General features: G+C 42.9%; 2 protein-coding genes, 1 non-coding gene and 1 pseudogene across 8 annotated transcripts in view; 2 read left to right on the top strand and 2 right to left on the bottom strand.

Moving 5' to 3' along the window:
* Positions 1 to 3030: 3030 nt before the first annotated feature.
* Positions 3031 to 3103, top strand: TRNAK-CUU (transfer RNA lysine (anticodon CUU)). Its single transcript has one exon. It is a non-coding gene; the product is annotated as a tRNA-Lys (tRNA).
* Positions 3104 to 14293: 11190 nt separating this feature from the next.
* Positions 14294 to 41711, top strand: LOC105493126 (mortality factor 4 like 1). Of its 6 annotated transcripts, XM_071100824.1 has the most exons (13): positions 14294 to 14462; positions 20629 to 20675; positions 22902 to 22969; positions 28424 to 28540; positions 29587 to 29673; positions 30701 to 30781; positions 35175 to 35200; positions 35682 to 35770; positions 36420 to 36521; positions 37749 to 37837; positions 38265 to 38437; positions 39039 to 39123; positions 41181 to 41711. In XM_071100824.1, exons 1-13 carry the CDS (start codon positions 14423 to 14425, stop codon positions 41263 to 41265), a joined length of 1089 nt encoding a protein of 362 aa, XP_070956925.1. In that variant the 5' UTR covers positions 14294 to 14422; the 3' UTR covers positions 41266 to 41711. The 6 variants fall into 6 exon arrangements, with proteins under 6 accessions (XP_070956925.1, XP_070956926.1, XP_070956928.1 ...); XM_071100825.1 differs by lacking the exon at positions 28424 to 28540; XM_071100827.1 differs by lacking the exon at positions 28424 to 28540 and having other exon boundaries at positions 14294 to 14523.
* Positions 41712 to 43048: 1337 nt separating this feature from the next.
* LOC112428755 (U6 spliceosomal RNA) lies at positions 43049 to 43146 on the bottom strand (annotated as a pseudogene).
* A 27784-nt stretch (positions 43147 to 70930) lies between these two features.
* LOC105493125 (cathepsin H) overlaps positions 70931 to 71173 on the bottom strand; it is a 21186-nt gene continuing 20943 nt past the window's right edge. The window contains exon 12 of the mRNA XM_011760575.2: positions 70931 to 71173. This exon is cut by the window's right edge and continues 189 nt beyond it. The gene's annotated coding sequence lies outside the window, so the exon portion shown is untranslated.

Here is a 71173-nt window from a genome sequence, read left to right as displayed (position 1 = left end):
TTTTATGTAATGTATATTTTGCCACAATAAAAGGAAAAAAAAAGAGACTGGGCTTGGTGGCTCATGCCTGTAATCCCAGCACTTTGGGAGGCTGAGGGGGGAGGATTAGAAGGTCAGGAGTTCGAGACCAGCCTGGCCAATATGGTGAAACTCCGTCTCTACTAAAAACATACAAAAGTTAGCTGGGCATGCTGGCGGGTGCCTCTAGTCCCAGCTACTCAGGAGGCTAAGACAGGAGAATTGCTTGAACCTAGGAGGCGGAGACTGCAGTAAGCCAAGATCACACCACTGCACTCCAGTCTGGGTGACAGAGTAAGACTAATTGTTGGCCACATTTTAAAGTTTTATCTTTGCTTTACTTTATTTCTTCTTTCTCATGTACTTTTAAGAAATAACCCTTTTAATATTACAGAAGTATACATATGCATTTTAGAAAAGTTGAAAACAAAGACAAGCAAAAAATTTAAAAAGTAAAATGTTCAGATTCCCACTACCCAAATAACAATTATTAATATATTAGTAAATGGCCTTCTTTTTACCAAAATGAGTGATTACATTTATTCTGTAACTTGCTTTTTTCAGCGAAACATCTCCACTTTCCATTACAGTAAATTTTCATCTCATCCAATATTTAAACTACATTCAAGTTTCTCCAGTTGACTCCAAAATCTCTTTGTAACTAGTTTTTCCAGAACAGTATCCAATCTAGGATCACCTGTTGCATCTGATTATTATGGCCCTTTTGTCTCTTTTAATCTAGCAAAAGTTGGCCAGGTTTGGTGGCTCACACATGTAATCCCAGTACTTTCGGAGGCTAAGGCAGGTGGATCACCTGAGGTCAGGAGTTCGAGAGCAGCCTGGCAAACATGGTGAAACCCTGCCCAACACGGTGAAATCCTATCTCCACTAAAAATACAAAAAGTAGCTGGGTGTGGTGACACACACCTGTAATCGCAGCTACTCAAGAGGCTGAGGCAGGAGAATCACTTGAACCCGGGAGGCAGAGGTTGCAGTGAGCCGAGATTGTACAACTGCACTCTAGCCTGGGCCACAAGAGCAAAACTCCGTCTCAGAAAAAAAAAAAAAAAAAAGAAAAACTAGCAAAAGTCGTTAAAAATATATATATACTTGTTGAAGGTTAATTGTCCTGGAGAATTTCCCACCCTCTGACTTTGTGTTATTGGTTCCTTATGGTGTCATTCATCTTGTTCCTCTTTCCTTTGTATTTCCTGTACACTGGAATTAATATCTAAAGGCCTATTGACATTTAGAGACTAATTAATCAAAAACATTTTTTGACTAGAATAAATAATTACCATTGATTTTGTGTTGTATCACTGCTAAAGATACACTATTTCGTTGAGGATTAGTAAAGCACTAGCAAAACTCAGATTAATTTCTGGAGTAAGGTAATAACAACCTGAACCCACCATCATACAATGAGATTGTCCTTGCATCTATTAACCTGTGTGGTGTTACTTTGACCCTGTAAATATCCAGTTCTCCACCAACTATTAACATATAAAATTAACATAATGGTTTAGCCACAATTGATAATCCTTGTTTAAAAGGATTTGCCACTGCTGGGTGTGGTGGCTCACTCCTGTAATCCCAGCATTTTGGGAGGCCAAGGCGGGTGGATCACCTGAGGTCAGGAGTTTGAGGCCAGTCTGGCCAACATTGTGAAACTACATCTCTATTACAAATACAAAAATTAGCCTGGCGTGGTGGTGCACACCTGTAATCTCAGCTACTCGGGAGGCTGAGACATGAGTGATCACTTGAACCTGGAGGTGGAGGTTGCAGTGAGCCGAGATTGCTCCACTGCACTCCAGCCTGGGCAACAGAGCAAAGACTCTATGTCAATAATAATAAGAAGAAGTGAATTTGCCAAAGTATGCTTTTCTAATCCTGCTTTTTTTTTTTTTTTTTTTTTTTTTTGAGACAGAGTCTTGCTCTGTCACCAGACTGGAGTGCAGTGGCACGATCTCAGCTCACTACAACCTCCGCCTCCCGGCTTCAAGTGATTCTCCTGTTTCAGCCTCCCAAGTAGCTGGGATTACAGGTGCGTGCCACCATGCCCGGTTGTATTTTTAGAAGAGATGTGGTTTCACCATGTTGGCCAGGATGGTCTCGATCTGCCCGCCTCGGTCTCCCAAAGTGCTGGGATTACAGGCGTGAGCCACCGCGCTCGGCCTGTGTTTTTTTCTTACGAAGTAGGTTCCCTCATTAACTGGGACTGTTTGGCTACTGTGAAATCGTTTCTACTGGAAAACAGAATGAATCTTTATTTTTTTTGTTTTAGTAGGGAGAGGCTTGGAATAATGGTCCCTTCCCACACTGAGGTTCCATTAGACTATGGAATAAATGTTTTCACTTTTTAGTTTTGAGCGTGAGCAAACTCTCTACGGTATTTTCAATTACTCGCTGAGACTGCTTTAGTTTTCCAATCTCTTGTGTGAACACCATGGTATGTCTTAGTTGAACCACTGTCATGCCAAAGAAAAGGATTCCGAAAATCTCTAAGTCACACGATCTCAAGAGGCCAGCCAGCTCTGCAGCTGGGTTTTCAGTTCCAATCGTTTCCAGAGAGTGTGCAGGAAGTTTCTCCCGAGCCTTCTTTTGCAGTGGGCCACGAGGGTGCTGAGAACATCTCCGGTCCCCGCGCTGCAGGGGGTGGGCGCTCTGCCGGCGGGAATCTTTCGGATGAACTGGAAGCACCCCCACACTCACTCCTATTCTCCAGGCTGGAGTCGGCATCGCCTTCCTTGGCCCGCCTTACCTTTAAGGAAACGGAAAGGTGCTGACCACTAGAGGGCTGTTTATACATTTTTATCAAACAACAGAAGTTCGTGCGCACAGAATCAGACATGAAACACAAGTTTTAAAAGTCGTGAAAAACTTTGCAAAAAATACATATATATGTATATAAAATGGAAAGATCGTTTAATACGAAATGCAATTTCTTGGAGCAAATCAAAACAATCATATTCCTTTGAAAAGATCTAGAAAGAACGCTTTTCTGCGACTGCCCGGCTAGCTCAGTCGGTAGAGCATGGGACTCTTAATCCCAGGGTCGTGGGTTCGAGCCCCACGTTGGGCGGCGTTCATTTTGCTTTCATTTGGCCAACTTCAGGTCCCATCAATGTCAGTAATTTCACCAGTTTCAGTTCTCATCAACGGTAATAACAGACTTCAGCCTGGATGGTCTTATTTTCAAATAATTCAATACATACAAAACTACTAAAACTAAACTAACTTAAAAAAGGAAAAATGGGCCGGGCGCGGTGACTCACGCCTGTAATCCCAACACTTTGGGAGGCCGAGGAGGGTGGATCACGAAGTCAGGAGTTGGAGACCAACCTGGCCAATATGGTGAGACCACCCCCCACACCGTCCCCCCGACCCCGCACCGTCCCCTCACCCCGCAACGTCTCTACTAAAAATACAAAAATCAGTTGGGCGTGGTGGCAAGTGCCTGCAGTCTCAGCTGCTCAGGAGGCTGTGGCAGGAGAATCGCTTGAACCCAGGAGGTGGAGGTTGCAGTGAGCCGAGATCGGTCCGTTGCACTCCAGCCTGTGGGACAGGGCAAGACTCCGTCTCCAAAAAAAAAAAAAAAAAAAAAAAAAAGAACAGTGAAACCAGAAAATTTCATCTTGTAAATTACACAGTTAAAGGCTATCTGCCGTAGAAAAGTATTTGTTGCTGAGTGGCCTGCTTGAAGGGCAGCCGAACGCCAAAGGTTAGGGCATAAGAAGACATTAAAATTCACGAAATTGTAGAGTTCATAATATTGCCGAAGTAATCTCTGTTAAAACGCTTGAAATATTTTTTACTTAATATTATGTGATATTGAAGATTAGTTTGGAGAACAATTCTGCATATTTTTAAACCACTGTTAAGATTGTTTTAGTGATGAACAAATATGGTGGTTATTGTGAGCAGAGCCTTAGAACTTTTTTATCCTTTTTTTTTTTTTCTGAGTGCTTCTATGTAGATACCCTTTTTCCCTTCTTTCTTTCTTTTTTTTTTTTTCTTTTTTCTTTTTTTGAGATGAAGTCTGGCCTTGTGACCCACGCTGGAGTGGAGCGAGTCGATCTCGGCTCACTGCAACCTCCACCTCCCGGGTTCAAGTGATTCTCCTGCCTCAGCCTCTTGAGCAGCGGGGACTACAGGCACAGGCCACCACACCAGGCTAATTTTTGTATTTTAGTAGAGACGGGTTTTCACCATGTTTGCTAGGCTGGTCTTGAACTCCTAACTTTGTGATCCACCGGTCTTGGCCTCTCAAAGTGCTAGGATTACAGGCGTGAGCCACCGCAGCCGGCCAGAAGCTCACTTTCTTTGAGCAAAACTATTGTATGTTGACAGTTCCAAGTTTTTTCCTCTACCTAAATATTTTTAGTCATTCCTAGCAATTCTCAAATGTTCTCCACAATTACTATATGTTATCTCATCAATTCAAAATAGTTTCAGACCTTGGAAGAAAGATATTAAAAAATTTCAGCATCTGGCCAGGCGCCGTGGCTCACGCCTGTAATCCCAGCACTTTGAGAGGCCGAGGCCGGCGGATCACGAGGTCAGGAGATCGAGACTATCCTGGCTAACATGGTGAAACCCCGTCTCTACTAAAAACACCAAAAAAAATTAGCCAGGTGTGGTGGCGGGCGCCTGTAGTACCAGCTACTCTGGAGGCTGAGGCAGGAGAATGGCGTGAACCTGGAAGGCGGAGCTTGCAGTGAGCCGAAATTGCGCCACTGCACTCCAGCCTGGGAGACAGGGAGACTCTGCCTCAAAAAAAAAAAAAATTTTTTTCAGCAAATTTCAGCATCAGAAATGAAGATACCCAAACACCCCCATTATTACAGATGCATAATTAATCTCTAGGTGATGGGAGGTGAGGTGAATTTTTTATTTTTGTTTTTTAACTTTTTTTCTGAGACAGTCTCGCTCTGTTGCCAGGCTGTAGTGCAGTGGCCTGATCTCACTCACTGCAACCTCTGCCTCCCGGGTTCAAGCGATCCCCCTGCCTCAGCCTCCTAAGTAGCTGGGACTACAGCTCGCACCACCACACCCGGTTAGCTTTTTGTATTTTAGTAGAGAGGGAGTTTCATCATGTTGGCCAGGATGGCCTCGAACTTCTGACCTCGTGATCCACCTGCTTCGGCCTTCCAAAGTGCTGAATTACAGGCATAAGCCACTGTGCCAGGCCCGGATTTTTTCCAGAGAAGTAAACCAGGTGGGAAAAAAACCAAATTGGTAAATTGATGAAAGGTCAATGAAAATGTTACATATTAATTTAAAATAGAAGAGTGGGGTTACTTGTGTCCCCCCAAAAATTTATATTTAAAGCGCTAACCCTCAGAGCCTCAGAATAAGATCTTATTTGGAAAAAGCTCTGTTGTAGATGTAATTAGTTAAGATGAGGTCCTACCAGAGTAAGGTGGCCTCCTAATCCATTATAACTGGTATTTTTATAAAAAAAAAAAAGGGGGGGGGGGCGGGGAGGAAATTTGGAAAAAGACACACAAACCCAGACACCAACATCTGGAAACCTGGGAGAAAGCCATGTGCAGACAAAGGCAGAAACTGAGGTAATGCTTCTGCAAGCTAAGGAACACCAAATGCTCCTGCAAGCTAAGCAACGCCAAAGATTGCCAGCAAACCACCAGAAGTTAGGGGACAGGAATGGCACAGATTCCTCCTCACAGTCCTCAGAAGGAACCAAACCTACCAACACATTTATATGGGATTTCTAGCCTCTAGAACTGTGAAATAATACATTTATGTTTGGCAGTCCTGGGAAACGAATACAATCAGTATTCCAGTTGGGAGGTAACTTTGATTTTAAATTTTATTTTTTTTATTATACCTTATATTAAGTAATTGTCATCATCTTCATTCTCAAAAAGTCTTTATGAGAAGCAATAGGTTTTTTTTTGATGCAGTCCTAAATTAAGGTCAAGGGAGGAAGTTAGGATCACTGAGCCTTCAGAAGTAGCATTTTAACAAGCTTAATCTTAATGGATATTTTTTCTTATTGTTAGCTGATGATTCATTATGTTGAGTAGTGACTTATTGCTATTTGTACTAAAAAATGCAAAGATATACCACGTCAAATACATTTTATTCTCCCATGGAACTCATATGTGAAGATTTTACGTTCAATTAATCTATAAATGAACACTTTAAGACAGTCTGCGAATTCAATGCAGTCCAGTTTCTTCAACAAGTAAATGGCAAAAAAAGAGAGACAGAGATCTCTTAATGAAATGAAATGTGTGGATTTTGTTTCCATCTTGATTTGAACCAGTCATAAAGAAACATCTATGAGACAATCAGGGAATCTGAACACAGACTGGGTACTTGAAGATAAGGAGTTGTTTGCAATTAAATGCAATAATGTCATTTAGAGATACATACTATTGTTTATGAATAAAATAGACACGATCTCTGGAATCTGGGTATATGCATTTTTGGGGGGAGAGGAATGAAGAGATATCAATGAAACAAGATTGGCCACATGTTAATAATTGTAGAAGCCGAGTGACCCACACAACAGAGTTCATTACACTATCACCTCTGCTACTGTATATGTTTACATTTTTCCATAAATTTAAATACCATTAGATTATGCAAAAACAAAACTGTCTTATCCTCTGTAGCCCACTTAGCATCACTAACAGTGGGACAACCAGATATCATGTGCCTACTGATGTAATTTTATGAGAACTGCACAGCGTCACCTTTAAAATATTCTTGTCGAAACACTCAACTTAGATCTAATCAAGCCTTTAGACCTAACTTTACATTTATAGGAAATGTAAGTAACAAGTAACACTGTGAGTAAATAATCGGGTGAATTCAGAATGTCAGACATTCAGCAAAGGCTTGGGCTCTTCAGAAAGCAAATACTAATACTAAACGAAGACTAATACCACTACTAATAAAGGGTATGTGTAGGGGGGCAGACTGTATTTGAGCCAAAGGCTTCCCCTCCAGCCCCACTGACCGTCTGGTGAAGCCAGTGAATTCTCTTCTCAGAACGTCTTAAATGCATTTAAAAAAAAAAAACAGGCCTGGCGCGGTGGCTCAAGCCTGTAATCCCAGCACTTTGGGAGGCCGAGACGGGTGGATCACAAGGTCAGGAGATCGAGACCATCCTGGCTAACACGGTGAAACCCCATCTCTACTAAAAAATACAAAAAACTAGCCGGGCGAGGTGGCGGGCGCCTGTAGTCCCAGCTACTCAGGAGCCTGAGGCAGGAGAATGGCGTAAACCCAGGAGGTGGAGCTTGCAGTGAGCTGAGATCCGGCCACTGCACCCCAGCCTGGGCGACAGAGCAAGACTCCGTCTCAAAAAAAAAAAAAAAAAAACAAAAACAAAAAAACCCCCACAAGATTATTAACAAAACTACATTGAAATACAGTTACCAAAATATTTAAAAGAACAATATGGTAATACACATGTTCCATTATTAATGCATTAAATAACAAGATCTAGCAGCAGGTCCAATAACTACAATAGTTTTATTTTATTTATTTATTTATTTTGAGATGGAGTCTTGCTTTGTCGCCCAGGCTGGAGTGCAGTGGCAGTGGCGCAATCTCAGCTCACTGCAACCTCCACCTCCCGGGTTCACAGCATTCTCCTGCCTCAGCCTCCAGAGTAGCTGGGACTACAGGCGCCCACCACCACACCCGGCTAATTTTTTGTATTTTTCATAGAGACGGGGTTTCGCTGTGTTAGCCAAGATGGTCTCCATCTCCTGACCTCATAATCCGCCCTCCTCAACTTCCCAAAGTGGTGGGATTACAGGCATGACCCACTGCACCCTGCCTAGGAAATGCTAAATTTTAATTAGAATTTGGTGAAAATTAAAATGTAATTTTTGCCTCATCCAACTTCATGAACCCTTTCAATTGTATCCACGGACTCCTAGTTTAAGACCTTCTGCTCTAGGTTTAAAAAGACAAGCTATTTGGCTAGGCGTGGTGGCTCAAGCCTGTAATTCCAGCACTTTGGGAGGCTGGGGAAGGTGGATCACTTGAGGTCAGGAGTTCAAGACCAGCGTGGCCAACATGGTGAAATCCTGTCTCTACTAAAAACACAAAAATTAGCTGGGCATGGTGGTGTGTGTCTGTAATCCCAGCTACTCTGAGGCAGGAGAATGGCTTGAACCCAGGAGGCAGAGTTTACAGTGAGCCGAGATTTGAGACTCTGTCTCAAACAAAACAAAACAAACAAACAAAAAAACAAGAGATTGCTCAGTTCTGGGGCATAGTTAAAAAAAAAGAGAGAGAGAGAGTTTAGCTGAGAGCAGTGGCTCACGCCTGTAATCCCAGCACTTTGGGAGGCCCAGGCAGGCAGATCACCTGAGGTCGGGAGTTCGAGACCAGCCTGACCAACAGGGAGAAACCTCATCTCTACAAAAAATACAAAAATTAGCCGGCCATGGTGGTGCATGCCTGTAATCTCAGCTACTCAGGAGGCTGAGGCAGGAGAATAGCTTGAACCTGGGAGGTAGAGGTTGCAGTGAGTTGAGATCGTGCCATTGCACTCCAGCATGTGCAACAAGAGCAAAGCTCCGTCTAAAAAAAAAAAAGAGAGAGAGAGATGTAACAATCAAATGCAATACATTGTCATTTAATGGGTCTTGTTTTGAAAAAAGCATGACACAAACAAGTGATGAAATTTGGCCTACTGCATAATTTTAGAAAACAATTGTTATTCCCCATTGACATAGGTTTCTAACAGCAACAAGTTGAAAGCAGACTGCATGTTATTGTGCTGGATGTGATATGGTATTGTGGCATGTAGAAAATGCTTATTTTGGAAGTACATACTAAAGAAACCAGGTCATTATGTGTTTACACACACACATACACACACCACATTAATATATGTTAATATAAGGTATATATGGGGAAATGTTCACAGCTGTTTAATGGAGGTGACATAAAATGTCTTTTTCTTCTTTTTTTTTTTTTTTTTTTAATTTTTCTGAGATGGAGTCTTGCTCTGTCACCCAGGCTGGAGTGCAGTGGCACAATCTCGGCTCACTGCAACCTCCGCCTCCAGGGTTCAAACGATTCTCCTGCCTCAGTCTCCTGAGTAGCTGGGACTACAGGCATGTGCCACCGCGCCCGGCTAATTTTTATATTTTTAGTAGAGACGGGGTTTCACCATGTTGGCCAGGATGGTCTCAAACTCTTGACCTTGTGATTCACCCACCTTGGCCTCCCAAAGTGCTGGGATTACAGGCATGAGCCACCACAACCTGGCTAAAATGTATTATTCTTTTTGCTTTTCTGTATGTTTGAACTTTTCACAATAAAATCTTTAAAAAGTGACTTTAAAAATTTTTTTACTGAAGTATAATGTAGATTTCATAAAGTGCATTACTAGTAAGTGTACAGGTTGATGGATTTTTACATGTGTATAACATGTAACACCATCTAACCACACCAGATTAAGATACAGAACATTTCTTTTTTTTTTTTTTTTTTTTTAGACGGAGTCTCGCTCTGTCGCCCAGGCTGGAGTGCAGTGGCTGGATCTCGGCTCACTGCAAGCTCCGCTTCCCGGGTTTACGCCATTCTCCTGCCTCAGCCTCCCGAGTAGCTGGGACTACAGGCGCCCGCCACCTCGCCCGGCTAGTTTTTTGTATTTTTAGTAGAGACGGGGTTTCACCATGTTAGCCAGGATGGTCTCGATCTCCTGACCTTGTGATCCGCCCATCTCGGCCTCCCAAAGTGCTGGGATTACAGGCTTGAGCCACCGCGCCCGGCCGATACAGAACATTTCTGTCACTGTTTTGTAGTTTCCTAGTGCCCCTAATTTCTAACACTATTGATAAAGTATGTACTCTTTCATGTCTGGTTTCTTTTGTACAACATGAGTTCCTGTTATATTAAAGCCAGTTTTCATGCAGGGCGCAGTGGCTCACACCTGTAACCCGGCACTTTTGGAGGCCGAGGCGGGTGGATTGCCTGAGCTCAGGAGTTCGAGACCAGCCTGGGCAACACGATGAAACCCCGTCTCTACTAAAATGCAAAATATTAGCCGGGCATGGCAGTGTGCACCTGTAATCCTACCTACTCGGGAGGCTGAGATACGAAAATCGCTTAAACCGGGGAGCAGGAGTTTGCAGTGAGCAGATCATGCCATTACGCTCCAGCCTGGGTGACAGAGTGAGGCTCCATGTCAAAACAAAAACAAACACCAGTTTTCAGAGACTCCATGATACCGTGTTTGTCAAGAATGTGGAAAAACAAGTCTTTTTTCTTAAATTGCTAGTTGAAATGTCAAACGATGAAACCTCTCATAAGGCCATTTAAAATGCCCACATTCTTTGACCTAGTAATTCTACTTCTAAGATCCTAAAAAAATAAAAGCAAAGTACAGAAGGCAGGCATGGTGGCATGCATCTGTAGTCCCAGCTACTCTGGAAGCTGAGGCGTGAGAACTGCTTGAACCTAGTATTATAGCCTGGCTATACTGACACGCTACCCTGGACAACATAGTGAATAGTGAGACCCTGTCTCTTGAAAAAGAAAGAAAGAAAAAGTAATGTGTACAAAGATGAGATAAATCTTGAAATATTTATACTATGATATGTCAACAGCTATTGAAAACGTGAAGTATTCATGTTTGTAATCCCAGCACTTTGGGAGGCAGAAGTGGAAGGATTACTTGAGTCCAGGAGTTGGAAACCAGCCTGGTCAACATAGTGAGAGCATATCTCTGCAAAAATAAAAGTATTAGTTGGGTGTAGTGACGCCCATCTGTAGTCCCAGCTACTGGGGAGCCTGAGGCAGGAGGATCACTTGAACCTGGGAGCTGCAAGCTGCAGTAAGCCATGATCATGACACTGTGCTCCAGCCTGGGAGACAGAGCAAGACCCTGTTTCAAAAAAAAAAAAAAACAAAAACGGGTGAGATAGACCTATATGTAATTTGAACAATCTCCAGGACATGTTATTATGTTAAAAAAGAAAGAAATTGAACAGGATGTACAGACCATTTATGTTGAAAATAAATACATACATACATACATGCATACATACATGCATACATACATGCATACATACATACATAGGCCGGGCGCGGTGGCTCACGCCTGTAATCCCAGCACTTTGGGAGGCTGAGGCAGGCGGATCACGAGGTCAGGAGATTGAGACCATCCTGGCTAACGTGGTGAAACCCTGTCTCTACTAAAAATACAAAAAATTAGCCAGGCGTGGTGGCGGGCGCCTGTAGTCCCAACTACTTGGGAGGCTGAGGCAGGAGGATAGTGTGAACCCAGGAGGTGGAGCTTGCAATGAGCTGAGATCACGCCACTGCACTCCAGCCTGGGCGACAAGAGTGAGACTTGTCACACACACACACACACACACACACACACACACACACACAAAAGGTAGAGAAAAATGCACACACCAAATGGTGGGAAGGTTAATGGGGAGAAATAAACGTGTTCCTTAAGTTTTGCCCTGTATTTTAGATTTCTCAATTGTTGCATCATGAACCCAAATATTCGAATATTACCTATGTAATTAACACATAAAGGCAAATAAGTTAACTTCAACACAAAAGCAGAAATAACACAAAGAGGGTTCTAGGATAAAAATAACTCCTCATGGATTCCCAAACAACTCATAACAGTGGTTACTTTGTAGGGGGAACTGGGCAGATGAGGGGTGGAGGTGGGAAAGAGACTTTTCCCTATTTTCTTTCTTTTTTTTTTTTGAGACGGAGTCGCGCTCTGTCGCCCAGGCTGGAGTGTGGTGGCGCGATCTTGGCTCACGCCATTCTCCTGCCTCAGCCTCCGGAGTAGCTGGGAATACAGGCGCCCGCCACCACGCCCAGCTAATTTTTTGTATTTTTAGTAGAGATGGGGTTTCACCATGTTAGCCAGGATGGTCTTGATCTCCTAACCTCGTGGTCTGCCCGCCTTGGCCTCCCAAAGTGCTGGGGTTACAGGTGTGAGCCACTGCACCTGGCCCACTATTTTCATTTTTATATTTTTAAACTTTTGGATTAAAAAAGTATGTGCAGGCCGGGCACAGTGGCTCACGTCTGTAATCCCAGCACTTTGAGAGGCTGAGGCGGGTGGATCACCTGAGGTCAGGGGTTCAAGAACAGCCTGGCCAAAATGGTGAAACCCTGTCCCTACTAAAAATACAAAAATTAGCCAGCCATACTGGTATGTGCCTGTAATCCCAGCTACTTGGGAGGCTGAGGCAGAAGAATCGCTTGAATCTAGGAGGTGGAGGCTGCAGTGAGCTGAGATTGTGCCAATACACTCCAGCCTGGGCGACAAGTGAGACGTAGTCTCAAAACAACAACAACAACAACAACAACAAAAATTGGCCAGGCGCAGTGGCTCATGCCTGTAATCCCAACACTTTGGGAGGCTGAGGCAGGAGAATCACAAGGTCAGGAGATCGAGACCATCCTGGCCAACATGGTGAAACCCTGTCTCCACTAAGATACAAAAAATTAGCCAGGCGTGGTGGCATGCGCCTGTAATCCCAGCTACTCAGGAGGCTGAGGCAGGGGAATCGCTTGAACCCAGGAGGCAGAGGTTGCAGTGAGTTGAGATTGTGCCACTGCACTTCAGCCTGGCAACAGAGCGAGACTCTGTCTCAAATAATAATGATAATAATAATAAACCATGTGTGTATTTTATATTCAATAAAAAATTTAAAAGTGTACAGGACAGTTTTGGTGGGATGGGGTTCAAAGAAGCCCTTGTCCCTTTTTACAGCTTAGTAATGGTGTCCAAGGGAGGGAATACAGTCATGGGTTCTTAGTTTCTGTTTCTGGTTGGGCCAGTAAAGCCCCTTCCTCATCCCTCTTTTCTACTTATTACTAGAGACTGAAACTAAAAACCATGGCTTCAGGGTGCTAAAAGCCTAAACAAAACAAAACAAAACAACAGGAAAATAAGGCAGGTTGGACAAGCTTGCAAGTAGCAGCCGTGACAAGATGGTGTATATTCAACTGGAATAACGAAGGTTTTTGTGGGTTTCTGTTGTCGAAGAAGGGGTTGTGTTAAAAAGACTGAAGGAGAAATGGAAGTCAGAAAAATGGAGAGGGGCCCGGAAATGGTAGGGTGTGGAACCCGGGCAGGGGAGGGCTTAGAAAAGCCATGGAGGCAGGCTGGGCACGGTGGCTTGCTCCTGTAATCCCAGCACTTTCCGAGGCCAAGCCGGGCGGATCACGACGTCAGGAGTTCCAGATCAGCCTGACAACATGGTGAAACCCGGTATCTACTAAAAATACAAAAATTAGCTGGGCGTGGTGGCACGTGCCTGTAATCCCAGCTACTCCGGAGGCTGAGGCAGGAGAATCGCTTGAACCTGGGAGGTGAAGGCTGCAGTGAGCCGAGATCAGGCCACTGCACTCCAGCCTGGGCGACAGAGCGAGACTCCATCTCCAAAAAAAAAAAAAAAAAAAGAAAGAAAAGAAAAGAAAAATATATAATATTGAAGAAATCCGTTTGTTTAGTGTGTGTACATTCAATCATGGCTCAAAAAATTAGATGACAAAAAAGTACAAACAGGGCAGGTACGGAATGCAGAGGTTGGCATATTCACACTAGCCTTTTGCGGATAGCAGAGCTCCATTATCTCAAAAAGCCAAAGCCTGACTAGTGTTTCCCACGTCATCTTCCTCATTTCCGCAAGGCCGGGACTGGAGAAGAGGAGGTAGACCTGGGAGCCAACAAATGGCTATCAATCCCACCAAATAGACTAGGCAGTGGGCTTGCTAAACAACGAAGCTTCCAGAAGCGGACCCCACTTCCCATCCTCTTGTGGCCACATTGCTGATCCTAAAGCTTTTCTATGCAAAAACTAGCGGAATGCTATTGAATATAGGTTTTCGAGGCAGCCCTATTCTCTCCGGCTACTTCAACATCAATGGGGGCTTATTTGCCCAAAGGACGTCGCAACTGGGTTTTTCCCATTCTTTCATCGCTGGTGGTTCACCGCCCCCACTCTCCCCCATTGCCCGCTCTGCTTTAACCTCCCACGTAATCAATTCCCCGCTTTACCAACCCGCAGCAGCCCGGGTGTGGGGCTGCAGGGGGGTGGCAGGGGGGTGGGGAGGAGTGGGGTAGGGTAGCCGGCCCCTCCCCCACCCAGCTGCGCCTCCACCAACTAGAAACTACCAGTCCCGGCGTGCCCCGGGGCGGCGCGGGCGCAGGGGCGCGGGCGCGGCGGGTTGTCATTGGCTGGAGCAGCGGCTGCGCGGGTCGCGCTGCTGTGAGGTCTGCGGGCGCTGGCAAATCCGGCCCAGGATGTAGAGCTGGCAGTGCCTGACGGCGCGTCTGACGCGGAGTTGGGTGGGGTAGAGAGTAGGGGGCGGTAGTCGGGGGTGGTGGGAGAAGGAGGAGGCGGCGAATCACTTATAAATGGCGCCGAAGCAGGACCCGAAGCCTAAATTCCAGGAGGGTGAGTGTGCGCCTTTGGGAAAAAGGCACCTAACGGCGCAGGAGATGGAGGCGGGCTCGAGGTGGTTGAGGTTTGAGGGCCGGGGGTGGCTCGGGGTGCACCCTGAGAAGGCGGCGGATAGTGCTTTGTGCGGGGAAAGCGCATTGCGGATGGCAATTCCGATGCGTCATTGTGAGCGCTTTGTGAAGCGAGAGTGCTACGCAGGCGTTAGCGTGGGAGAGGGAGCGTTTGGCGCGTGGCACACCCTCGTCAAGTGTTTGTTATTGTTCTGAGGAAGAGGGCGCGGAGAGAGCAGCCTATTGTAGGGAGGCGACCAAGGCGCCATGGCGGCGGTTAGGGGAAGTGATGTGGCGGCGGGGGGAGGGGCGGCGGTGGTTTCTGGCTGTCCTGCAGCGCGCCCGGCCGCTTGGGCAGCCACGACGGGCGGTTAGGTGCTCCCTGGAGCCCCGGGGTGGTCGCGTTCGGTGGAGACTCGGAGCTGCAGATGGGGGTGGGTTTGGCGCCACGGGGCGGGAGAACTGCGTTGTAAAATGGCCGTTGCAACATGGCGGCTTCATCATGGCCGCTGGCGTCTCTGCCCCGTTTGCAGGCGCAGCTTCAGGGCAGATGCAGCGCCCCCTTCCACGAAGACCGCAAGGTTGCCGGGTCCCCCTTCGCTTACCTCAGAGTGGTGGGTGGGGACAGAAAAAAAAAAAAAGGATCAGTGGGATGAGCGTTTTCCTCCGCTTTGTGTTGCCTGGAGGCCTCACTCTGCTCTTAGGCGCAGTGCCAAGATCCTATGGTAATGTTAGTGCGCTCTCGCTTTGCAGTTGCTCGTAAAAAGTAAAAATGATCTGAATGCAGTGTTAACGCCGTTTGCCTTTGTAAGTCCCATTGTCTCGACATCATTTTTTAAATGCAGTAATTGTTTGATTAGTTGCAGTGTTTAACAGTGACTTGAAAGTTGAGTTTATTTTTATTAATTGGTTTTCGATTGGCATGAGGTTTGGCTAGGGTTAGACTGCCAGTGGAAGGCAGCTCTTTAAATTTTCACAACGCTTCAATTTATGTATAATAAGGTGGAGGTCTAATAGCTAAAAAGGAAGTAAAATCCTGTTGAAAAGGAGGAACACTCTAATATTCGTTTTCATTGCTATGGAAATTTATGCTAGTTACCGTAAATACGGTGTTTCCATGCGTACTATTTTTGTTCTAGGGATTTTTAGACTTGCATTAAAATTCCTTTTAGAGACATAAATCTTAAACCGTAGTACTGCGTATCTTATGGGATATTTAAGGGAGTTTTAGGGGTATTTTGTTAACGAGTGACTTTTTTGTTTATATATATATATATTTTTTAAACCGTAGTACTGCGTATCTTATGGGATATTTAAGGGAGTTTTAGGGGTATTTTGTTAACGAGTGACTTTTTTGTTTATATATATATATATATTTTTTTTTTTTTTTTTTTTTTTGAGACGGAGTCTCGCTCTGTCGCCCAGGCTGGAGTGCAGTGGCCAGATCTCAGCTCACTGCAAGCTCCGCCTCCCGGGTTTACGCCATTCTCCTGCCTCAGCCTCCCAAGTAGCTGGGACTACAGGCGCCCGCCACCTCGCCCGGCTAGTTTTTTGTATTTTTAGTAGAGACGGGGTTTCACCATGTTAGCCAGGATGGTCTCGATCTCCTGACCTTGTGATCCGCCCGTCTCGGCCTCCCAAAGTGCTGGGATTACAGGCTTGAGCCACCGCGCCCGGCCTGTTTATATTTTTGAGACGATGTCTCACTCTGTCACCTAGGCTGGAGGGCAGTTATGGTACTCGGCTCACCTCTGCCCCCCGGGCTAAAGCGAGCCTCCCAAGTAGCTCGGATCACTGACGCGCGCCGTCATGCCCGGCTGAGTTTTGTTCTGTTTTGTTTTTAGGGGTTTTTTCTTTCTTTGTGGGTTTTTTTTTTTTTTTGTATTTTTGGTAGGGACGGAGTTTCATGATGCCCAGGCTGGTCTTGAAGTCTTGGGCTCAAGCGATCCACCCGCCTTGGCCTCCCAAAGTGGGAGGATTACGGGCGTTAGCTATCGCGCTCAGCCGTGTGACTTTTAATACCCTTCTCCCACCTTGAGAATCTGTGACTCTACCTCCTATGGATTCATTATTTTACTAGACGTTTTAGAGCAGATATTCTTAGTCAGTGCATTCAGAGGGTCCGTGAAATTGAATGAGGAAGATGTGTTTTTTCTGTGTACCCAAGTTTAGTTTTCAGTTAACAGTGTAATTCCTCCCCCCAAACCCCGAAAAAAAACGCCGCATTAGTATTTTCAGTGTATTTTCATATCTCAGCATTACAGTTGTGGAAGATGTTTTCAGTTATCAATCATTCTCGTTTCTTCAAAATTAGGGTAGTTGCTGGATGACTAGCCAAGTCTTTGTCCTGTAATGTCATAGAACGTGACATTTAAAATGTTTTGGTGTTTCGATACAGTTGGTTGCCTTTGTACTACTGTGTGTTTTATGTATTTATGAAATCATTCGGCTCGTAGGCTGTATCAGACTGTCAAGGCACAAAAAGTTAATCGCTTCTGTAGGAACAGCCTAAGGTTGGCTGTTTAAGGAAGCGCTTTAGTCTAGAGGGTTGCTAGTTAAGAGGGGAATAGCAGAAGAGAATTCCTTGTGCCCTTTTTTTTTTTTTTTTTTTTTTTTGAGACGGAGTCTCGCTCTGTCGCCCAGGCTGGAGTGCAGTGGCCGGATCTCAGCTCACTGCAAGCTCCGCCTCCCGGGTTTACGCCATTCTCCTGCCTCAGCCTCCCGAGTAGCTGGGACTACAGGAGCCCGCCACCTCGCCCGGCTAGTCTTTTTGTATTTTTTAGTAGAGACGGGGTTTCACCGTGTTAGCCAGGATGGTGTCGATCTCCTGACCTCGTGATCTGCCCGTCTCGGCCTCCCAAAGTGCTGAGATTACAGGCTTGAGCCACCGCGCCCGGCCCCCTTGTGCTGTTTTAAGTGGTGTAATTGGAGAAAGGTAGGAACCAAGGTATCCCCAAGTAAGGTTTTGAAAGCTATGTGAGAGATTCTGTACTTAACATTATTTTCCAGATGTGTTTTCTACTTGTGTTTAAAATGGAATTGTATAACCACCTTTTAAAAATGATTTTAGTGGGCCGGGCGCGGTGACTCACGCCTCTAATCCCAGCACTTTGGGAGACTGAGGTCAGGAGTTCGGGACCAAGCCTGGCCAACCTGGTGAAACCCAGTCTCTACCAAAAATACAAAAATTAGCAGGGCGTGGTGACAGGCGCCTGTAATCCCAGCTACTCGGGAGGCTGAGGCAGGAGAATCGCTTGAACCCAGGAGGCGGGGGTGGCAGTAGGCCGATGTCGTGCCATCGCACTCCAGCCTGGGCCACAGAGCGAGACTCCATCTCAAAAAAAAAAAATTTATTTATAAGATGATCAGAGAATATCTTGCAAGGGAAAAGGAATATTTTATGAATGCTAACAGAATCGTCTTGAAACACTCCAGAGTAATGTAATGGTAGAAAAAAGAGTGGTGAGAAATAGTGTTTTTTTGTGTGTGTTTTTGTTTTCTTTTTGAGGCAGTCTTGCTCTGTTGCCCAGGCTGGAATGCAGTGGCGCGGATCTTGGGTCACTGCAGCCTCCGCCTCCTGGGTTCAAGCGATTCTCCTATCTCAGCCTTCTGAATAGCTGGGATTACAGGCACGCGACACCGCACCCAGCTAATTTTTGTATTTTTAGTAGAGACAGTGTTTCACCATGTTGGCCAGGATGGTCTCAATCTCCTGACCTCGTCATCAGCCTACCTCGGACTTCCAAAGTTATGGGATTACAGGTGCGAGCCGCTGCGCCCGGCCGAGAAATAGTGTTTTTAATGATTCTTGTAAACTTGTAAAAAAGTTTTTTTATTTGAATGTTCTATAAGCAATTCTTAAGGCATAGTGACTTCTTTGCAGTGGACTTGGTTTTCCATTGGAAATGCTTTTTTTTGTTTGTTTTGTTTTGTTCTGTTTTTGAGATGGAGCATTTGCTGTCCTGGGTCATACTCCTCAGCGCTGTGTATTTTTTCAACAGAATACTAGGGCCTCTAGCTAGAATGGAGGTCAGAGGGCCTCCGTTTCAGTGCACTTTTTTCCGGCAGCAGCAGCGAAGGGGGAAAAAATGGTAGGCCATTTTCAGAGTGCCTTTAAAATGTACCTGGAGAGTGAAATTAGGAAACACAGATCTGATCTTTGGCGCTGTTACTAGCAGTATGGTTTAACCATTTTAGTTCTTGTTCCTGGGCTGTTGGAGAAGTCTTTGATCTCCCTGTTTTCCAATCTCCACTTTAATGCAGAAATGCTTTGCGTAGGTCCAGCAGCCTCTAGCAGTGATTCTTTATAGAGTGAACCACTTACAAGAATTAAATAAAGTTAATAGGTCGTGCTCTGGGAGATCCTTGTAATATGGGTCTCTGGTGAGGCTTGAAAATACATAGTTTAGGCCGGGCGCGGTGGCTCAAGCCTGTAATCCCAGCACTTTGGGAGGCCGAGACGGGCAGATCACGAGGTCGGGAGGCCGAGACAGGCAGATCACGAGGTCGGGAGATCGAGACCATCCTGGCTAACACGGTGAAACCCCGTCTCTACTAAAAAATACAAAAAGAACTAGCCGGGCGAGGTGGCGGGCGCCTGTAGTCCCAGCTACTCCGGAGGCTGAGGCAGGAGAATGGCGTAAACCCGGGAGGCGGAGCTTGCAGTGAGCTGAGATCCGGCCACAGCACTCCAGCCTGGGCGACAGAGCGAGACTCTGCCTCAAAAAAAAAAAAAAAAAAAAGGAAATACATAGTTTAAAAATATATTTTAAATTTTAATTTTTTTTTGAGGCAGTCTTGCTCTGTCATCCGGGCTGGAGTGCAGTGGTGTGATCTCTGCTCACTGCAACCTCCAGCTCCTGGGTTCAAGCAATTCTCCTGTCTCAGCCTCTCGAGTAGCTGGGACTAGAGGTGTGCACCCCCATGTCCGGGTGGTATATGTGTGTGTGTGTGTGTGTGTATGTGTATATATACGTGTGTGTGTGTGTATATATGTGTTTGTATATGTGTGTGTGTGTGTGTGTGTGTGTGTATATATGTATATAAGAGATGGAGTCTCATTCTCACCCAGGCTGAAGTGCAGTGGCACGATCTTAGCTCACTGCAACCTCCACCTCCTGGGTTCAGGCGATTCTTGTGCCTCAGCCTCCTGAGTAGCTGGGATTATAGGCACACACCACCATGCCTGGCTAATTTTTTGTACTTTTAGAAGAGATAGGGTTTCTCCTCTTGGCCAGGCTGGTCTCAAACTCCTGACCTCAGGTGATCCACCCACCTCGGCTTCCCTAAGTACTGGGATTATAGGCGTGAGCCACCTCATCATGCCTGCTCTGTTAATTTTAGAGCTAAAAAAGAGCTGACATTGTTGGATATTTCAGTTGTCCGTGGGTCTGTTGAAACCAAGTGGACTGAAAATGTGTGCAAAATCTTTCAGCTGTAGTCAAATGTAATCTGAGGTACTGTGTAGAATTGCTTCCAAGACTTCCAGGACCTGACATTTTGTTTAGTCTTGCGAGTAGGCTCAACATAGACTGTTAAGTTCCAAAGGTTAGGCTTTATTGTCTCATTTCTTTGTTCATTGAAGCAGCTTAGCACTTAGAACATCATTCCACATTTGCGGAATGAACATAGTGAGACCCCTTAATCCAGCCAATCTCTGATGTGTATTGATACTTTAATTTGTAGGATATTTTACTGAGTAAAAGGGTTGGAAGCAGATATACAAGTGGAGAATAAAGGTCCTCAACTTAGAAAACCAGATGAGGAAATCTTTAAATAACTGTATTTTCAGATGTACAGTTAAAACCAACCAACCTTGACAGCGTTGCAGGAGATTCTACCTATGTGCTTGACAGGTGATAGATGATTTAATTATTTAAGTAGATTGATCTGCTAATAAATTGTTTTTGTTTTTACCATCGGATACCAACGGTGTTTTTGTTGTAGGGTGTGGTTGAAGTTTGAGCCACAGTGGTACTCTATAGCTGTCCCGGCTTTTCCTAATTTGGCTAGGAATACCCTAATAATAGTGTGATGACTCTCTAAGATGTGAATCATCTTATAGATGAGAAGAAATTACAATTAATCCAGTACTTTTTCTCCCTTTACAGGTGAGCGAGTGCTGTGCTTTCATGGGCCTCTTCTTTATGAAGCAAAGGTATGAAACTTGTTTTCTGTTGAGAAGTTGGCCAAAACTACTGGTTAGATCTGACCGTTTACTATACAAGTGCAGTGTTTTGTTGTTGCCTCAGTAAGAGAGTTGCCTGTTTTAGGTTCGTAGTTAATAAATTTCTTCATCTTTCTGGGATTTTTATTGTTTTGCTTAGTGGCTCAAATAAATAAAAACATTGCTACTCTCTTCCGCTTTTCTTACCGATCTGGAAGTAGCATTTGAGGGGAGTGTTAGAAGGGGAAGATGGGTTGTGGGAAAAAATAGCATTTTATGGTTAATGACTTGGTGAGAAAACATTGCTCAAGTTACTTTTAAAAGTAAATATATGCTGAGTAAGCATTGAGCTAATTATATTAGGTTAAAAGTAAAAGCTAATATTTAAAATAAATACATTTAACTTTTGATTGTTGGTTTGTCTGGCAAAATTTGAATCCTGGGAGGCTTCATTTGTATCAGAATGTGCTCAAGTTTTAAAAACTGATTTTACATTTAGCTGAAGGTAAGCAGGAGAATGCATTCCAAAGTCAAAAAAAGTTACAGTATTTTGTTTCTGATAACTTTTTTAGTAAAAATATTTAAGACTTGACTATACATTAAACAGTTGTAGCTCTAAAAATGAACCCGTAAAGTACAAAACAGTATGTTTAATTTATGCAGTTTCTGCCTAAATTCTTGAATAGTTTTATGCTATATGTGTCTGAAAATAGCCTTAATTATAAAGTGTCAGACAATTCTGACTAAATATTAGCCATTTTCACTACTTTTTTTTTTCCTGTGCTCTAAATACACAGAAGTGTGTTTTTAAAGTTCTGAAGAGCCAAACGCGGTGGCACATGCATGTAGTTTCAACTACTCAGAAGGCTGAGGCTAGAGGATTGCTTGAGCCCAGGAGTTCAAGGCCAGTCTGGGCAACCAAGCGAGACTGTCTCTCCCGCTTGCCTGCCCCCCCTGCCCCCCCCCCCACAGTATTGCTCTGTCGCCCAGGCTGGAGTGCAGTGGTGCGACCTCTGCCCCTCTGCCTCCCGGCTCCTGCCTCAGCCTCTTGAGTAGCTGGGATTACAGGGGCCAGTCACCACACCCAGCTAATTTTTGTAGTTTTAGTAGAGACGGGGTTTCATTATGTTGACCAGGGTGGTCTTGAACTCCTGACCTTGTGATCCACCCGCCTTGGCCTCCCAAAGTGTTGGGATTAGAGGCATGAGCCACCACCCCGCGGGAGACTCTCTTAAAAAAAATCCTAAAATGGCTGAATTTGGATGTATGGAGATGGTCAGGAATTTCTAAGTATATGTATATGTACATATATCTTAATGATATAACGTTTATACAGTTTATAAGTGCTAAATTACGGCTCATGGCCAGGTGCCGTGACTTACAAGCCTGTCATCCCAGGGCTTTGGGGAGCCAAGGCAGGAGGATCTCTTGAGGCCAGGAGTTTTGAGATCAGTCTGGGCAAGATAGCAAGACTGTCTCTACCAAAAAAAAAAATTGTGTGTCCTGTTAATCATTTTTATCCCGAATGTTGTTTTTTGTGTATCAATGTTTGGCAAACTCTACTAAACTGGCTGAGTTTTCTCCTGGCAGCTGACACTCTGGTGAACAATTTTTGAATTGAAGCTATCAAAACAAATTAAACTGTTGTGGTTATTTTGGTTTTCTCAAAGACTTTTAAATCCAAATCCAGTTAGTCATCACTTGTCATAGTTAATGACTTGCTTCTAATAATTCCTTTTGTCTGGTTGCTTTTAAGAAAAATGTGAAATATTTTTAATTCATTGCTTTACAAGTTGTTTAATTTTTCTCAAACAGGTCCGTTTACTGCCTTTCATAAGCCAATGAAGTTCTTTTATAATATAGTTTAAAGACTTTGCTTTAGAGGAATTTGCTTTTGAAATAAATATAGCTCCTGGCTAATTAGACTGAGAAAACACAAGCATAGCTTTCTTTAGCTGTCCTTGGATGGCTTTTGTAATCCATTGATTAAAGATTAGGGTGACCTTTTATGCTTGTGGTTCTCAGCTTTGTTGGACCTTTTGTGACTAATCTGCAGTTTTGTAACTTCAGTATTCTGCAAGCTTAAATAGTGTTCTCTTAGTCCTTTTGTTTAGGCCACCATAAAGCTTGTGTAGAGTGTCTTTGAAGGATGATTTGAAAAGGTAGTGTCTCTTTAAAAAATTTCTAAGTGAATTATTATTTTTTTTTTAATTTCAGTGTGTAAAGGTTGCCATAAAGGACAAACAAGTGAAATACTTTATACATTACAGTGGTTGGAATAAAAAGTGAGTATTAGATCTTACAATTTTATTTATAATTAACAAGATAGCTTGTGTCACGGACTGGCTTAACAAGCATATGCTTTTCAATTCTTCTGCAGTTTTAATGTAATATAATACATATTGAAGCAAGGGTGAATCATTTGTAGTGTGACAAAACTATTGGAAATTAGGGTACTGAGCCATTTTAATTTAAATATACTTGGTTCTTGGGAGTATTTATTATGTGCTAGTGTAATACCTAATAGTCATATAGTCAACCAATTATTCTGGTTGAATGTGGCAATCACATTTTTCTGTTTTGTTTCTGTTTTTTTTTTTTTTTTTTCCCCGGTTTTGGTACGTTTTTAGGATGGCCTGAATTTTTTGGCCTTACCACAAACATTGATTATATATGTTATTTCAAGCAGCTGTGTTGAAAACCAGTTGGGTTTTCTGTCTAGAAAAGGGGAAAGGATAAAGGTTGCTTCATTGAGAAATAAAGACAGAATTTACCAACTCATTTTCTGAACTTCGGAAACATGATTTAGTGTTGACAGAAAATGACCTAATGTGACCCAGTTTTTAGCATGATTTAACACAGAAATTCAATTATAGAGTCTTAATTTCTCACCCCTAGGAGTTAAGCCTTTTTTTTTATTTTGGAGATGGAATTTCACTTTTTTTGCCTGGGCTGGAGTGCAGTGGCGTGAGCTTGGCTCACTGCAACCTCCGCCTCCTGGGTTCCAAGCGATTCTCCTGCCTCAGCCTCCTGAGTAGCTGGGATTACAGGCAGCTGCCACCACGCCCAGCTAATTTTTTGTGTTTTTAGTAGAGACAGAGTTTCACCACATTGGCCAGGCTGGTCTTGAACTCCTGACCTCAGGTGATCCTCCCAAAGTGCTGGGATTACAGGTGTGAGTCACTGTGCCCGGCCTGTGTGTGTGTGTGTGTGTGTGTGTGTGTGTATGTGTATGTAAAGCACCAATGTTACTGATCTATTTCCAGGAATGGACAGTGGGTATAGATTGAACACATTCTAGAATGTCCATCCAGTGGAGCTCTTTTTCAGTGATGAGACTTTTCTCCTTGGGCCTCACAAATAACCCTGTCTAAAAATTTACCCAAGTCTTCTATTTGGTGATTGTAATTAAAAGACTTGTAATTTTTACTGTGGGAGGTTTTACATTTTATTAATGATGCTTTGTCCTTCAAAGATAGCACTGCCATTGCTATTTAGTATTGTTCTTGCGAAATTGCCCTCTAGTAACTTAGGGCTTTGTGTCACCTGACTCAGGCTCTGGTACCTGGTTTACCATGGGAGCAGTGCCATCTGATTTGATAAGTATTCTGTTACTATGGAAGGAGTTTTTTTTTTTTTTTTTTTTCCCTGTGAAGTTCACTGGCCCTGTGACTTTGGTCTTGTTTCATGTAGTACTCTATCTAGGTGACCAACCCAGTTAATTTTATTTCTTTGTTAGAAAGTTGTTTGCACGTATCAGATGTTTTCAGCTGAGAATTTATTAGACATTTCACTTCCATTAATATAAATGTGGAAAGGTAGAAATCTGAAATGCATAGAAGTGCATCCTGACAACTTGTGGGTTTTTTTCCCAGTTAATGATAATTAAAGTATTTCTAATAATCAGTGAGATGTGGTGGTGCGCACCTGTAGCCTCAGCTACTTGGAAGGCTGAGGCAGGGGGATTATTTGAGCCCAGGAGTTTGAGGCTGCAGTGAACTATGATGTGCCACTGCACTCTAGCCTGAGTAACAGAGCAAGACCTGGACTCCTTTAAAAAGAAACAATAACATCTATTTCTAATAATGATAGGTAATATCTAATAATGATAGGTAACTCCAGCCTCATGGACTTATATTATAAATATTGAGAAGTTGGGAAAATAATGGAGAAAACTGTCTTGGTGAAAGTAAACTGTGCTTTTAGTACTAAATGGATTCTAATATCTAGGAAACAGGAAAATAGTGACTCGTAGTGTATCTCATAGCTTTTTATTACTAAACAGTGCCTTGCTAAAACTGCATTTCAGTCTCTTATTAGACTTACATTTTATGTGTTAATATTCTGACAATATCCAGATAAAGTTGAGAGTGTTAGGAGAATCTCATTTCTCTACAGGAAAGATAATAATTTTATGCATACTATGAGTGGGAAAGACCATAAAGGATATAAGAGAAAAATACAAAGCAAATTTATGGGTTAGGCTTACTCTCCTCCACCTCCTGCATTTTAAAGAAATTGTTTTAGAGCCAGTATGGTGGTACCTATAGTTTTAGCTTCTTGGGAGGCTGAGGTCGAGCCCAGGAGTTTGAGGCCAGCCTGGGCAACATAGCTAGACACCCCTCTTATAATTAAGCAAATAAAAATTATAAAGAAGTGTTTGAGGCTGGGTGTGGTGGCTCACGCCTCTAATCTCAGCACTTTGGGAGGCCAAAGTGGTTGGATCACTTGAGGTCAGGAGTTCGACTCCAGCCTGGGCAACATGGTGAAACCCCATCTCTACTAAAAATAAAAAAAATGGCCGGGCGCGGTGGCTCAAAAATGTAATCCCAGCACTTTGGGAGGCCGATGTGGGTGGATCACGAGGTCAGGAGATCGAGACTATCCTGGCTAACATGGTGAAACCCCATCTCTACTAAAAATGCAAAAAACTAGCCGGGCGTGGTGGCGGGCACCTGTAGTCTCAGCTACTTGGGAGGCTGAGGCGGGAGAATGGCGTGAACCCGGGAGGCGGAGCTTGCAGTGAGCCGAGATCAGGCCACTGCACTCCAGCCTGGGAGACACAGCGAGACTCCGTCTAAAAAAAAAAAATAAATAAATAAAAAATAAAAAAATAAAAAAAAATTAGCCAGGTGTGGTGGCACATGCCTGTAGTCCCAGCTGTTCAGGAGATTGAGGCAGGAGAATCACTTGAACCCGGGAGGTGGAGATTGCATTGAGCTGAGATCGCACCACTGTATTCCAGCCTAGGCCGCAGAGCGAGACTCAGGAAAAAAAAAAAAAAGATTGAACACATAAGAAACGAAGTAAAGGAAACTATGAAAAAGGAATAGAATAAAGAAGATATTTTTAAAAACCTTAAAAAATTATTTTAGAATTTCACCTTAGTAACTATGAATACAGCTTTTATGCTTAGTTCTTTTTCACATACAATAGATACCCTGTATAAAATTGCACACATAGATGTGTACAGCGCAAAGACTGGATTTTAAGCGGCATTTGTAGCTTGTCACAAATTGTGAAAATACCAAATGCTTTGTATTTTCTGATTTTACTGCTTCGAAAAATTTTCCTCTTTGGTGTATTGTAGTCCAGTAACTCAAAGAAATGATAGGTTTGTGTAGATTTTTTTGTTCTCAACTAATTTGACACATATTAATTACTGTTGGGGAAAGTTAAGAAGAAATGGCATCAAATATTAGATTTGTTACTATCTTTGTAGATGTACTGAGGAATATATCAGAAATGTCTTTGGTTGACTTGGCGTGTAGATAAATATATGCAATATTGAAAGAATGATCTTAGCTTTAGGAAGTCTTCAAAGAAACCTTTAAATTCATTTTGAAAGGAGGAGGAGTTATTCAAATACCTAACGTGTTGTGTATTTAGTCTATGTAAGTACTGCCCATGGATCATTGTGACTCTGGGAAGTAGTCACGTTACCGTTAGAAAACTACGAAATTCTAGATGGGTGCGATGACTCACGCCTGTAATCCCAGCACTTGGGGAGGCCAAGGTGGGCAGATCACCTGAGGTCAGGAGTTCGAGATCAGCCTGGGCAACACAATCAGACTCTGTCTCAAAAAAAAAAAGAAAAAATTACGAAATTCTTTTATGCTTCACCTATATATAAAATTTTCTGAGTGGCCTTCAGTTATTACCATGGATCATTGTAACTTTCGGAATTGCACTCACAAATGACCTTTAGAAAATTCTGAAATTTGGGCCGGGTGTGGTGGCTCACGCCTGTAATCCCAGCACTTTGGGAGGCCAAGGTGGGCGGATCACAAGGTCAGGAGTTCGAGACCAGCCTGGCCACCATGGTGAAACCCTGTCTCTACCAAAAGTACAAAAATTAGCCAGGTGTGGTGGCTCATGCCTGTAATCCCAGCTGCTCGGGAGGCTGAGGCAGGAGAACCACTTGAACCTGGGAGGCAGAGGTTGCAGTGAACCGAGATCGTGCCACTGCACTCCAGCCTGGGTGACAGAGCAAGACTTGTCTCAAAAAAGAAAAAAAAATTCTTGCCGGTCAGAATGGCTCAGGCCTGTAATCCCAGCACTTTGGGAGACCTAGGCAGGTGGATCACGAGGTCAGGAGTTCAAGACCAGCCTGGCCAACATGGTGAAACTCCATCTCTACTAAGAATACAAAAATTAGCTAGGTGTGGTGGCGCGCACCTTTAGTCCCAGCTACTTGGGAGGCTGAGACAGGAGAATCGCTTGAATTCAGGAGGTGGAGGTTGCAGTGAGCCGAGATCATGCCACTGCACTCCAGCCTGGAGTGAGACTTTGTATTAACAAAAAAGAAAACATTCTGAAATTCTTTTATGTTTGACTTATATGTAAAAATTTCTGAGTGTTTGGCTTTTTTATTATCTTAGTAGTGATGTTCCTTGGAGCAAAAGATGTCCACTTCATTTTTCTTTGATTCAGCAAGGATTGTCAGCTCTTTACCTATAAAGCAAACTCTAACAGTAACTTTGTGTTTAGAGCAAGTTGCTTATTTAAATACATTTTATATCAGTGGGAAAGGGTTTATAACATTCTAAAATGGAAACTTGTAAGTGAAAATTGGCTAACTCCCTTTGATTTAGAGAGAATTGGAATAGATATAAATACATGGCCAGGCACGGTGGCTCATGCCTGTAATCCTAGCACTTTGGAAGCTGAGGTGGGCGGATCACCTGAGGTTGGGAGTTTGAGACAAGCCTGACCAACATGGAGAAACCCCGTCTCTACTAAAAATACAAAATTAACCAGGTGTGGTGGTGCATGCCCATAATCCCAGCTACTCAGGAGGCTGAGGCAGGAGAATCGCTTAAACCCAGGAGGTGGAGGTTGTGGTGAGCCAAGATCGCACCGTTGCACTCCTGCCTGGGCAACAAGAGTGCAATTCCATCTCGAAAAAAAATATATATATATATACACATACACACACACACACACACATATATATACATAAATATCTCAAAAATCTCATTTTGAAAATGGCTTGTGTGGGGTACCTTTTAAAATTCATACAACAAAACCTTAATCCCCAAATTGGAATTTTCTTAAACTTCAGTTAATCTTTTTTCAAAAACATACTAGATGATTGAGATTTCTAAATTTTCAAACCTCATTGGAATTTGTTGACACAGACACTTAAATATTCCATTTGTAAATGAATCTTAATAAAGCTAAAGCCAAATTCTGCACCTGGTCACTGAGATTACTTTGTACTATGCTGTCTATATCAGAAGTGCTGTGAGGCCCAGGCGCTCTGAAAAATCATTGAAGACACGTGAGGATATTGTAGCCCTTTTTCCTGTTCCTGAAGGAGCTCCCTCAGTACTCCACCCCCTCCTGACCTCTAGGTAAATGCATGTTTTGAACTTTTCTCTAGGAAATCATGTTCAGGATTGCTTTTTATTATTTTCCTTTTGGCTGTATTATATGAGGTCAGAGGTGGGAAATCATTAAACAAAAGAAAGTCTTAAATTTTTTTTTAATTGGGTACCTTGAGAGTACACCTAATTGTGTCACTAAAGGAGCTCCATCAGCAGGAGAAAAGATTAACTGCTCAAAAAAATTTAGCATTCCCTAAGAAATAACAGTTTTGTTTGCCATTTTTGGTGAAAAAACACATAATCAGAAATTGTGTTTTGAACAAGCTTTTTGAAGTGCCAGAATGCCTTAACATTTTTAAGAGTTGGTTCTGCCTTCTAATATTTAGAAAGCCAGCTTTCTGATCAGCCTTGAAAGTTAGTGTGTGTGCATTTGTGACTGAATGAAGGTGAAGAATGGTGTCGAATCATTTTAATACTTTACAAACTTGACTAGGTTCCAGTCTAGTTGGTGTTTGAGTATTGTAGACTTCCTTATATGTTTCTGACATATTTTTAGTGTTGTTTGTGTCAGGGATTCGCAGGTGTTTTACATGTATTCTCATAACAATTTTTTGAGATAAGTACTGTTATTCTCATTTCATAATGAAATGAAAACACAAAAAGCTATGTGGAACTTTGTCATTACACACAGCTGGTTTTAATTTTTAAAAATAACTGAGTTTTTGACTCCTGTGCTTTATTTTTGACAATTAAAGTCTTTAAGATAACATAAGGCTAATCACTTAGTGAATGTTACATTAAGTGCCAAACTCTTAAGCCATTTCTAAAAATGATTTGAATAATCTGCTTTTGGACTCCGGCAGCTTAGATTTGGAATGCTGCTTTTTGAAAATAAAAAGTTTTCCTTTTTACAGAACAGACTTCCTTTAGATTTTCATTTTAGTTGAGACTACATTTGTAGTGCTAGTTCATCAAATTATTTCAGAGAAATCCAGTCTTGCCTCTTGGATCTCAGAAAATAAGTTGGAGAACAGAGTATTTTTGAGTTAAATTTTAACTTTCCTCTTTTTCAGTTGGGATGAGTGGGTTCCAGAGAGCAGAGTACTCAAATACGTGGACACCAATTTGCAGAAACAGCGAGAACTTCAAAAAGCCAATCAGTAAGTTTGTTTTGTGAACTGAATATTAAGGAGAAATGCCTGTAGATTAATTTTTGGGTATGGAATGAACAATGGAGATCATGTTGGCTGCCCTGCCTATAAAATAATTTCTGGTACCTCTCAGCTGCTGTGTTACAGCTTTGACTTCAAGTAATCAGGCCATTTCTAGGTAAAGGAAGTAGCATACCTGCCATTACTTAAGCTTATCCTTAGATCTAGGTAGAAAACAGCAGAATGTTTTTGGAAATTGCTATAGGTGTGAACTCATTGGTAAACATCTTTCTTATTTTTGGGGCTCTGGAAGACAAATTTGGTGGGGAAACAAGAAAGCAAACGAGGCATTTCCTATTCTGTTTTTCATCTCTGAAAGCACAGGAAAAGGGACCCTGTAAGACTGTATGATCTATAGGGTAATTTCAAAGTTGAAATGTATATTTAAAAAAACTAAAATGATGGCCGGGCGCGGTGGCTCATGCCTGTAATCCCAGCACTCTGGGAGGCCAAGGCGGGTGGATTATGAGGTCAGGAGATCAAGACCATTGTGGCTAACACGGTGAAACCCTGTCTCTACTAAAAATACAAAAAATTAGCTGGGCATGGTGGCAGCCCCTGTAGTTCCAGCTGTTTGGGAGGCTGAGGCAGGAGAATGGTGTGAACCCGGGAGGCGGGGCTTGCAGTGAGCGGAGATCACACCACTGCATTCTAGCCTGGGTGACAGCGAAACTCTGTCTCAAAAAAAAAAAAAAAAAGAACAAATAAAACATTGGGATTAGTGAATTCCAAAGCAAATGGAATTTTCAGTGCTATGAGAACTATTACAGTCACTTTTTACTACATTGATTTTAATTGAGCCTTTTTCTCTTTGTTGAGTATTTTGTTTGATTTTTTGGAAATATCCCTGTCCAACTTGTTAAAAACTTGGTGCCAGAATTTGAATATAAATTCCTAATGGAATCAGGCTGACATAATTTTTTATTTTCATGTAAATGCTCATTTTATGTTGACATTACTGAAATTATTTTTGAAGGGAGCAGTATGCAGAGGGGAAGATGAGAGGGGCTGCCCCAGGAAAGAAGACATCTGGTCTGCAACAGAAAAATGTTGAAGTGTAAGAAGCTCTTTGTTTTGATTTTGCATACTATATGTGAAGATAATATTTTATACTCATTGTGTGTTAGACTGTGTTGAAAATTGAAACTTTTGGAACATTGTCGGAACCAGTAAGAATCCCATTCCTCAGGTATCAGGTCATTAAAGTAGTTTAAAATACATATTGCTTAATTTTCCTCAGCAGATTCCCCCTCCCTTTAACTTGTGTGTATAAATATATGTGTGTGTAATGTTTTCTCTTACAAAGATAGTATTAGTGGTTATAAGTTTTGAGATAATTTTTGGCAAGCCTTTTCAAACGTAAAAAGCAAGTGCTGGCAAGTGCTAAAAATACATACCAATTAACCCCCACTTTAGTGAAACCCATGGTAAGAATTTGTGAGAAGTTAAGGTTTCAAATAACTGCCCTTCCCGTCTTCACCCCCAAGAAAACCTTTGCTTTTTTTGAGACAGAGTTTCCCTCTTGTTGCCCAGGCTGGAGTGCAGTGGTGTGTGATCTGTGCTCACTGCAACCTCTGCCTCCGGGTTCAAGTGATTCTCCTGCCTCAGCCTCTCAAGTAGCTGGGATTATAGGCATGCGCAACCACGTCTGGCTGATTTTTGTATTTTTAGTAGAGATGGGGTTTCACCATGTTGGTCAGGCTGACCTCCTGACCTCAGGTGATCCACCTGCCTCGGCCTCCCAAAATGCTGGGATTACAGGCGTGAGCCACTGCTTCCGGCCCAAAACCATTACTTCTTGTTAACTCTAGATTTTAGAACATCTGATAAGAAGCCTAGAGTGAGAAAGTCATATGCATGTATACATTTTGTATGTTTAAAGTTTGTGTAGGATGGTGTGGTAGCTCACACCTGTAATTCCCCTACTTTGGGAGGCTGAGGCAGGAGGATGGTTTGAGCCCAGGAGTTTGAGACCAACTTGGGCAGCATCGGGAGCCCCTGATTCTACAGAAAAATAAAAAAATTAGCCTGGGGGTGGTGGCACATGCTTGTAGTCCCACCTATTCAGGAAGCCAATATGTGAGGATCACTTGAGCCCAGGAGGTCAAGGCTGCACTTTAGTCTTGGCAACTGAGTGAGACCCTGTCTTTAAAAAAAAAAAAAGAAGAAAAGAAAAAAGAAAAAAAAAAGTTGATGTACCTGGAAGTGGATGACAAGAGTGGTAACTTAATAAGTATTCTTAAGTATTTGTTAATAATAAAAACAAAGATTATAATTTTTATTAAGAGGCCATTTTATTTCTTACCAGACTTATTGATCTGCCTTTTCTACTTAAAAGTAAGGTGTTGCTATCCCCAGTGCTTTGGGAGGCTGAGGGAGGAGGGATTGCTTGAGGCCAGGAGTTCTGGGCTGCAGTGATCTGTGATTGCACCACTGCATTCTAGCCTCTTAAAAAAAGGTGTTACTAATGAAGGTATCTAGCATTTAATGCATTTGGAGATGTTTGAAACCGGTTTTTTTTTTTTTATTTTTTTTTTATTTTTTATTTTTTACTCTTTTGGTGAGAAGATAATTGGTTTGGCAAGGAGTAAGTGTGTTACTGTTTGAGGATTGCTCATAGTTTTATTAAGTGGTAACATGTTTTCATGATCTGGTTTTTTGTAAAACTGTAGTGTAGTATTTCATTAAGATTTAATAGTAATTGGCCGGGCGCGGTGGCTCAAGCCTGTAATCCCAGCACTTTGGGAGGCCGAGACGGGCGGATCACGAGGTCAGGAGATCGAGACCATCCTGGCTAACATGGTGAAACCCCGTCTCTACTAAAATATACAAAAAACTAGCCGGGCGAGGTGGCGGGCGCCTGTAGTCCCAGCTACTCGGGAGGCTGAGGCAGGAGAATGGCGTGAACCCAGGAGGCGGAGCTTGCAGTGAGCCGAGATCCGGCCACTGCACTCCAGCCTGGGCGGCAGAGCAAGACTCCGTCTCAAAAAAAAAAAAAAAAAAAAAAAAAAAAAAAAAAAAAAAAGATTTAATAGTAATTATATCTTAAAAGGCAGCAATTTCTCTTTATTTAGAAAAGATATTTTTATCAAATAGTTTATAACTAATTCTTTATCAGTGTGCTGAGTTACATAGAAATTCAAGTGGTAGTATGCCCATAAGTTATTTGCATTTGAATACAGTATTGTGCAGTTTCAACTACAAAAATAATGGCTGAGTAAATATATGAAGTAAAGCTTTAAAATTCAAATTTCCCATTCTTGAACAGTAGAAGCCTCTTCACATTGGCTTCTGAGTCTTTTGAAGGATCCTGAGTCTAGATGTTTGAAGCATGAATGTCAGTCTCTTACTACTGGGACTTATTGAAGTATATGGGTTGAATATCCCTTGTGTGAAGTGTTTCGGACCAGAAGTGTTTCATATTTCAGACTTTTTTTGGATTTTGAGATGGTTGCGTTATACTTACCTGTTGAACATCCCAAATACAAAATCCAAAATGCTCTAATGAGCATTTCCTTTGAATGTCATGTTGGCTCAGAAATTGGCATTTTTGGAGCATTTTGGCTTGGGGATGCTGAACCTGTATATTTTATAGATCTCTTACTTTAGAGTTGAGATCACTTGTCAGTGTTTTAGTTTTATATTATAGAGTGAGTGGGTAAAGGATTGAGTGTGAGGACTCTTGGTTTCCCTTAGTCTTCACATGTTGACATGTGCGACTAAAGTTCATGGTTGACTTTGTCCGAGAAATACAGTCCAACAGATTTTTACAAAACTAACAGAGAAAACCTATACTTCAGTTTGGCCAGATTTTTGTATTTATATCCAAACATAAGTTAATTTTAATTGTCAAACCTTTAGACCTAAATTAAATGAATATATTTAATTAATAACATTTATAAGTATTATTTAAAGCTACAGAAAAGTAAAAAAATCCAGGTGTTATAGTATCTTTCCATTGAAAGTAATCCATAATCATGGGCTTTATAAACTGTTTCCCTTGTGGTCTAGAAATAATAATAATGTAAAAAAGCAAAATTAGGCCAGGCATGGTGGCACACGCCTGTAATAGCAGCATTTTGGAAGGCCGAGGTAGGCGAATCACTTGAGATCAGGAGTTCGAGACCAGCCTGACCAACATGGTGAAATCGCGTCTCTATTAAAATACAAAAATTAGCTGGGAGTGGTGGTGGGTGCCTATAAACCCAGCTACTTGGGAGGCTGAGGCAGGAGAATTGCTTGAACCCGGGAGGAGGAGGTTGTAGTGAGCCGAGATCACCCAACAGACAGAGCAAAACTCCCGTCTCAAAAAAATAAATAAAATAAAAAAGCAAAACTAGCAATTTTCCATTTGGCAGTATGTAAGTAGACATGAGTTAAGTTGCTGTTGGAGATGATAATCAAGATGAGGAGACTTAAGTGTTGTCCTAAATGTGGGATTATGGAGTGTGTAGTATTGAACAGGAGGGAACATAATTTAGAGAAGAAATAAAGTGAAACAAAGTTTGGACCAGTGAGAATAGAATAACAGATTGGTACTTAAGAAGTATACAAGCCTGGGCAACATAGTGCTAGAGACCTCTATCTCTGCAAAATAAAAAATAAAAACAGAAAAATTCACCCAGCATGTTCGTGTGTGCCTGTGATTCTAGCTACCTGGGAGGCTGAGACGGAAGATTGCTGGTGCCCAGAAGGTCAAGGCTGCATTGAGTTGTGATTGCACCACTGTACCCCAGTCTGGTCAACAGACTGTCTCCAAAACAAAACAAAAAACCCAACAACAAAAGAAATACACAAATCTAAAAATTAATATTTTGGGGAACAGAAATAATTGGAAAAAAATTTTAACGTTTGACACTTTTTTGGTGGGTCTAATAATGTAGTGTATACTATAACACATATTAATATAACCTTGGAAGAACGAAGTTGTTTACTAAAGTGTTCTTGGTTTGCTTTTCTGTTTTTTTGTCTTTGAAACTCTGTCACCAAGACTGGAGTGCAGTGGTGCAATCTCGGCTCACTGCAGCCTTGGCCTCCTGGGCTCAAGCGATCCTCTCACCTCAGCTTCCCAAGTAGCTGGGACTGTAGGCGCTTGCCACTATGCCCAGTTAATTTTTGTATTTTTTATGGAGAAGAAAATTTGCTATGTTGCCCAGGCTGGTCTCAAATTTTGAGCTCAAGAGATCCACCCCCCTTCACTTCCCAAAATGCTGGGATTACAGGCATGTGCCACTGCGCCTGGCTTGGTTTACTTTTTTCTATTATATGGAGAGAGATGGGAATTTAACCAATTGTTAATAAAAATCCTTGTGTCTGAGTAGGACACGATTTACCACCTGATCTTTTATCCAAGTTAGTATTTCTCTGTGAACTTAACCCTGATAAAGGGAGTTGAAACAAAGGCAGTTTTACTGGAAATAATTATTTTTCTTCTTTTTCTCTCCTTTTAGGAAAACAAAAAAGAACAAACAGAAAAGTAAGAATATTAACTTTCTTAACGTTAATTTATGTTACCTTTATAACATTGACATTTTTAGTTAGACTATTTTGAAAGCTATGAAATTTTGGAGTAGGCTTATATTTATTGATTATTTCAAATAGGTGTTTCACAGCAGTGTTATAAAATAGGTACATGGTGGTAGAGACCTTTTTTTTACCAAGGAGAAACTCGTGAGCATTTATTTTCATCTGCTTTAGTCTTAATTACTCCCACTGAGAAGATAACATTTATAAATAAATGGAAGGTGGTGATACTAAATCCTATACTAAATGTTTGGTAGAGCTCTTCGTGAAAGTTGTATTTTTGGTGGGAATATGATTCTTTAACTTAGATTCAGGTAACAGCTGTGTAATGGAGAAATAGTATAATGAAAAGGGAGAATGTGTCAAGAGACTATTTTCCTTATAGAATTTGTTAAATTAGCTAAAATGAGACTCCTCCCCCCCAACATTTACAGCACCTGGAAATGGAGATGGTGGCAGTACCAGTGAGACCCCTCAGCCTCCTCGGAAGAAAAGGGCCCGGGTAGATCCTACTGTTGAAAATGTGAGTTTTTCTTGAGTTTATGAGTAGCATGTTAGGATTTTTAGTCTCAGTTATATGACATAACCATGGGAGCTTTGATTCTCTACAAGATTTGCTTACATGGTTAATTCTTGAAATTAAACATTTTCTCTTTTGGGGTAAAGTATATGTTTCTGTACATCTTTATTTCACCTGTAGCTCTAGATTTACCTACCCAGTTAATCATCATTTGTTGTGTAACCTTCACCTACAAGACTATTTCTTTGGTGTTAGATATATATTTTTATGAGTTAAAGATGTACCTTTAAGATGGTTGTGTTTGGAATAGTTGTTTTGGTATCAATGGTAAATAAGAAAATATTAAGTTAAAATATATCAAGTCAGTGTGTTTCATTTCCTGAACAAGAGGAACCTTACTGAAGAATTTTTACCTTTACAAGAAAATGCTCTAAATAGACTATAGTTCGGGTCAGATTCTTTTCTCCCAACAGCAAACTATGTGTGGTCTTTTTCATTTACGATTTTTAAAAATGACAGTACAGCTGTATGTGTGGTTGGCTACTTTAAGAATTTATCCCTAGTGCTTCTAAAAGTCAGCTCCCTTCCATGTTTGGTATTTAGCTTTAGCAAGAAAGGTTAGGTTTTTAATACTCTTCCTATTTCTATTTAGGAGGAAACATTCATGAACAGAGTTGAAGTTAAAGTAAAGATTCCTGAAGAGCTAAAACCGTGGCTTGTTGATGACTGGGACTTAATTACCAGGCAAAAACAGGTAACTTGAAAAGCTACCCAGATTGTTAAGCTGTATGATACATTCCTGCTAGCAAAAAAAGTTTTTAAAGGAAAGTGTTATATTGACTTGAATTATTAAGGCATGACTGATAAAATAATACTGTAATTTAGAGGCTGAACATTTTAGAACTACTACCAGAAAGAATAACTTGGAGAAGAATAAAAGTTCACATATAAATTTTATGAATTTGTAATGATAAAGGTGGAAATAACTGGTTTTTGGAGATTGCTGTGGCAGGAACTTGTTCTGAAAATTCGTAAAGGCAAAGAAGCATGTGTTTACTGTCTTATTGTCATTGCTGATGGTAGGACATAGAAAGCACACACCACCACCTGCAAGGTGTTCATGACCCTGAAAAGAACCTGAATCTTACTAAGCGCCTGAGTCTATTATTAGTTTGCAGGAAATAAGATGTTTAATGGAGCGACATGTTTATCAGTCATTGAACTCTATAATTGAGAATTTTTTGGACAAACGAAGCTATTTAAACAAATGGCATAGGTAGGGTTAGGGATAGTGGGGGGAGATGATTACGGACTGCTTGAGGATTATGAGACTTAAGAGACATATCAGTCTGTTTGTGGATACGGTTTTTCTGGATTTGAATCCTTTGGAGGATTATGCAATTATAGCTAAACTGCAAAGATTCAAGCCATGGCTGTATCACTTATTATTTGTGAGCTTGGACAAGTTTCTTAGTCTTTTTGTGCTTTTGTTTCTGCATTTAATGGAATAGTAGTTCCTATTTGACAATGCTAATGAGAGGATGAAAAGATAATTATTTTAATGCTTTAGACTAGGTCTAGCAAATAATATGCATAACAGTAAATGATGACTTGGTAATACTACAAAGGCACATTCATGTCTGTTGATTGACGTTTTTAAAAGTTTTGCTGTTCTGTCCAGTAGAGTTTCATTAGCCACATTTGACTGTTTAAATATATAGATGCCCCATAACTTACAATGGGGTTACATCCCAATAAACCCAGCAGAGAGCTGGAAAATTAAGTCAAACCATTTTAAGTTGAGAACTGTCTGTAATTAAATTTTTAGTTTCTCAGCTACATTATCCATGTTTTAAGTGCTGAATGTCTCCTAATTTGAAATACTGTTACTGTTACCTGATCTTTGTATAAAAACTTGCCTGGTATAATTTTTCTTTAAAAAAGAGAGTGCGTATATTTAAGCATGTTTTTGTCTTCATAGCTCTTTTATCTTCCTGCCAAGAAGAATGTGGATTCCATTCTTGAGGATTATGCAAATTACAAGAAATCTCGTGGAAACACAGATAATAAGTAAGAATATACATTTTTGAGATACACTCAAAGACATTTGAAAAAGTTTCTAAATAAGTCATCCGAAACTCGTACTGACTCCGAACCAGTACCACCAGAAACTAGCAAAATAGAATTTCACTGCTTTGACACAGGAATTGGCTGGCTGACTTTTTCTTAAAGGGCCAGATAGTAAATATTTTTAGGCAAAATTTAAGCTATCATGTAGGTATTTTGTATAACCATTTAAAATTTAACCATCTGAAAATGTAAGAATCATCTTAATTGCTTTAGTTTGTCAAACCCTGCTTTCATATGCCCTTTTAAAACATCTCAGCTATGGTTCATTGTTACTAGCTCAGTTTTTAATGCTTTAAATTGGTTGAATTATTCTGTATCTCAGTTCTTTTCTTTGACCAGTTTTGGAATATTTTTGTTCATTTATCAGGGAGTATGCGGTTAATGAAGTTGTGGCAGGGATAAAAGAATACTTCAACGTAATGTTGGGCACCCAGCTACTCTACAAATTTGAGAGACCACAGTATGCCGAAATTCTTGCAGATCATCCCGATGCACCCATGTCCCAGGTGTATGGAGCGCCACATCTCCTCAGATTATTTGGTAATATTCCATGTGGAAAATAATGGATTTTACTTTTTGGAGGGGTTTTCCCTAAATGAGTAAGAGGTAAAGTAATTCACTTTCCAAAACATGACTCCATTTTAATTTGAACTTTTGTCTAGAATGTTAAATAGCAAAATCTCTTTGGGAGCAAGGGTTTCAAAAATCATGTATTTTACTTATTTTTATTTTATTATAATTTTTTTTTGAGACAGAGTCTCACTCTGTTGCCCAGGCTAGAGTGCAGTGGTGCGATCTGCTCACTGCAACCTCCGCCTCCTGGGTTCAAGCAATTCTCCTGCCTCAGACTCCCAAGTAGCTGGGATTACAGGCGTGAACCACCACACCTGTGGTAATTTTTGTATTTTCAGTAGCGATGGGGTTTCACCACGTTGGCCAGGGTGGTCTCGAATTCCTGACCTCAAGTGATCTGCCTACCTTGGCCTCCCAAAGTGCTGGGATTACAGGCGTGAGTCACCACGCTCGGCCTAAAATCATGTATTTTAAAGGAATTGGTGGTGTTTGCTCACATAATTAAAATACATGGTTGTAGTGCTCCTGCCTTGGATGTAATTTTGGATAAATTCTCTTGTTTAAACAGTACGAATTGGAGCAATGTTGGCCTATACACCTCTGGATGAGAAGAGCCTTGCTTTATTACTGAATTATCTTCATGATTTCCTAAAGTAAGTCTGTGTTTGAAATTATAAACATGAATTTGAAAATTAGTGTGTAATGGGAGGGATTGGCAGTATAGATGCTAAAACATTAAACATTGTATTGGTACAGGCATAGATAGACCGTAATGGAGCAGTATAAGTAAGTGCAAATATAGTGGAGTCTCAGAAATGACAGATGGTATATGGATGGCATATTGGTGCAGTAGGGGAAAGCAGTGGAATCTGGTAGATGGTGATAAGACAGCTGACAGTTTGGAAGAAAACAAAGCCACACTTTGTGTGATGTCATGTACCAAACATCACACGTGTACCAAAATTCTAGATGAATCGAAGTTTAATATTGTTAAGATAATGAGAGGACAAATGTAATATTTTCATAGTTCTGTAGTGTTCCATTTATGATAAATGGCTGGTACCTTTAATACACACAGAGTTCTTCGGTAAGAAATGAACAAACCAGTGAAAAGTAGGACAGGAAGTTTACAGCCATAGCAGCACAAAGGACCATTAAAAATATGTCAAAAATAATGATAGAAGTATAAACTGTCAGTAAAGTAGCACTTGTCAGATTGGCTAAGGTTTAAATGTTTGAAGAAATGGAGAAAAGGGCAATCCTGGTTTCTACTAGTTTTTGGAGGGCATTTTTATAATAGTGAAGAATTTGAAACAAGAACTTAATTAAAAGGATGAGGTCATTCTAAACATACTGATAAAGATGTCTGTGTTTTCATTTGTAAAACAGCCAAGTTGTGGTAGAGGAGTATGGTATAATTCTTACTTGTAGAGAAACATTATTTTAATCTTTGCATAAGATCTGGCTTTCCAATGTGGATCTTAGTTAATACTGGATTATTTCTTGGGAGTGGTGTTGGGAGGAAGGGTGGGAGTTTTCAGTTTCTACTTTGTATATTTCTGTATATGAATTTTCTCATTACAGTCGTTTTACAGTAAATTTAAAACTGCAACGTGGACTTGAGAATCTAGGCAAAATTTACTGTTTTTGCTTTACTAATGATAAATACCTTCTTTATGGAATGTGCTATACTACTTGACATTTCACCTTCTCTTTTATATAATGATTAAAAAAAAAAAAAAAAGTTTATTCATTTAGAGATAGAGTCTTGCTCTGTTGCCCAGGCTGGAGTGCAGTGATGGCAATCACGGCTCATTGCAACCTCCACCTCCTGGGTTCAAGCGATTCTCGTGCCTCAGCCTCCCAAGTAGCTGTATACCACTATGCCTGACTAATGTTTGTATTTTTAGTAGAGACGGGGTTTTGCCATGTTGGCCAGTCTGGTCTTGAACTCCTGGCCTCAAATTTTTCTGCCTCGGCCCCCCAAAGTGCTGTGATTACAGGGGTAAGCACCCACTCTTGGCCTGATATGACTTTTTTTTCTTTTATTTCTTTTTTTTTTTTGGGAGATGGAGATTTGCGCTTGTCCATGCTGGACTACAATGGCGTGATCTCAGCTTACCACAACCTCTGCCTCCAGGTTCAAGCAATTCTCCTGCCTCAGCCTCCCAAGTAGCTGGGATTACAGGCATGCGCCACCATGTGCTAATTTTGTGTCTTTAGTAGAGACGGGGATTCTCCACGTTGGTCAGGCTGGTCTTGAACTCGCAACCTCAGGTGATCGGCCTGCCTTGGCCTCGCAAAGTGCTGGGATTACGGGCATGAGCCACTACTCCCGGCTGATACGATTTTTTTCTAAAGAAAATATCTAGATGTTCTTTTAGGGTAATGCTGTCATGTAATAGGTTAATTGTTTCTTAAAGATAGTTCAAACTCCCAGGTTGGTATTCTGAAGACATAACTGTTCTTTGCTGTTTAGAAATAGGGGAGTAATTCCAGAGTTCATTCTTTTGTTATATGCATAGTGTTGTTTATTATAGAACCTTATTTACCTGAATTGTCATTATGTGTGGTTTTATTGTGAGAGAATGTCTAGTTTAATGTATTTTAGGGAAGTGTTTTCTGTGGCTTATGTATATAATATATAGGAAGAGATTTGGATTAAGATAATGACTTTAAAAATTTTTTGTAATGAATATTTTATTTTTAGGTACCTGGCAAAGAATTCTGCAACTTTGTTTAGTGCCAGCGATTACGAAGTGGCTCCTCCTGAGTACCATCGGAAAGCTGTGTGAGAGGCACTCTCACTCACTTATGTTTGGATCTCCGTAAACACATTTTTGTTCTTAGTCTATCTCTTGTACAAACGATGTGCTTTGAAGATGTTAGTGTATAACAATTGATGTTTGTTTTCTGTTTGATTTTTAAACAGAGAAAATAAAAGGGGTAATAGCTCCTTTTTTCTTTTCTTTTTTTTTTCATTTCAAATTTGCTGCCAGTGTTTTCAATGATGGACAACAGGAGGGATATGCTGTAGAGTGTTTTATTGCCTAGTTGACAAAGCTGCTTTTGAATGCTGGTGGTTCTATTCCTTTGACACTACGCACTTTTATAATACGTGTTAATGCTATATGACAAAATGCTCTGATTCCTAGTGCCAAAGGTTCAATTCAGTGTATATAACTGAACACACTCATCCATTTGTGCTCCTTTTTTTTTTTTTTTTTTTTTTTTTAATGGTGCTTAAAGTAAAGAGCCCATCCTTTGCAAGTCATCCATGTTGTTACTTAGGCATTTTATCTTTGCTCAAATTGTTGAAGAATGGTGGCTTGTTTCATGGTTTTTGTATTTGTGTCTAATGCACGTTTTAACATGATAGACGCAATGCATTGTGTAGCTAGTTTTCTGGAAAAGTCAATCTTTTAGGAATTGTTTTTCAGATCTTCAATAAATTTTTTCTTTAAATTTCAAAAAAACAGTGTGCTTGTGTTGATGCCTTACAAAAACCATTGTATATTTGTGTATTCCTTGTATTTAGACAGTGGTTTTTCAGGTGCGTGCTTTGTTTCTGGTATGGCCTTGATGGAATGATAATGCTTTAGCTTTAGTACGTAGCGCTAATCCATAGCAGCTTTGGCAGTTTGCTGTCTTGAGTCCTAGCTAAAAAGTTAGAAGTTTACATGACTGTTCTTTTTACTTTCCCCAAATTGTTACTCTGAGCATTAATTAAGGGCATTTTTACTTGTATAAAGTTATGGTCAGCTTTTTTTCTGTCTGTAATTGTTTATTTTACGGGTTTACCCTAGAAACAACCAAAAATGTCAGTAGACAACATATTAAAATAACACAAAGGTTGTAAAGGGCAACATTTCTCCCCTTTGATAGAGACACTAAAGTGGTCTGTACTTGGGTAGAGGGTGGCAGATGCTTAGAATTAAAATGCAGCCAAGTGCAGTGGCTCACGCTTGTAATCCCAGCACTTTGGGAGACTGAGGCAGGTGGATCATCTGAGGTCAGGAATTAGACACCAGCCTGACCAACATGGAGAAACCCCATCTCTACTAAAAATACAAATATTAGCCGGGCGTTGTGGCGCATGCCTGTAATCCCAGCTACAAAGGAGGCTGTGGCAGGAGAATTGCTTGAACCCAGGAGGCGGAGGTTGCAGTGAGCCGAGATCGCGCCATTGCATTCCATCCTGGGCAACAAGAGTGAAACTCTGTCTCAAAACAAAACAAAACAAAAAAAAAAAACTCCAAAAACAGAATTAAAATGCAAAGCAGCAGATAAGTTCAGTTGGCAAGAGTTACAGCAGCAATACAAGAGGGAAAATGAGTGCAAGAGGGAAATAGGAATAAGTTCCAAAGAAGCAGAATTTGCTTGGGTTGTTTAAAGGGAACTGCTTCTACCCATAGTTGCCTTCCTGCTGCCTCCTTCATTCGGCTTCCTTGTTCTCTTTTTCGTTACCCTTTTTGTCACAACTGTACTGATTTATTTAGTTGGACTTCTAACAAATAGGGATTGTCGTTGCCTGGTGTCTTTTAGCTGTTGAATGTTCTCGTTTATGTAGATGTGACTTAAAAAATGAAACACTTCAAGAATTTACGTGTCGTTCTTGGGCGCAGAGGCCATGCTAATCTTTATTGTTTGAATGTTTAATACTTTTGCTAACAAAATGAGCCCTAGATGTGATTTTTTAATGTGTACTCATGGTCTCTTGAACATTAGTGTTACTGGTTAGGTATTTAAAGATTTGCCTGCCGAGCGTGGTGGCTCACACCTATAATCTCAGCACTTTGGGAGGCTGAGGTGGGAGGATTACTTGAGCCCAGGAGTTTGAAACTAGCGTGGGCAACATAGGGGAGGAGACCTTGTCTCTATAAATAATATAATAATAATAATTATAATTTGTTTTGAGACGGAGTCTCGCTCTGTCGCCCATGCTGGAGTGCAGTGGCGCAATCTCGGCTCACTGCAAGCTCCGCCTCCCGGGTTCACGCCATTCTCCTTGCCTCAGCCTCCCGAGTAGCTGGGACTACAGGTGCCCGCCACCACGCCTGGCTAATTTTTTGTAGTTTTATTAGAGACAGGGTTTTACCGTGTTAGCCATGATGGTCTCGATCTTCTGACCTTGTGATCCACCCACCTTGGCCTCCCAAAGTGCTGGGATTACAGGCGTGAGCCACTGTGCCTGGCCTCTACAAATAATTTTAAAAGTAGCCTGGCATGGTGGCATGTGCCCGTGGTCCTAGCTACCTGAGAGGCTGAGGCAGGTGAATCACCTGACCCCAAGATATCAAGGTTGCAGTGAGCTGTGATTGTACCATTGTGTTCCTTCCAGCCTGGGTGACAAGAGACCCTGTCTCTTAAAAAAAAAAGTTGAGGACTCAAAGGATCTTTTCGTTTATGTTATCAGTATTTACTATGGTAGAAATTAAAACTTTAAAACTTAGAAATATGTGTGTTTGTTAGTCATCAGAATGATACTGTCACACATGTAACCTCAAGAAAATTTCATGTACACTTGACAAAAAACCAATGATTTAAAATAGCTTTAACCTCCTAGGCTGCATGAAAATATCTCAGGTACTGCAGAGATCTCTGCACCACTCGTTGAGAACTGCTGCTATAGATATTTGTGTCCTGAGGATTATAACAGTCTTAGGGTTCTGTATTTAGAAATTTAAACGTTCCTTCACAAAACCTGAAAGTCAGGATTTTCTTCATTATTCATTAAGCCTCCTGCCTCCATTTAAACATGGCATTAGAATAAAGCATTGATGGGTTTACTTGATGACACTAAAAGAGGCAGTGGTCTTTGGATATTAAATCTACAGAGTATTTTGAATGTTTTCATTTTCTAGTAATTCTCACTGTGGCTCCAGAATATCTTACATATTAGTAGTAAGTAGCTGGAATGATGTAATCAAAATCACTGATTAATCATTGCTTACCAAAAAATGAAATTAGATGAATATTAATATTAGTACCATTAAGTTTTTTTATTTTTTTATTTTTTGAGACAGAGTCTCGCACTGTTGCCCGAGCTGGAGTGCAGTGGCGTGATCTTGGCTCACTGCAACCTCCGCCTCCCAAGTTGAAGCAATTCTCCTGCCTCAGCCTCCCAGGTAGCTGAGATTACAGGCATACGCCACCACGCCCAGCTAATTTTTGTATTTTTAGTAGAGACCGGGTTTCACTGTGTTGGCCACGCTGGTCTTGAATGCCTGACCTCGTGATCCATCCGCCTCGGCCTCCCAAAGTGCTGGGATTACAGGCGTGAGCCACTGCGGCCGGCCTCAATACGTTCTTTTAAACCTAGGTCTTTATTTCCAGGCGTGTTTTTTTTTTAGAATCTTGCTCTGTTGCCCAGGCTGCTGAAGTGCAGTGGTGCGATTGTGGCTCACTTGCAACCTCTGCCTCCCGGGTTCAAGCGATTCTCCTGCCTCAGCCTCCCAAAGTGCTGGGATTACAAGCGTGAGCCACCATGCCCAGCATGTTTCCAGATGTTTTTACCCTCCAGTGTTTATTAAACAAGGCAGTTTGAGTCTCAGCCATGTTAGAGATTTTCCTGGATTAGTTGCCTTATAGTACAATCTAGAGAATTTTTAGTCTTCAATTTATTTCTTGAACTAATCAAGTAGATTGAAGGAAGAGTTACTGGAAGGGTAGGAAGAAGCATGGCTTGTGATAAAGGGTGCATTTTGACAAGTATTCTGGCTTTTTGCCATCCTCTCCTTTTCCTGTTACTGCTTCTAATTAAAGGTTCTGGTCTATAAGTAATACATAGGGGTTTTTTTGTTTTTTTGTTTTTTGAGACTGAGTCTCGCTCTAGAGTGCAGTGGCTCGATCTCAGGTCATTGTAACCTCCACCTCCCTGGTTTAAGTGCTTCTCCTGCCTCAGCCTCCTGAGTAGCTGGGATTACAGGCACCCGTTGCCACGACCTGCTAATTTTTTGTATTTTTAGTAGAGAGAGGGTTTTCACCATGTTGGCCAGGCTGGTCTTGAACTCCTGACCTCAAGTGATCTGCTGCCTTGGCCTCTCAAAGTGCTGGGATTATGGGCGTGAGCTGCTGCGTCCAGCCAATACATAGTTTTGTTTGTTTGTTTTGAGACAAGAGTTTCGCACTTTTTGCCCAGGCCTGAGTGCAGTGGTGCAATCTTGGCTCACTGCAACCTCTGCCTCCCAGGTTTAAGCTATTCTCCTGCCTCAGCCTCCCGAGTAGCTGGGATTACAAGCATGCGCCACCACGCCCGGCTAATTTTGTATTTTTAGTAGAGACAGGGTTTCTCCATTTTGGTCAGGCTGGTCTCCAACTTCCGACCTCAGATGATCTGCCCACCTTGGCCTCTGAAAGTGCTGGGATTACAGGCTTGAGCCACCATAGCTGGCCTCAATACATAGTTTTTAAAAGTTCACTCTTTTTTTTTTTTTGAGATGAAGTCTTGCTCTGTTGCCCAGGATGGAGTACAGTGGCGTGATCTCCGCTCGCTGCAACCTCCCCCTCCTGGGTTCAAGCGATTCTCCTGCCTCAGCCTCCTGAGTAGCTGGGCTTACAGGTGCGTGCCACCACACCGGCTAATTTTTGTATTTTTAGTAGAGACGAGTTTCACCATGTTGGCCAGGCTGGTCACAAACTCCTGACCTTAAGTGATCTGCCCATCTTGGCCTCCCAAAGTGCTAGGATTACAGGTGTGAGCCACCGCACCCGGCCAAAAGGTCACTTCCTTCAATCATAGTCTTTGTTTCTAAAGCATTATATTAACTATTTTCAAATCACTTGTAAAATGGCAAATGATATGTAATAGGTACAATGTTAGAAATTGATACACATGTTCATGGAGAAATAGATTTGTAAAATTGTAGGCTGTGGTTGTGTCATTAGGAGTAGGATATACTTGTGAAAGACATCAGCTTTTTTGCCATATTTTATGTCATCTGACAGCATTGACGTAGTGGTACCTTGTTTGCGTATTAGGCACTTTGGTTTTTTATTTATTTATTTATTTATTTATTTATTTATTTATTTATTTATTTTTGAGACAGAGTCTCGCTCTGTCACCCAGGCTGTAGTGCAGTGGCGTGATCTTGACTCACTGCAAGCTCCGTCTCCCGAGTTCACGCCATTCTCCTGCCTCAGCCTCCCGAGTAGCTGGTACTACAGGTGCCCGCCACCACACCCGGCTAATTTTTTGTATTTTTAGTAGAGACAGGGTTTCACCGTGTTAGCCAGGATGGTCTGGATCTCCTGACCTTGTGGTCTGCCCACCTTGGCCTTCCAAAGTGCTGGGATTACAGGCATGAGCCACCATGCCTGGCTGGTTTCTTTCTTTTTTAAAAATTTTGTTAATTTCCAATGAGCACAAGCCAGGCACTCCCATTGATCAGTTGTGATATTTTCTAAGTTTTGAAATTATTTCCTCAAAATCGAGATAATTGGCCCTTGATTCTCCTTTCTTGGGCATCCTTCTAACTGCCATGTCTTATGGGCATTTGTTGTAGTAGTATCTGCTGTCATTTTTGTAGTGTATATTTAAAACAAAGTTAGTTACAGAGGTTTGGTAACCCTTGCCTATGGTCTGGTCATTTAGCTAAGGAGTGATAGAGCTGAGTTAAACACCACCCTGTTTCCCAGCCACACCCTTAAACATTTAATGCCTGAGTCTTATGAATTACCAAATACTTTTGTCTGTCCTATCTGCCTCTTAAATGTCTACAGTGGAGAGTGTATTTTAATAGTTTTCTGGATTAAAATAATCATGCTCCTTTCTCCTTTAAAACAAACGGTTTCCTGTATGATAGTGTTTTGAGTCATGGGAGTAAAGGCCAAGTTAGGTTAAGGTACAAACTCTGCTAAACACAGCTTCTGTAGGGTCCAGCCCTGTGGGGCTTAGCGGGTGTTCTCCCCGTGTGCGGACACGAGAAGATTGTAAGAAATAAAAACACAAGACAAAGAGGTAAAACAGCTGGGCCCGGGGGACCACTACAACCAAGATGCGGAGACCGGTAGTGGCCCCAAATGGCTGGACGTGCTGACATTTATTGCATACAAGACAAGGGGGCAGGGTAAGGAAGGTGAGTCGTCCAAGTGATTGATAAGGTCAAGCAAGTCATGTGATCATGGGACAGGGGGCTCTTACCTTTTAGGTAGCCTGAGAGAGGGAAGGCAGCATACGTCAGCGTTTTCGTTTTTTTGTTTTTTTTTTTTGAGACGGAGTCTCGCTCTGTCGCCCAGGCTGGAGTGCAGTGGCCGGATCTCAGCTCACTGCAAGCTCCGCCTCCTGGGTTCACGCCATTCTCCTGCCTCAGCCTCCTGAGTAGCTGGGACTACAGGCGCCCGCCACCTCGCCCGGCTAGTTCTTTGTATTTTTTTTAGTAGAGATGGGGTTTCACCGTGTTAGCCAGGATGGTCTCGATCTCCTGACCTCGTGATCCGCCCGTCTCGTCCTCCCAAAGTGCTGGATTACAGGCTTGAGCCACCGCGCCCGGCCCGTCAGCGTTTTCTCTGTTCACTTATAAGAAAGATCAAAGACTTTAAGACTTTTGCTATTTCTTCTACGGCTATCTTCTAAGAACTTCAAAGAGGAACCAGGAGTATGGGAGGAACATGAAAGTGGACAAGGAGTGTGACCATTGAAGCACAGCACCACAGGGAGGGGTTTAGGCCTCCAGATGACTGCCGGCAGGCCTGGATAATATCCGGCCTCCCACAAGAAGCTGGTGGAGCAGAGTGTTTCCTGACTCCGCCAAGGAAAGGAGACTCCCTTTCGTGGTCTGCTAAGTAATGGGTGCCTTCCCAGACACTGGCATTACCGCTTGACCAAGGAGTCCTCAAGCGGCCCTTAGGCGGGTGTGACAGAGGGCTCACCTCTTGCCTTCTTGGTCACTTCTCACAATGTCCCTTCAGCACCTGACCCTATACCCTATGGTTATTCCTAGGTTATATTAGTAATGCAACAAAGAGTACTATTAAAAGCCAATGATAATGTTTATCATTAAAGCATCTGACCCTATACCCTATGGTTATTCCTTGGTTATATCAGTAATACAACAAAGAGTAATATTAAAAGCCAATGATAATGTTTATCCTAATGACTGATAATGTCCATGATCATCTCTATATCCAATTTGTATTATAACTATTCTAAGTATTTTCTTTATTATACTGAAACAGTTTGTGCCTTGAGTCTCTTGCCTCGGCGCCTGAGTAATCCTTCGCCCACAAGCTTCCCCAGTCTTCACATCACCATGCGGTGTTTCAGTCAGTTCTCTTTTGTTTTTTGCTTCTAAGCTTGCTTTCACATGCTGTTGAATGGAAAAAGCAAGTTGGAGAACAGTAATACAGTATATGAAAAAATACCGTATTTCCTAGGGTATATACATATGTGGGTGTGTTTTTTGTTTTGTTTGTTTTTTTGAGATGGAGTCTCTGTCACCCAGGCTGTGCAGTGGCATGATCTCGGCTCACTGCAACCTCCGCCTCCTGGGTTGAAGGGATTCTCCTGCCTCAGCCTCCCGAGTAGCTGGGACTAAAGGCGCTCGCCACCATGCCTGGGTAATTTTTGTATTTTTTGTAGAGATGGAGTTTCACCATATTGGCTAGGCTGGTCTCCAACTTCTGACCTTGTAATCTGCCTGCCTCGGCTTCGCAAAGTGCTGGGATTACAGACCTGAGCCACTGTGCCCAGCTGGGTTGGTTTGTTTTTTTAAGGTCTGGAGATTTGTCATGGGGAGCTAGACTACAGAATACCTAGAAATGTAAGATAAAATACAACTTTTTTTTTTTTTTTTTTGAGACGACATCGCATTCTCACCCAGGCTGAAGTGCAGTGCCATCATCTCAGCTGTCTCAGTTCACTGCAGCCTTCACCTCCCAGGATCAAGTGATTCTCATGCCTCAGCCTCTCAGGCGTGTGCCACCACTCATGGGCAATTTATTATTTTTTTTTTCTGAGACGGAGTTTTGCTCTTGTCTCCTAGGCTGGAGTGCAGTGGCGCATTCTCGGCTCACTGCAACCTCCCGTCTCCCAGGTTCAAGCAATTCTCCTGCCTCAGCCTCCCAAGAAGCTGGTATTACAGGCACCCACCATCATGCCTGGCTAATTTTTTGTATTTTTGGTAGAGATCGGGTTTGCCATATTGGGCAGGCTGGTCTCGAACTCCTGACCTCAGGTAATCCGCCCACCTCGGCCTCCCAAAGTGCTGGGATTACAGGTGTGAGCCACTGCACCTGGCCAAATACAATTTCCTTTTAAATGCATAAATGAGCAAAAAAAGGGAAGAGACTAAAACTGAAAACCCCCAAATTTTATCTGCCTTCAATCTCGGTAATAGATACTGCATACAAAGTATTTAAAATACATAAAAAGAATTGAAAATGTGAGAAAAGCAAACAAAATAGACTTAACCAAGACCATTATATAGTAATGGCATACTTTGTAAGTAATTCAGAGCAATCTTCCACTGAAGACTAGAAAATAAGCAGAGAGAGAAAACATCTGCTCGAAGGCATTGGAGACCTAAGAAAATGGTGATGGACCAGCATTTGGTGGAGAATTGAGTTTCAGGGCTGGAAGTCCATGTTCAGTGTGGCTTTTATTTTGCAGTTGTTTGCCAAGGTCAGAGAGGCTTATAGTCTGGTTCTTTTGATAGTCTCACTTGGACATGATTTGGAGTCTGATACCTGCCAAGAAATTAGGACCCCAAAAGGATACCCCAGGAATAAAGATGAACCAGATTTAACTATTTCTTCAAATGTATTTTACAATTTTACAAATACATGCAGCAAATAGCTAGTTTTGCATGAGACAAAACTACACGAAGTCAGGTGTGGTGGTGTGTGTGTGTAGTCCCAGCTACTTGGGAGGCTGATGTGGGAAGATTGCTTGAGCCCAGGAAGGCTGCAGTGAGCAGATTGCCTCACTGCACTCCGGCCTGAGCAACAGAGAAACCCTGTCTCAAAAATAGAAACCCTTTTTCTTGATGTTAGGAGAAAACATCAAGAAACTCATTTGAGAAACAGAGACAGGATATAGGCTGTCTGATCCAGTTTACTTTAGAAATAACAAGTGCTGGCTGAGTATGATGGCTCCTGTCTGTGATCTTAGCACTTTGGGAGGCTGAGGCAGGAAGATCACTTGAGCCTAGGAGTTGGTGATCAGCCTGGGCTACATGGCAAAACCTCATCTACAAAAAACGCAAAAATGAACTGGGCATGGTGGCACACACCTGTGGCCCCAGCTACTCTGGAGGCAGAGTTGGGAGATTCACTTGAGCTCAGGAGGTTGGGGTTGCAGTGAGCTGAAATTGCACCGCTGCACTCTAACCTGGACAACAGAGTAAGATACTGTCTCAAAAACAAAACAAAGTGCCCTACATCATTCCTTAAGTAAGCAAAGTCAGACACTGACAATGTAAGACATTTAAAAAACTATGCTTACTATATTTAGATGAGATAAAAGAACTTAAACAGCAAACTTTATTTTTTTTATTTTTTTTTTTTATTTTGAGACGGAGTCTTGCTCTGTCACCCAGGCTGGAGTGCAGTGGCCGGATCTCAGCTCACTGCAAGCTCCACCTCCCGGGTTTACGCCATTCTCCTGCCTCAGCCTCCCGAGTAGCTGGGACTACCGGCACCCGCCACTTCGCCCAGCTAGTTTTTTGTATTTTTTAGTAGAGACGGGGTTTCACCGTGTTAGCCAGGATGGTCTCGATCTCCTGACCTCGTGATCCACCCGTCTCGGCCTCCCAAAGTGCTGGGATTACAGGCTTGAGCCACCGCGCCCAGCCTAAACAGCAAACTTTAAAAAGCGTATCAGAATTCCAGATGTAAAACGCAGTAGCTAAAATAGGAACTCAATGAATAGGTTTAACAGATTAAAGAGTGGGAAGATAGGTCAGGAAACAAATAGGCATATTGAGGGACAGAGACATTAAGGATAGATAATGCAGTGGTAAACCTAATTGAAAATACAATTATTGCAGGAGCAAATGGGGCAATAATTGAGATTGATGACTTTGCAGAACTGTTAATAAAGTGTTAACTTTAAGCATGACAAAAATAAAAGCCAGTTAAAGATACTAAGACTAGGCATTGCAGCTTAATTAGTGTAATCCTAGCACTTTGGGAGGCAGAGGTGGGAGGATTGCTTGAGCCCAGGACTTCAAGGCTGTACTCCAGCATGGGTAACAGAACCAAGACGTCTTTAATAAAAAAAAAAAAGCATATATAATTAAAACCTAAAGACAATTTTAAAGGCATCCTGATTAAAAAGACTTGACAATGCAAATAATGGAAGCCAGAAGACAATGGAGTATGTTTAGAAAACGGAAAGAAAACTGCAATTTAAAAATTCTAAACTCAGTAAAAACCCTTCAAGAAAACATTTTCATACAAAACTGGAAAAATGTTAGAAAATTTACCAGCAAACCCAAACTGGAGAAAAAAAATACTTTGTTTTTTGTTTTTTGAGATGGAGTCTCGCTGTCACCCAGGCTGGAGTGCAGTGGTGCAATCTCGGCTCACTGCAACCTCCGCCTCCTGGGTTCAAGCAATTCTCCTGCCTCAGCCTCCCAATTAGCGAGACTACAGGCACACGCCATCACACCCGGCTAAGTTTTTATATTTTTAGTAGAGATGGGGTTTCACCGTGTTAGCTAGGATGGTCTCGATCTCCTGACCTCGTGAGCCGCCCGCCTCAGCCTCCCAAAGTGCTGGGATTACAGGCGTGAACCACCGCGCCCTGCCGAGAAAAAATATTTTGTAATAGAAGGTCAGAGATGCGTGAAGAAGCAAAGAAAGCTCAGTGCAAATGACAGATTTGTGGGTACGTTAATGTTGACTGTATAAACCCATGGTGCTGTCTTTATAATCCCATGATGATCATGACATAAAAGATCTTTCATTGTCCAAGAAGGTGGTAATAATCAAGAAAACATGTTTTGCAGTCTAGGGTAACCATTGGAAGACTGCTAAGAGTAGCTTCCAAGCAAATGCTTATTAGTTTGCTTGGATTAATGCACATTAATTTTTTTTGTTTGTTTGTTTTAAACAGAGAAGAGGAACATAGGAGAGGTAGAACAAATAGTGAGATGACAGGTTCTAACCTAACCTAAATATATTAGTAATTAAATGTAAATGGTTAAATGCTTCATTATAAAAGATTGTCAAACTGGTTAAAAGAACAAAACCCAACTGTATGCTATTTACAAGGGACATGTTTAAAATACAAGATTGAAAGAAGGATGGGAGATAAATACAAAGTTTGTCTCGATTATCTGTTGCTGGTGTAACTACCCTGAAACTTAGTTCGCTTAAAATAATGATTTATTATTTCTCATGATTCTACAGGTTTGCTGGGCTCAGCCGGGCAGTTCCGCTGGACTTGCCAGGGATCACTTATGAGCCAGATAGGGGAGATAAATCACGAAAATTCAGGCACTTGCCACTGGGTGGTGGTTTCTAGGAGGGTGGGGTATCCATTCATCTGGAGCCTGTTGGTACGTTCCCATCTAGGTGACTGCCATCTTGCTTCTAATCTTGCATAAGCAACCACTAAGAAAGGAGGCACGTCATGTAGTAGACTTCTTTGAATTTTGATACCTTGTAGAGCACATTTGAGTTTACTGCTCTCGTATGTTTACTGAGTAACCTAAAAGACCCAATTTTGAGTAAGGCCTAAGCAGTGATTCTCATTTTGTTTTCAGAACATTTTGAGTCATGAACTTTTGTCTATGTGGATTATGCATATTGATACTTTTCATATTAGAGGTTAAATGGAAAAAAAAAAATCCATAAACTGCTCTGTGCTTCCTGGAATTGATACTTACATATTTTTTTCTTTTTTTTTTTTTGGGATAGTGTCTTGCTCTGTTGCCCAGGCTGGAGTGCAGTGGCATGATCATAGCTCACTGCAGCCTTGACCTTCTGAGCTCAAGTGATCTCACCTCAGCAGGGACCACAAGCGTGTGCCACCATGCCTGGCTAATTTTTGTATTTTTTGTAGAGATGGGGTTTCACCGTGTTGTCCAGGCTGGTCTTGGACTCCTGAGATCAAGTAGTCCACCCGTCTCAGTCTCCCGAAGTGCTGAGGTACAGGCGTGAGCCACTGTGCCCGGCCCTGATACTTGTATTTTTCTAGTACCAGCTTAAATGCTTTGACTTTGCCATATTTTCTCATGGAGACTCCCAGGGCTTTTAATGTCTCCAGAATATGTTTTTCCATTTTCCTAACACTAAGTAAGCTCCAAAAAATCCACTAAAACAATTCTGCAAGAAACAGATGAAGAGGACTTTGATGAAGGTGGTCAGAATGAGATGAGTGAGCAGAAAGAGGAGTGTGAGAATAACTCCAGTGTGGCCAAAGACTAAAGACCTTGAAAAAGTAGTGCAGTCTTGTGTGCCACGTTCACCTGAAGACGGGCCTAGATTTTGGAACAAACAGTCGAAGAAACAGTTCACAAAGGGTGAACTAAGGCTAAATGGGGAACAATTGTGGCAGAAAAGCAGAATGAAGCCCCCAAAACCCATTGTATTTTATCACCATGAATAGCATATTTTTTAATTAAAATGGTTACCCTCAAAAGAAAATTTAGTGAGAAAAGTGGCATTGTGTTATGTTTTCGCAAATTGACAACTCATTCTATTTCGGCATTCAGTCTCTTGCAGTACATTTTTTTCAGTGGAGGTATGTGGAGAAAATCAAGCCTCACACAGAAAAGGGAGCATTTTAAAATAGCCATTTCAGGTAATTGTGGATATTCTTTGAGACCACCAGAACAAAATAGGTGTATATTGTTAGTTTCTTTTTTTTTTTCTTTTTTTTTTTTTGAGATGGAAAATTGCTCTTCACAATCTCGGCTCACTGCAAACTCCGTCACACCATTCTCCTGCCTCAGCCTCCCCAGTAGCTGAGACTACAGGCGCCCGCCACCACACCCGGCTAATTTTTTGTATTTTTTAGTAGAGATGGGGTTTCACCGTGTTAGCTAGGATGGTCTCAATCTCCTGACCTCGTGATCTGCCCTTCTCGGCCTCTCAAAGTGCCGGGATTACAGTCAGTTTCTTAAATGTTCATTGCAAGGTGGACTGTGAAAGCATATCACAATTTTAAAAATTCTTGTTACATTAGAATCATTTAGTCTTTGCATGGATATTTTGCTCATGCATAGTTTTGTAAGACTTTGCATTGGTCATTTGGAAAATACTGAGTTATGCAAATTTTTCAAATATTGACATGCCTTATACAATATGGAAGGTTGATGCAAGGATTTCTGAGGAGGAGTTATATAGATGGGCCTCTTTAGATCCAGAGTGAAGATATTAGTGTCTTGTATGAAAGTTCACCGAAGGGCATTCATGATAGACAAGGCTCCCATATGTCATCTCGCATAAGAAGACTTAGTGGTGTTTTAACCATGTCCCCAGCTAGGGTCTTATCATTGCCAGACGTGAGTAAGCCTTCTGATGATTATAGCTCCCAGTCTTTGAGCCCTCCCAGTTGATGCAGAATGGGACAGAGATAAGCTGTCCCCTTCAGCTCCTACCCAAATGGCAGACTTGTGAGTCAGATAAATAATGTTCCAAGCTACTAAGTTTTGGAGTGGTTTGTTATGTAGCAGAGGGTGACCTGAACACTTGGCTACTTGCCATTGCGATTGCCAAATCTGCCATCCCCTGATATGGCACCATTTCCTGAGGTTACAAGCCAGCCACCTGGTGACAGGTTAATTACTTTGGACCCCATCCATCGTTAAAGGGATGCCAGTTTTTCCTCACTGGAATAGACATGCATTCTGGATATATGGATTTATTAATATTACAAATATGAATACCTTCCCTGTCTAATGCTTTCGCTAACACCATCATCCGTGGACCCAGAAACCTTTATTCATGGTAGTCAGTGTAACATTGCTTCTAATGTACCCTATCAGCCTGAGAAAATGGTAGAATGAGCTGTTGAGGAGTCAGTTGTGGTGCCAGTTGGGAGACCTGAAAAGTTGAGGTTCTTAATTAAAGGATGCAGTATGTGCTCTGAATGAATGGCCCATATATGGTGATCTCTCATGGAATGCATAGGTTTGGAAATTAATAGGACTGGCTTCTCACTATGACAAACCAATTACAGAATGTGTGCTTCCCATTCCTGTAACTTTGGGTTCAGTTGGTATAGAGGTTTTGGTTCCCAAGGAGAAATTCTGTTATCCAGGCAACATGATAGTTCCATTGGATTGGAAGTTAGACAGCTATTTTGGTTTCCTCATACCACCGAGCCAACAGGCAAAGAAGAGAAGTACTGCACTGGCTGAGTTGATCGACTCTGATTACCAAGAAGAAATTTGGGTGCTGCTATACAATGAGGGGAGAAAGGACCTTGTCTGGAACCCAGAGGATTCTCTGGGATATGTCTTAGTACTTCTATGTTCCTAGGTAAAGTTTAATAGAAAAGTACATAAATTTAAAAACACAAGACCACTGAGGTTTCAGATTCTTTAGGAATGAGTTTTGAAGTCACCCTATCTGGTGACAAAATCAGACCAAAACCAAAAACAGCTGAGGTGCTGGCCGAGAGCAAAGGAAACATGGAACAGGCAGGCAGAAGAAATATCAACTAGATAGGGTCTTACGACCAATTATGAAGATAAGATGAAGACAAGGACTATAACAACTTTGTGCCTTTTTTCATGTGGTAGAATATCCACATGGGATTACATTTGAATTAGAAGAGTAATTAACATTGCACAGTGAGGGATACAGACTTGACACTGGTGGAGAGGATGAGAGTGTCTTCCTTTGTATGAAGGATATTGTATCTTACTAGGCTACAGCATGAAGTAGTGGTGGTATATGGTGATGAAAATATGTGTGGAAGGGTATAGATGGATGCTTAGCATCCTAAGGAGAGGACTGAGTTGGTTATGAAGTTACTGGATCTCAGCTCTAAATCCTGCTCTGTGATCCTGTGGCTCGGACCCTAAATTATTTGTCAGCTGGCTTCTTGTTAGGTTCTGCCAGTAGAGGGCGTTAGAGGGAAACTGGAAGGCAAGGGTCGGGGCGAGGCGGGTGGCGGGTGCGGGGGAAGGTTCTTCCTCCTTCCTGGTAGCTTGCTGTTCTGTCAGTCGCCTGACAAAAGCTGATGGGTCCAGTCTCTATTTTGGGGGTAGAGCGGGCATGCTCAGAAGTGGCTTCAGAGGTTCCAGCACCCAGAACAGTTTTGCCTTCTCCTCCTTTGCTCCTTGTAACACATATAAATCACCTCTTGGGGGTGGAATTGCCCAAGCTGAGAGGTAGCAGTATCTCCTTGTTACAGTTACCACATCTCTGTATTTCTTCCAGATGGAGAAAGGATTACAAAAAGGCAAATGGCCAAGCCTTGTTTTACTGGGACAGGGTTTTCCAAAGGACCAGGCAAAAGCACCATTTTATTTATTTGTTTTTATTAAAAAACATTTTTTTTTTTTTTTGAGACAGACTCGCTTTTTTGCCCAGGCTGGAGTGCAGTGCAATCTTGGCTCACCACAACCTCCACCTCTCGGGTTCAAGCAATTCTCTTGTCTCAGCCTCCCAAGTAGCTGGGATTACAGGTGTGTGCCACCATACCCAGCTAATTTTTTGTATTTTTAGTAGAGACGGAGTTTCACCATGTTGACCAGGCTGGTCTTGAACTCCTGACCTCAAGTGATCCACTCGCCTTTGCCTCCCAAAGTGTTGGGATTACCATTTGATTTTAAAACACAATTGTGGTTATATCATTCTGATATTTTTTAAAAGCTTTATATGAGGTTTGTATTCTGGCTATCTTTTGCTGCACTAACAAACTATCCCAGAACTTTATAGCTTAAAACAACCATTTTGTTTTGCTCATACCTTTCTGAATCATGAATTCAGGATAGGCTTGGTTGGGCAGTTCATCTTTGATCCATTTGGCGTCAGCTGCCGTGGCTGAAATTGGAGGATCTGCTTCCAACATGGTTTCTTCACTTACATCTCTCATACCTCTGTGTTCCTTGGCCCCTCTTTCCTCCACACGGCATCTCAACCACTGAGGTCTTCTCTGCATGGTTTGTACATCTCATACTGTGACTTGCCAGCCTCAGGCTGGCTGGACTAATTACATGGTATCTCAGAACTCCAAGAGCGAGGGTTCAAAGAGATAAGAAATGGAAGCTGCCAGGATAGTTAAGGGCTGTGCTTGAAAGTGCTATTTTTATTGGTGAGAGGAGTCATAGAGCTTTTTCAGATTCAGGTGCAGGGAACACAGACTCTACCTGTCAGTGGGAGAAATGTTACAGAATTAGAGGTCCGCTCGAAACACTGGGGTTACAGCTGTAACCAATGAAACATTCTAGGGTGGAGTGGACTATTTTCTCACTGAAATGATCTGTTCTTTCCTGGGAGGAACAGTAGGGTACTTCAGGAAAATATTGATTAGATATACTAAAATATTTTTTAAAGCATCTTAAAGGAGAACTCATAGAAATGGAAAAAAAAATCTGGAGTAATTTTTAAACACCAAATGAGGGAACATCTTTGAATATTCCAGGTTTCAAATTCAGTCCTTTGCAAGTACAGGGTCATTTTGGTCTTTAGTTTCTTGGTTGACTTTTTTTAAGAGTCCGTGCTCTGCTGAAATTTATTTTTATTGTATAGTTTTCCAGAATAGTTTTAACCTATGGTTGGTATGATTTCAGCTTACCTAGTAACAGAGCCAGATTTCATAAATCATGATACTGCCTGGTGTAAAGTCCAAGGAAAGAATCTACCATTTCTATGTGCTAGGCATGATGTTATTATTTTTTGGTCATTGCTTACATTTAAAATTTACTCTTTTTTCTTATGGTGAAAACTGCATTATTCAACAGAGAAAATTTGGATAGAGACTTACCAGGTTGCTAAAAGTTAAAAAGTAATGCTACCATTTCTTGTAGGGATGTAGAGAAGGGGTACTCATTATGGCTGGTAGAAATGTGGATTATTAGAGCCTTTTGTGGAATGCAATCTGGTAATATCTTAAAAAAAAAATCCAGGTATCCACTGACTCTCTATACTAGTTAGGATTTGGTCAGGTTGTGAAGAGTGTAAAGCCTCAAATGAACAGCCGCTTAAACAAGGTAAAAGTTTACTTCTTTCTCTTGCATTCTGAAGTCTGGAGACAGGAAGTTCAGTGTGATACTGTGGGGCCAAGGACCCAGGCACCTTTTCTTGCTCCGTCCATGGTTTCTGTTCCCTAGGCCACCTTTTGGTTCGAGGTGGCCGCTGAACCTTCTGTCTGTCATAGGGTCTGCATCACAAACATCGAAGTGGGAATGAAAGAAGGAAGACATGGCCCTTCTCTCCAAAGGCTTTTCTTTTTCCATTCCAACTGGCTGTATCTCAATTCAATTCTGGCACTGACCACTTGGATTTAGTGCAGACCTCACAAGTTAAAGGGCACAGTCCCCACCAAGGGAGCCCTTATTTTAAATTACAGCTGCAACTTCAGAGTCCTGAGGCCACCTGCACTTTGGACCAACTGGCTATAAATTTAGAGGTTCCCGTGACTCCCCCAGATTCAATAAATTGCTAGAATAACTCACAGAACTCAGGAAAATGCGCCCTCCACTGAAAATATGAAATCACAGCTGTGTGAAGTTCTGTGATAGCCTAGAGAGGGGACTTGTGTTCCTCAGGGAAGGCTTCCCTCAGGAGGTGATGCTGAAGTTGAGATGTGATACATGGAGAAGAGTTCACCAGGCAGAGGGCACAGCCTGCACAGACTTCATGGCAGGAAGGGGCGCGGAACCTAAGAAGGACTGGAGTCCGGTGTGTTTGGAGCAACTTCTCAGATCCAGCAATAAAGCAGATAGTATATTTTAGTTCCCAGTGGCTCCATGCTTGCTTCTTAATTGGCTTAGCACTTATAAGGGAAAGGGGTATGATTAACAGCTCCAGACCTCTTTTTTTGATTTTGTTTTTTAGAGACAGAGTTTTTGCCCTGTTGCCCAGGCTGGAGTGCAGTGGTGCGATCTCAGCTTACTGCAACCTCTGCCTCCTGGGTTCAAGCAATTCTCCTGCCTCAGCCTCCCAAGTAGCTAGGATTATAGGCGCCCGCCACTGCACCTGGCTAATTTTTTTATTTTTAGTAGAGATGGGATTTCACCATGTTGGCCAGGCTGGTCTGGAACTCCTGACCTCAGGTGATCTGCTTCAGCCTCCCAAAGTGCTGGGATTATAGGCATGAGCACCGCGCCCGGCCTAGACCTCTTAATTACAAACGATATATGTGCTTTGTTGAAAGAAAGTAAAATTATCCAGAAGTCTATTGATTCTTCTTCCTCACTTATTCTTAGTTAAATACTGTTTAAAAATGTGGTGTAGATCCTTCCAGACTTTCCCCTGTGACCAACAGCTGAATTTTAGTAGGGCCAGGGCAGAGGTGAGAAACCCAGCCCTGGGGGACTCAGAGGAGGGAGGACAACAATCGCTAGGAATGATGGAAACATTCAGCTGTCCTCGCAATTGATAAAACCAATAGTCACACAGTGGGGTGGAACTCTCTGCCCTTGGGTTTGCTGGGCTGGGTGGTCCCCATGCCCTCTGGGGAGAATCTGGTTAGGGGAAGCTGTGAAAATGAAATCAAAGGGAAAGTAGTCTTTTTTTTTTTTTGAGAAGGAGTCATGCTTTTGTTTCCCAGGCTGGAGTGCAATGGCACAATCTTGGCTCACCGCAACCTCTGCCTCCCTGGTTCAAGTGATTCTTGTGCCTCAGCCTCCCGAGTAGCTGGGATTACAGGCACCCACCACCACGCCTGGCTAATTTTTGGAATTTTAGTAGAGACAGGGTTTCACCATCTTGGCCAGGCTGGTCTCTCAAACTCCTGGCCTCAGGTGATCCCCCCACCCTGGCCTCCCACAGTGCTGGGTTTACAGGTATGAGCCACCATGCCTGGCCAGTAGTCTTTATTTTCTAAATTTTAAAAAATATATTTTTTTGAAGACAGGGTCTTGCTCTGTCTATTCGACCAGGTCTTGCAGGGTCTATTCAACCAGGCTGGAGTGCAGTGGCATGGCCATAGCTCACTGCAGTCTCAAATTCCTGGGCTTACATGATCCTCCCGAGCAGCTGGCACTACAGGTGCAAGTCACCATGCCCATCAGGAAAGTAGTCTTTACACTTATTTATTTCTTGGCATTTAGAATATTGGAAACAATTAGGAAATGACGAAGAAGAAATGTGAGATGAATGGTTGGTTTCAGAAGAACAGAAGCATGTGTGTTTGTGATACACACTTAGGGGAGAGAGAGAAGGGCAGCTGAGCCTAGGATATACTTCCAGTCCTGGGGAGGGGTTTGGGTGGTTGCTGGTGGTGTGTCTAGAGGTGATTAAGTTTAGACAAACCTTTGAGTGTGTGCGTGCGTGTGTGTGTGAAGAGGGAAGTTTGGTATGTCCTTGACCTGGTGCTCTCTGGCATAAAGTTACCATGGGCAGAACTAATGGCAGATTGTCCTGGGCCTAGGAATGGTCTCAGCATTGCAAAGCCCCCTGGTGAACCTGAGCAATAAAGGTAGCACGTTTCCTCTATGCTTGTGACATATGTGAGGGCTACATGGTTTCCTTCAGGAACTAAGTCAGCCTGCCCTTTCTGATCCCAGAGCCGGAGACACAAGGATACTCACTGTAGGTGGACCGATCTGGGACCCTGGAGGTTCCTGGTACAATCTGTGTCAACTTGGGACACATTCTTGCACTTTTACTTTTCCAGAGGATTGTGCAAGCCTTTACTTCCATAGGCAGAGAATCTCATTCTTCCCCCTTGATCACCCTTCCCTTCATTATCCAAGAATTCCAGTCTTTCCAAAGCCATACTGGGAGACCAGAAAATTAGATGTGTGCACTGTTACCATAGTGGCCATAAGGTGTCGCTGTTGTAAGGGTTTCCCCACAATCCATGGGCTCAGCCATTCTGCCCACCTGCACTGCCCACCTGCACAGGGCCGAGGTAGCATCCTACTCGTGCCCTAGAGCTGCTCCTTTCTCGGCCACCTCATGTTCCGCCATCATCCCTCAGAGTAGGGCACCCACCAGAGTTTCCAAGCCCGCAGTATCTTCACTCAGCCCTACCTACTGTGGGAACCTGGCCTCTGTGAAATTTTAGATCCTGAACTGGGGCCAGCCCCCTCTCTTCCCCTCCCTTCCGAGGGAGTCCCCTTAAGATCTTTTCCTGCCATGAGCCTGCTTCAGCGCATCCCAGACCACCCAAATGGCTGTCCCCAACTTCATCTCTGGGTTCCTGTGCAAATTGGTCCACCTTGCACCCTGGAATTCCAGGAGAGATCGTCTTTGCTGAACTACACACAGCAAACCAGAGATGTTGTGTATAGCCTTCCCCTAGAACAACACACACTGACTTTACATTCACATAACCACAGGAAGTTGGTCAAATGATTTTTCCCATAATAATGAAAATCTGTTCTCTGTCTCTAGCCTAGACTTACTCTATCGCTCTATATTTGCATAATTCCTTTAAAATGTTTTAAAAAATGCCAAGAACTATTTTTTTTTTTTTTTTTTTTTTGAGGCGGAGTCTTCACTCTGTCGCCCAGGCTGGAGTGCAGTGGCACCATCTCGGCTCACTGCAAGCTCCGCCTCCCAGGTTCGCGCCATTCTCCTGCCTCAGCCTCCCGAGTAGCTGGGACTACAGGCGCCCGCCACCGCGCCCGGCTAATTTTTTGTATTTTAGTAGAGACGGGGTTTCACCGTGTTAGCCAGGATGGTCTCGATCTCCTGACCGCGTGATCCGCCCGCCTCGGCCTCCCAAAGTGCAGGGATTACAGGCGTGAGCCACCGCGCCCGGCCAGAACTATTTTTTTTAAAAGCATCCCATAGTATTACCTTTCAGCTACTCCCTTGTATCAGCTAGGCTCCCTGAGAAAGAGCACAGTCTACTGGGTACTGTGAGGAGAGCTTGATAAAGGACTTGTTTATCAAGGTGGACAGGAGGAGGGAACCCACCAGGCCTTAGATGGGGCAGTGCCGTAGATGGAGTTATGCAGATGGACCTCAGCTATCACCCCGGACCTGGCGGGCAGGGCCAGGTCTCCTCTGAGCATAGTCATTTTGAATCACTTTCAGACTTTTTAAGAATCCTAAGGACTCTGCATCCTCTTTGGAGAGGAAGCAGAGAGGGAGGCTGAGAACAGAGACTGAGGTTGGAGGGCTCGGGTATAAACCCTGATTCTGCCACTAACCGATTTTGTGGTTTGGGGCAAGTTGCTTAACCAATCTGTGCCTTGGCTTCCTCATGTGAAAGTGGGAATCATGATAGTATCTACCTCACAGTGTTGCTGTGGGGAGTGAGTGTGCTGTGTATTTCTTAGTGCAGTGCCTGGCAAATAAAGTGTCTGTTAAATGAAACCAAGAAAACGCCAGTGTTTGAGCTGAGCTGATTAACCTGCTTCACTTGCAAGAAGGAAGGGCTTCTCTCTTGCCCTTTGATAGAGGTCAAAAGACCAGCATGTCTGTAGGCTCTCAGAGCCCCTCAGGAACATAGGGGAAATTACTCTGTCAGTTTTCTTTTTTGAGATGGAATCTCACTCTGTCACCCAGGCTGGAGTGCAATGGCGCAATTTCGGCTCACTGCAACCTCCACCTCCCAGGTTCAAGCGATTCTCTCGTCTCAGCCTCCTGAGTAGCTGGGATTACAGGTCCCCGTCATCATGCCTGGCTAATTTTTGTATTTCTGTAGAGATAGGGTTTCACCATGTTGGCCAGGCTGGTCTTGAACTCCTGACCTCATGATCCGCCCACCTCGGCCTCCCACAGTGTTGGGATTACAGGTGTGAGTCACCGCACCCAGCCTACTCTGTCAGTTTTACCATCTTCTCCTTAGGTTTCTGGTGCAGGGGCTTTGACTTGACAGGCCAGGAGTGCCCTTGGGCAAGGTCACCACAAGGGCTGCAGCCCTGATTCAGTATTCTTAACCAGCTGGTGGGATGCTTCCTCCTCTGTCCCCCATGGTGGCTGTTTCCCAGGAGGCCCTGTGGTCCTTCATGCAAGTTGCCTCTGGCCCCGCTCTCCAAGTCAGTCCAGGCTAACACAGCTTCATGCTGAAATTCTTGTGTTTACTTAAACTCTGAGTGCTGTTTGGATGCTAAGAACAATTACTAAAGAAAATGTATATATACACAGTGGAATACTATACAATCTTTAAAAAGGAAATCCTGCCATCATGATAACATGGATGAACCTGAAGGATTTTATGCTAAGTGAAATAAGCCAGACACAGAAAAGCAAGTACCGCACGATCTTCACTTATATGTGGAATCTTAAAAAGTTGAACTCATAGAAGCAGAGACTAGAATGCTGATTAGCAGAGGCCCGGAGGGGGAGACATAGGGAAAGGGAGATGTTGGTCAAAGATGTTGGTTTCAGTTAGACGTTTTAGAGATCTGTTGCATAGCATGGTGACCATATATTTCAAAATAGCCAGAAGACTAGATTTTAAACATTTTCACTGCAAAAAAGGGTACATAGGCGAGGTGTTGGATATGTAAGTTTGATTAATCTTTCTGCAATGCATACATGTATCAAAACGTCACATTGCACCCTATGAACATATATAATGATTCTTTGTCAGTTTAAAAAAGTTTATATTTCATCCTGAGTTCAAAACCCCTAACTGAAGTGACTGCTGGTGGGAACCAGGTAAACCTTCCATTCAGCTTAACTTTTGAGATGAGCTTGGCATTTCTTGATGTTGCTAGGGGAAAAACCTCAGGAGTTTTGTTGTAATGGGAAATTAAGAGTAAGATTGCTGATTTCATTCATTAGTTCAGTGAGTTTCTGTAATGAAGAATATATGTGTACCCATAAGAGTCAATATGCATATTTACTTTATTATCTGTAAAGAAAAAAGCATCTGATAAGGAATGAACGGAATTTGGCCTCTTGGTTTTTTGTGTAATTACATGTAACGGGGACTGGGTTTATCGCTGACTGTGGGGTCTTCCTGGTTCATTGTAGTGGTGCCGGTGGGCTGGGGTTTTATCCTAATGTCACTCTACCATGGGAAACGTAATGATCTGTTTATTTGGAGCCTTAGAACGATGCTACATCTCTAAAAAATACTTTGACCATAAGTTTTCAGGTCATACGTCCATTATGTCAAGTAGATGATGTAGTCCTGTGAGGAAGGTGTTAGTCTCGCTTCCATTTTTTTTTTTTTTTTTTTTTTTTGAGACGGAGTCTCTGCCGCCCGGGCTGGAGTGCAGTGGCCGGATCTCAGCTCACTGCAAGCTCCGCCTCACGGGTTTACGCCATTCTCCTGCCTCAGCCTCCCAAGTAGTTGGGACTACAGGCGCCCGCCACCTCGCCCGGCTAGTTTTTTGTATTTTTTTAGTAGAGACGGGGTTTCACCGTGTTAGCCAGGATGGTCTCGATCTCCTGACCTCGTGATCCGCCCGTCTCGGCCTCCCAAAGTGCTGGGATTACAGGCTTGAGCCACCGCGCCCGGCCCTCGCTTCCATTTTCGAGGCTCAGAGCAGGGGTTGGGAAGTAGGAAAGAAGAGCAGTAAAGATTTTAGGAGTTAGACAGACCTGGGTTTGAATTCCAGCTCTTGCATTAGCTGTAGGGCCTTGGGAAAGTGACTCATTCTCCCACCTGTAAAATGACGATATTAATAAATCCTACCTTACAAGTCATTGTAAGGACTGGAAGTAATAAATGTGAAATAGCATAGTCCAGCATAATACAGCAAGGACACTGGAGTAGGTTTTTACTGATTTTTGCTCAAGGTGATAAAGTGAATGGCTGAGCTGGAATTTGAGCCCAGGCAACCAGAGGCCACCACCATGTTATACCTTCTTTGTGTTCGGGTGATGATTAATTCCCACGAATGATGGCATGGCTCCTGCTGGAACTGTGAATGCTTTCTGCTCCTGGAAGCCAGTGAGGATTCCTGCATGGGTTTCTGGGCCTCCACCTGGCACATGTTCTGGATGAGAGGTCTGGCACAGGTGGCCACCAAGAGCAGGGCCAGTAACCCCAAGAGCAGATGAAGGCTTTATGTACACCAGAGCACTTACAAGGCAGGTGGACCCAAATAGGGTGACCACTTTCTCTTGGTACAGCTGGCTGCATCAAAGTGAAAATGCAGGGCCCTTTGTTCAAAAAGCAGGAAACCAGGCCGGGCACAGTGGCTCATGCCTGTAATCCCAGCACTTTGGGAGGCCGAGGTGGGTGGATCACATGAGGCCAGGAGTTTGAGAACGGCCTGGCCAATGTGGCAAAACTCCGTCTCTACTAAAAATACAAAAATTACCCAGGCATGATGGTGTGCACCTGTAATCCCCGCTACTGGGGAGGCTGAGGCATAAGAATCACTTGAACCTGGGAGGTGGAGGTTGCAGTGAGCTGAGATCATGCTACTGCACTGCAGCTTGGGCAACAGAGCAAGACTCTGGCTCAGAAAACAAAAAACAACACCAAAAACCAACAAAGCAGGAAACCAGTGCCATTAAAGGTATGAGAAAATACAAAATGTTTTCTCCTGCGGCCTCTCTCTTGACCTCTCATAGTGTTCTCCATGTGTTATTTAATGTTGCACTCCCTTGGGCATAGGGAGAATTGCCTGGCATGTACAGGCTGTCATAGGCATCTGGGGTCCTGCCGTGCGACTCCATGCACACATGGCCCATCAGCCTCTGAACAAATGCCTGGACCCAGCGGGGGCAGGAAGTCAGTCTCCCCCTTCCATGGACATGCTGCTCCTAACCATGCAGACAGGTGGCCCACAGGGATTGCAGCCTCTGTGCTGGAACATGTTTTATATCTGGATCAGGGGTGGGTGAGAGGCTCACCCCCACTGAACTGCCTGCCTGGTGTGCCATAGAGCTGCCAGCCTGGGTCAGGGGTAGCCACCGCCATGCCCCATCCTGAGCTGCTATGAAGCGTGTGTGCCTGGCTCTAAATCCTCCTGATCTCTCATTCAGGCCTCTGCCATGTGTTAGAGAAGTGAGTGGCTCAGAAACTGGCCAGGAGAGGCAGGAAGGTGGTGGGAAGTGGTAATATGTCTCAGCTGAGGCTCCACGCCCCCTGGCATGTGTTCCAGTTGTCCCCTTGGACTTCACTTACAAAACACATATTCAACGAGAAAATAATTATGCATGTTAAGATGATGACAGCAGAGTATTAAAACCCCAGCCCTGTATGACTTCACTGGTCACATGCCCTTGGAGCCAGCCCTGCCTGGCCATTTTCCTGAGACTTTTTGCAGTGTTAATAGCACTAAAAGTTCTAGGTCCCAGAAGTACCCTCAGTCCCAGGCAAATCAGGCTGGTTGGTCACCACACACCCAAAACAAGGCTACTCCCAGCCTAAATTCTTCTTCAGTGACCTTAGCTAGAATTTGACAACCTAGAAGGAAGCTATTAATTTTTGCATGCATGCACATTTGTGACATTTCTTTTTTTTTTTCCTTTTTTTTCTTTTCTTGAGACTAGGTTTGCTCTTGTTGCCCAAGCTGGAGTGCAACGGCGAGATCTTGACTCACTGCAAACTCCACCTCCCAGGTTCAAGCGATTCTCCAGCCTCAGCCTCCCAAGTAGCTGGGACTACAGGCATGTGCCATCGTGCCAGGCTAATTTTGTATGTTTAGTAGAAACGGGGTTTTTCCATGTTGCTCAGGCTGGTCTTGAACTCCCGACCTCAGGTGATCCACCCGCCTCAGCCTCCCAAAGGGCTGGGATTACAGGCATGAGCCACCATGCCCGGCCCATTTGTGACATTTCAAGCGATATACATTTATTCTACATTTTATTCACACACACACATATCTGAGTAGGAGAAGGGGCTTAATCATCCCAGATCTTAGGACTGCTGAAGGTCTTCAGCCTGGTCCCCAGCAGGGTAGCTTCTGTGCCCTCCAGTGGTGGCTGAATTCACAAAAGGGGGCGAATCAACTCACACCCAGCTCTGCAGGAGTGGACATTTTTGCACACGCCCCTGAATCACTCCCAGAGGCCAGGAGCAATTGTACCAAAGAGAAGGGTCCCATACTGATAAATCCAGCCCTTCTCACAGGCGTCTGGTTGGGTGGAGCATGTTGGCTAGGGCTCAGGCCACCCCAGATTCCTCTCCTATGGCTTGTAACCATGGGTAAGCCACGTCATCTCACTGAGCCTCAGCTTCCTCTTCTATAAAGGGGACTATCTTGCCTTATAGGCCAGAGGGAGGACTAAAGGAAGTCAGATGACTGGAGTGCCAGGACAGAGCCTGGCCTGCACTAGGTGCTTAATGAATATGAGCTTGATCTACGCAGATGGAACTTTTACAACAGTCCCACATTAAACCTGGCTGGCAGGATGGCTCTTGGCTGTCTCCAGGGCAAAGTGAAAAGACTCACTTTGGTGAGGAAGCTCATGAGTTTGTAGGTGCAGCTAGTAGACCTGACTTGCCCCCGCTGTGTGCCTCCTCTGCCTCCTAGGGCAGGGCTGGGCATGTGTCGGGGTTTAATACACGAATGTTGGACAAATGAGTGAAAGATAACTCTCTTTTATGAGTGCTTTCTAAAAGCCAGATGTGGCGCTGAGCAGTTCCATAAATCATCTCAGTTCTGTCCACAAAATCGTGAAGAAGGCCGGGCGCGGTGGCTCATGCCTGTGATCCCAGCACTTTGGGAGGCTGAGGCGGTATGATCACTTGAGTCCAGGAGCTTGAGACCAGCCTGGGCAACATAGTGAAACTCCATCTCTACAAAAATTAAAAAACTTGGCCAGGCGTGGTGGCTCAAGCCTGTAATCCCAGCACTTTGGGAGGCCGAGACGGGAGGATCACGAGGTCAGGAGATGGAGACCATCCTGGCGAACACGGTGAAACCCCGTCTCTACTAAAAAATAAAAAAAAACTAGCCGGGCGAGGTGGCGGGCGCCGGTAGTCCCAGCTACTCGGGAGGCCGAGGCAGGAGAGGCAGGAGAATGGCGTAAACCCGGGAGGCGGAGCTTGCAGTGAGCTGAGATCTGGCCACTGCACTCCAGCCTGGGCGACAGAGCAAGACTCCGTCTCAATAAAAAAAAAAAAAAAAAAAATTAAAAAACTTTTAAAAATCGTGAAGAAAATATGATTATATCAATTTATAGACAATGAAATGGAGGCTCAGAGAGGGTAACTAACACCCCCCCCACTGCCTAGGTCACACAGAAAATTCAAGGGAGAACTGAGATTGGAATCCAGGTGTGTCTGCTTCCAAAAAGTTGTGTTCCATTAACATTCTTTCCACTGGATATTCTGGCAGGAGCTGGGCTTCCTGTCATGGACACTATGGTTTTGGGAGGAGATGCTTAGTTCACTCACACTAATAATGACCATGGCAGGCACATGCCCTGATCTTCTACAATTAATGTGTCTTGAAATTTTGAAGTCTTGAGTACACAGGCTTCTGCTTTGTTTTCTTCTTCTTTTCCTTCTCCTTCTTCTTCCTTCTCCTTCCTCCTTCCTCCTCCTCCTTCTTCTTTTCTTCTTCTTCTTCTTCTTCTTCTTCTTTCTTCTCCTTCTCCTTCTTCTCCTTCTTCTCCTTCTTCTTCTCTTTTTTTTTCTTTGAGACAGTATTGCTCTTTACTCAGGATGAAGTGCAGTGACACAATCATGCCTCACTGGAGCCTTGACCTCCTGGGCTCAAGTGATCGTCCCACCTCTCAGCCTTCCTGAGTAGCTGGGACTACAGGCTCTTCCACCATGCCTGGCTAATTTTTTGTTTGTTTGGTATTTTTTTTGTAGAGATGGAGTTTCACCATGTTGCCCAGGCTGGTCTTCAACTCCTGGCCTCAACAAATTCTCCTGTCTTGGCCTCCAAAAGTGCTGTGATTACAGGCCTGAGCCAGGCGTGTGCCTGACTCATAGAATTATATAACGTGTAGTCTTTTGTGTCTGACTTCTTTCACTTGGCCTGGGGGTTCCAACGTTCATCCATGGTGTAGCCTGTGTCAGCACCGCTTCTTATGCTGGACATTTCTTTGTATAGATGTATCATATTTTATCTGTCAGTTGACAGACGTCTGGGTTGTTTCCACATTTTGGCCATTATGTATAATGTTGTTAGGAATATTCATGTACAAGTTTCTGTGTGTACATGTTTTCACTTCTCTTAGAAGTGGAATTGCTGGGTCATATAGTAATGCTTTTTTTTTTTTTCATTTTGAGACAGAGTCTCGCTCTGTCACCCAGGCTGGAGTGCAGTGGCACAATCTTGGCTCACTGCAGCCTCCACCTCCTGGGTTCAAGCAATTCTCCTGCCTCAGCCTCTGGAGCAGCTGGGATTATGGGTGCACACCACCACGCCTGGCTAATTTTTGTATTTTTAGTAGAGATGGTGTATAATTCTTTTTCTATGTTGCTGGATTTGGTCTGCTAGTATTTTATTGAGGATTTTGGCATCTGTATTGATAAGGAACATTGCTCTGTAGTTTTCTTTTCTTGTGATGTCTTTGTTTTTAACCTTTGGACTTTAACTGTTTTTCGTTTTTTAAAAACTCTGCTATCTTTCCCCTAAGTGTGGGAGCACCTTAGTGTCAAAGACATAGTCCATGGGCCTGAGATTCCTAGAGGTCCGCATGGGGCCTGTCATGGAGTAGGGGCAGGGGTGATGACTGAGACCAATTAGGCAGCACCAGCTCTTTACCAGGCTCTGTAGCATCCTCAGGGTTCAAGTGCATTTGAAATTTGTTTATCCCAGTTGGAAGTAGCCATGTCTGCCGATCTCTTTAACTCCAAACAGCACCAAGGCACGGGCCATTCTGCTTATTTCACAACAGTCCTGCCAACACTGGATGCTATAAACATCCTTGTGTGCTCCCCGGTGCCTGGTACAGGAGAGGACTGCATACACTGGACACTCTGTAGGTGTTTGATAAATGGCTGAAAAGGAGGGAATTGGCCCCTGCAGACCCCCCTGCTCCTTTCCCCCCTACTTTTTTTTTTAGATGGAATCTTGCTCTCTTGCCAGGCTGGAGTGTAGTGGCGCGATCTTGGCTCACTGCAACCTCCGCCTCCCGGGTTCAAGCGATTTTCCTGCCTCAGCCTCCCAAATAGCTGGGACTACAGGCGTGCGCCACCATGCTAAGGTAATTTTTTGTATTTTTAGTATATACAGGGTTTCACCATGTTGGCCAGGATGGTCTCGATCTCTTGACCTTGTGATCCACCCACCTTGGCCTCCCAAAGTGCTAGGATTACAGGCATGAGCCACTGCGCCTGGCTGCCCCCTTTTATTTTTTATTTTATTCTTTTGAGACAGAGTCTCGCTGTCACCTAGGCAGGAGTTCTGTGGCGCCATCTCAGCTCACTGCAACCTCCCAATCCCGAGTTCAAACAATTCTCCTGCCTCGGTCTCTTGAGTAGCTGGCACTACAGGCACACACCACCACACCTGGCTAATTTTTGTATTTTCAGTAGAGATGGGCAACTGATGACCAGCATGCTCCATCCAGGGAGGTGCTCACTCAATGTTTATTGAACAACGAATACAGAAAAGAGAGTCCCTGGAGCTCTATGTGTGGAAAGTAGCCCTTCTGGACAGAAAGAATGTTCGTGGTCCATGTGGTTTGAGTCTGTTAAGAAGGACGCTAAGGCACATGGCTGGTGATCTTTGCGTCACAGACGTAGGTGAGCTCGTGGTGGAACTCCTCCTTCTCTGTAGGTTTCTAGGCTGGGCACAGAGGTGAGGGCAGAAC

This window comes from Macaca nemestrina, chromosome 7 (assembly GCF_043159975.1).
Source record: "Macaca nemestrina isolate mMacNem1 chromosome 7, mMacNem.hap1, whole genome shotgun sequence".
Classification (NCBI taxonomy): Eukaryota; Metazoa; Chordata; class Mammalia; order Primates; family Cercopithecidae; genus Macaca; species Macaca nemestrina.
Note: the sequence above shows the minus strand (reverse complement) of the source record. Positions and strands in the feature narration are given on the sequence as shown.

Coding starts and splice junctions, on each gene's coding strand:
- LOC105493126 (XM_071100822.1), top strand. CDS start 14,808: ATGTGGCGGCGGGGGGAGGGGCGGCGGTGGTTTCTGGCTGTCCTGCAG. Junction 35,201..35,681: donor AAAAAAGAACAAACAGAAAA/GTAAGAATATTA, acceptor CAACATTTACAG/CACCTGGAAATGGAGATGGT. Junction 38,438..39,038: donor ACATCTCCTCAGATTATTTG/GTAATATTCCAT, acceptor TTGTTTAAACAG/TACGAATTGGAGCAATGTTG.